The sequence below is a fragment of the Eschscholzia californica genome, unplaced genomic scaffold (genome assembly GCF_041429995.1).
Source record: "Eschscholzia californica isolate CP2 unplaced genomic scaffold, dmEscCali1.0.p SCAF_2, whole genome shotgun sequence".
NCBI lineage: Eukaryota > Viridiplantae > Streptophyta > Magnoliopsida > Ranunculales > Papaveraceae > Eschscholzia > Eschscholzia californica.
Genome location: NW_028238309.1, coordinates 28,324,297 through 28,396,385, shown reverse-complemented (window position 1 = coordinate 28,396,385; position 72,089 = coordinate 28,324,297). Strand labels below are relative to the sequence as shown.

At 37.4% G+C, this 72,089-nt stretch overlaps 4 protein-coding genes and 1 long non-coding RNA gene across 6 annotated transcripts; 3 read left to right on the top strand and 2 right to left on the bottom strand.

The window, feature by feature from the left end:
* The first annotated feature begins 13,072 nt into the window (after nt 1-13,072).
* OFP5 (ovate family protein 5) lies at nt 13,073-14,630 on the top strand. Its single transcript, XM_086663817.1, is given in 2 exon segments — nt 13,073-14,477; nt 14,480-14,630. Coding segments are annotated over 2 exon segments (1,212 nt in total). The 5' UTR covers nt 13,073-13,312; the 3' UTR covers nt 14,527-14,630.
* A 2,463-nt stretch (nt 14,631-17,093) lies between these two features.
* LOC147557255 (uncharacterized) lies at nt 17,094-18,353 on the top strand. The gene is made up of 3 exons (XM_086658788.1): nt 17,094-17,859; nt 17,983-18,099; nt 18,187-18,353. Exons 1-3 carry the CDS (start codon nt 17,094-17,096, stop codon nt 18,351-18,353), a joined length of 1,050 nt encoding a protein of 349 aa, XP_086514914.1.
* A 17,398-nt stretch (nt 18,354-35,751) lies between these two features.
* On the top strand, nt 35,752-40,334 carry LOC147557254 (uncharacterized). Of its 2 annotated transcripts, none has more exons than XR_015233900.1 (2): nt 35,752-37,446; nt 39,062-40,334. It is a non-coding gene; the product is annotated as an uncharacterized LOC147557254 (long non-coding RNA). The 2 variants fall into 2 exon arrangements; XR_015233899.1 differs by having other exon boundaries at nt 39,057-40,334.
* Nucleotides 40,335-58,819: 18,485 nt separating this feature from the next.
* On the bottom strand, nt 58,820-61,034 carry LOC147557253 (pentatricopeptide (PPR) repeat protein). The gene has a single exon (XM_086658207.1). The coding sequence runs from the start codon at nt 60,904-60,906 to the stop codon at nt 58,906-58,908; it is 2,001 nt and encodes a 666-aa protein (XP_086514333.1). The 5' UTR covers nt 60,907-61,034; the 3' UTR covers nt 58,820-58,905.
* Nucleotides 61,035-66,125: 5,091 nt separating this feature from the next.
* Nucleotides 66,126-71,762, bottom strand: LOC147557252 (uncharacterized). Its single transcript, XM_086658206.1, has 7 exons — nt 70,802-71,762; nt 69,343-69,718; nt 68,826-69,053; nt 68,343-68,697; nt 67,862-67,989; nt 67,566-67,701; nt 66,126-66,609 (listed from the first exon to the last, which is right to left on the bottom strand). Exons 2-7 carry the CDS (start codon nt 69,684-69,686, stop codon nt 66,370-66,372), a joined length of 1,431 nt encoding a protein of 476 aa, XP_086514332.1. The 5' UTR covers nt 69,687-69,718; nt 70,802-71,762; the 3' UTR covers nt 66,126-66,369.
* Between the last annotated feature and the right edge of the window lie 327 nt (nt 71,763-72,089).

The following is a 72,089-nucleotide window of genomic DNA, read 5'->3' as shown; positions in this document are numbered from 1 at the left end:
TAGTTTGATTGGCCTTGCAGTTAAAAAAATTCAATATTGAGTAAACATTTTTATTCATACCTTTTCAAGGCGAGTTGATTACAATTTATAGGCTATTTCGGGTGACTGCTAATAAGCGGTAATGAGATGGTTGAGAATTACGGTGTTGGATCGAAACTACTATTTTATTGTCAAAAGATCTTAGCCATTTATTGTTATCCTGTATCTTTGATATCTACGAGTTACCTTGATCTAGAATTCTCAATAGATTATGTTTCCGGGTTGATAGATTTGAGTGGATTTTTGACGCTATAGAATGTTACAGAGAATTAAGGATATGTCATTTTTTATTAATAGTTAATAGTTTAGTTTACCTTCTCTAAAACGTGCATTTCGATTATATGTTTGTATTACACATAAAGCTCACCAAAACCATATCCTACTTATGACGGTGATTCGTAGGATATTAGACTATGTCTGGTTGTATTGAGGGCAAACCCAACCTCACATGTTCAACAATTGCTGTAGTGCTTTATGAAATTTGCAATTAGTATTATAATGGTACTGTTCTAGCACTTTATGAATTGTACCAGTAAGTAATGTAATAGTTTATAACCATAATAAAAGTAATTTGGTGTAATTTAACGCAATAAAGTACATTACTACAAAGTCGACAAAGTGTAGACATAGCCCAGACATAGTCCAAACTTACTCCAGACAGAGTCCAGATTGATAAGTAAGGAGTTTTTGCTATATAATTATAAGTGTACACGGAGTGAAAACATAACATGTCGTAAAAACTTTATTTAAACCAAAGAATATACATGAAGAAGTATCGATGACATAACAACATCATATGTATTCACATTCTTTCAGATCAAAATGAAACCATAAGCTGATTACAAGAAATGATCAATGAGAAATATGGCATGGTTATGTTGTAGTTGTTCGTCCTTGTATTCCATATAGGTATAGGCTACCAAAAGATATAGTTCCTAACACTCTCTCGTACCCCTCCCGACTGAGTTGTTCCACAAAATTAAACTTCTTAGTTTCCATTGCTAGAATCTAACTTGTCCGACACTGAATGCAAGGAATCAAATCAAACATATGGAAGTACAACTAGTTGAATAAAATATAGAAAAATAACACTAAGCGTTACCAGATATGAAAGGCATAATTCTAATTAGAAACCATGTCATATAGGAAAACAACTTTCATTGTATGTTTTCTCTATATAGTTGTTCTTTCTTTGTTTTTTTATGGTCATCATGTTTTAGCATATAAAGCTATTTTAAGCAATATATATGCCCATGTTACCTAGTTTTACTAATATAGGAAGTAAAATATTGAGACATTAAGATTGTGTTTCATACCTCATCAGAGGGTGTGATAATTAAATAATTGTAAGCATAGCTTGCGTCGAAATTCGGTTATATCACTCAATGACCAATCAACTAATGAAGTATTTTCTGTCAGACAGTCAACTATCTTAAGTATACGCCGCAGTCATCTCTGCGAAACAAATATGAGAATCCTAATTAGTAATAATAAAGTTGTTACGTGGTCTAATATGAAAATCATACTATTAACTTGTTAGATAAACATTACGAATTTATTTTTTGTGGGACATAGTCAGCGTGCTTGACTATCCATGAATTCTTCTTCACTTCCGTATTTCCTTCTTATTTACACGTATCCTCCATATTTGTCATTAACAATGACATCATGGACTTTAAATAAGTCATACTCCTAGTTTGTCGTCGTCCGCCTCCAAAGTTTGAGTCATATATAATGGTCTTTCTTTCTAAAAGGTGCCCGACACCGAGGACCCAATGAGAACCTTTGTAATTAACCGTGAAGGATATTTTCTTCACCATTTTCTATACCTTTCTTGCTACTTGAAGTTATTCCTTCAAATATTTAATATACGTCTCTTCTTCGCACAACAATGGGTATTTTTGAGAAAGTGATTTCTCGTGACAAGCATGAAGGATTTTCTTAAGAAAAAATAATATGAGTCATGAGAGTTATTAGACATTAAGATAAATTACATGAATTATAGACTTACTGCAAAAAAATAGTCTGTCGTTGTCCAGTTCGTCACGAATCTTGATGATCACAGTTTCTTCGAGCGCGATAATAGTGCATTCCTTCATCAACTTGCTGCGAGATACGAATGATAATGAAGCCGTTCACTCTTTCATTAAATATTCACTATAAAGTGTATAAATAGAATGATTATCCAATAAGTTCATTAGTGTAATTCTTCGGATGTCAACAACTGGTTATGCATCCATAACTCTTTAAACCATTTTCTTTTAAAGTTGCAATTCCAACATTTAGACGCTGGTTTGTTATGTTGAATGTACTCATTGTCTAAATATATAACTATTATAATTAACAAGAGAAAATTTGAATTACATTAAAATTTAGAATAGGTACTTACTGGTGCTTCTTCCATGCATTCACTTAGGGCATAACTCTAAGAGTATTATTCGCTTCGAATGTATCACGAACGTTACGTCTGTTCTTTTTCATCCGTACACAAAGTGATTGTTTGGTAGGAATATTATCTCTAGGTGGTCGCAGGGTTACGAACGGGTATTTTTTAATATATCGTCAATCTCTTTCAATGGAGCGTCATTGACAGCATTTAAATGACTTTCTTCCACCTCAAACACCTCACTAAACACGATATATTGTATCTAATGACCCTTCACTTCCATCGTGTACATAAGCTTATCTGAACTTTGTTCTCTATCTTTTTTAGAGCTCGGTAATATAGCACAAATACATAATTTCCTTGATTCTAACTTTTTGATTAGCTCGTCACGTTGACGAAGATCTTCTGTAAAGTCAAGAATCACTTTGTTAAGCTTTTTAGTTTTGCTTTGTGGCATCTCTAACTCATTTACATTGTAGGGTGTCACTTCAACCTAAAACCATTGCAACAAGAATATGTTGGTAGAAGTAATTATTATTGGGATTTACATCCTTCTACTAATGTTTATAGCGGATAAAGACATCGTATGTCTAACATTAGTATCCCCAGGATCACATGCATAAACCAATAATGTTCAGTAAATAAAACTAGTTCGATGATTACCTTAATCGCTAGTTTTTCCCTCGAACCTTTCCAATTGCTTTTGAGAAGACCAAGAGCTTCAAACGTAGCTCCTCTACTTGGGACACGAGCAATCAAATTGATCTCCCACCTTGTTGTTAGCTAGCACACCAATGGTGGTTGGATAGAAAATCTTCTTCTTTGACTAGATAGATAGTTGGGAATTAGCTCACTTTCTCCTCACTACTTGATGTGGTAGTGTAAGAAATCTTAGAGAGAAATTCCACACCTTATTATCTGTCCTAAGAGTCTTTATATAGAACCCTAATAAGAATCCACCTCCAATTAGGTTTCCTAAAAGACCCTTTAGAATAAGATTTAAGGAAATTGTTGAAAATAGCAGTTAGTTGATATTTTCTCAATTCCCTAAGGAGATGATGTCCAAACCCAGCCTAATTATGCAGATTTAATGTTCATAACATAAGGAAACTTCCCTCCAAAAATCAGCCCAATCTGAGCCCTAAAAGTGCCCGAATCGGTTTAGGCCCAAAACCCCGTTTTTGGGCTTTTTGTACTATCTTTGCCTAATTTCTCTTTAGGCCTATGAGATATGTTTATGGGACACTCCCATTATTATATCTCACTCCCACTAGTCATATCCTAGATCAAATTGACACTCTTATGTGTAACCCGTTGTAGGATCCGATCGAAGTTAGCCGCGAATTACTTCGTAATTCGACAATCGTGGTTGGTTTCTAGATTAAACTCCACGACCCCTAAATCAACCGGACTTGATGATCTTCTTCATCAATTGTCCTAGCCGACAAATTGATCGCATTGCAATCTTGGTCGAAGGACATCTCCTTCAGACTCCCACTTGGACTTAGAACAAATGCAATGCTCGATTCCCGTGTCAATTTAGTATCCCATCTGATACATCACGTCATTCAGACTTTCTTGATATCTGAGTACAACTTAAAGACAAACGAGAAACTTTTAATCCGTTTGAGCGTGGCCACGCATTTTTCAGTTGCTACTCTTCAAGTGGCCTTGAGACACTTTGTACCTAATGTGATTAGGATGACACAATCCATTCTTGCACTCCCACTTAACTTCATGCCTATCCTGTCCTTCCCAGTATCCGCCTTTATAACCTCCTTTTACGGCGCGGCATTTAACGGAACCAAAGTCGGACATTCCTTACATAAGATGAGTGGAGCACTCATGTTTTGAGGAATCTCTCCAATCTTGTCTTTATGAGAAGTATTGACGTTCATCGCGAGTGATGTACTTCTCATTTGAGGGTAATCCAGTGTATAAACCTTTTACACACCCACGTAGTCTAATAGAATACACTATTCTTATAGCCCATGAAACTGTGCTATCCCATCGATCTTACGTGTTAGTCTTCATTAGTCGTTGTTGTCCATGTAACGACCTGGACCAGGGAGATGATAATAAATATTCCAAGTTCACTTAATAAGGTTTCATTCATCAGATCACGTATCTGACAATTCTATTCAGAATGTTTTATTATCGGTGGACTGTCGTTTAAATACTAAATCAAATTTAGACGAATGTGAAATAATCAACTTATTTCTGATAACGAGAGTTTGTAAATTTGAGCATCTTCCGTAAAACTCCTTTTACCCACTCAATTTTACTTGTCAATGTTTAAAATTATACCTTATGACTTAGACTCGTGTATGACTCTCACACTTTGTCTTAGGTGACAGTTTAGTTTGACTACGGATGTAGTCCGTTTAAACTTTGCTAATTATCAATTAATTTGAAGATTGCTTTCTTCAACCTTGATAATTTTTAGTAACTTTTACTAGAGTTAAGGCTTTTAATTCTTTATGTAGTATTTGCAACAATTCCGGGCTTAAACACTTTTAGCCTACTTTCCTTCCATGTCTGGAACTTTGCTACAATGACGTGTTCAACTTTTGTACTACTTCATCCTTTAGCCTTCTAGGATGTTTCTAAGTAGTGTTTTCGGTTTTCAATTCGAATTTAGATATTTAAATGCTAATCATGTCCAACATGATTGACTTTATGTTTTCGAACATGAAGGACATCTCCTTCAATTATAGGGTGACAAACAAGATACTAACGATAAGAGCATATTTGGGACAAACATCTTACATTTGGATTTACAAATTTTTTTCCTTAATGATTTGAAAGTGACCGCTTTATATTTCGATTTCTACCTTAATATAAGAGGATCGCCACTCACTCTTGGTTTTTTATTGAAAATTCCGATGCAACTGTCGGGAGACATTCATTTGCCCTAACCTACCATCGATTACAACAAAAGTAATTCCGCAGAGCTTTTCTAAATTTAAATATTAAAAGTGATAATACTTGAACAATATGTTCAAAACTAAGAAACATTATAAAATGAAATCAAAAAACAATACTTAAAATCCATATAGGCAACCACTCAGATAATAAGTGATTCCATTTTCCTTATTTTGTTTCTTTGATTTCATTGCACAAGGTGATGCCTTCTCAAGACTAGATAGAGTACGCTGGAAACTTTTTCACTCCTTGGGAACTTGTTGCATTTGTCTATGTTCTGGACCAACTCTAAATGTTTTATGGCTACACTCGTCCTACGAGCATTTTTACCCAACAAGAAACAATCTAAGCAAAACAATAGGCTAATCTTGACCTTATCCAGATCATCTTCACAGTATATATCTATTTAAGACTTCCTTATTGATGCTTGGGTCATTTGAAAAGTATTTGTCCCTCAATGGTAAATCATCAAAATCCTACTCCATGTTTTTTAAATCTTCTTCATTTATTTCCCCATATTTCTATCCCATGATTTCAGAGATTTCAACAACTGAAAACTTCAAATCCTTCTTATTAACGAAACACCTCATTGATACCTCATCCATATCCGACGATTTTGTTTCACGTACCAACATGTTATGCACGATTACATAACAAACTTTAGGTCATTCACCTCTAAAAGATGACAGAAACAACTACCATTGAACATTTGTTTTTGCCTATCATTTTTCAGATTCTCCTTAACAAATACAATATCTTCCTAGAAAGTCATGCAACTTTCGCACGCAATACTTCTTTTATTTTTAGTGGTAAATTACGTGTCATCTTGCATATCAGATAAGAAAAGTATGGCGTAAGTATACATTGTAAAGGGAAGGTATCATAGTTGGGTAAACTACAAAATAGGACTTCCGATGAATTTAGATGATAAATTTATTGGAAAAAATCAACTAAACAAAGATATGCATCAGTAGAATTTGATCTTGATTAATCACGTCATCTTAAACATTAGTAACGATTATTAAAGAACAAGTTATTATTATGAAACAAGCTATTACTATGGAAAAAGCTATACATATATAACAATGATACATTGAGGAATATCAAATACTTGTTAGCATTGAAGACTAACAAACTTAAATATTATAATTATATTTCTAGAGATAGTAATACAACATATTTAGTATTTCATAAGCAAAGACATTGAATGCTTGCTTTTTCACAATAACACTCAAACAACTAATTGCAATAATATGATTTTGTTACAGAAAACCAATGAAGAAACGTTACTCCAACAGTGTCACTATTCTAAGACTTTGAAAAAACTACTTTCGCAATAACAAGTCGGGTGAATTTTTACGTGCATCCGCTTATTGATCATGAATTTACGACTAAATGGAATCGTCCACATTACCATTGATAGGACGTCCTAGAAAATTATAATTACCAACCAATGAAACTCATTAACTTTAAACTTATACTCCCTTCGTCTCATATTCATAGTCCATTATCGAAACTCACCCCATTTATTTTCTTTTTGTGTGTTCCCACATTGTCTTTATTAAATAAGAATGCTAGCATTTATTGTAATTCAATCTAGTGAATTTTATTGGACAAAAGTAGTGTACGCATTATCATTCCTAATAAATGCACTTGATATTGATAGAATTAAGGAGAAGTATATTCGCCAAAATATTGAATATTATAGGCTATATGTGGTAGGGGAGTTTCATTTTAAGACAACCCAAAAATGAATAATGGACTTTCATTTTGAGACGGAGGGGGTACCTTAAAGTTGTTAATACTTCCATGACAACTTTACCCAACCAGTTTCGTATACAGAAAGGTAACCTCATGATCCGATAGTAATTGCCCGAACATTGTGTGTTTTCACAGTATTAGCCAGAACCTTCAAGCACCACAATTGTATTGAAAGGAAAAGAAGCTTACGGACTCCAATACTACCTTTTTGTCTCTGACATTTTCTTGGCTTCATATAGTTGTGTCATCTAAGATAGATATATATCAATGAAGTAAGAATAAATTCAATATATATATATATATGAATATCAAAGAGTAATATCTTAAACTACAAGTGTACAATTTGAACAAAACTCAATTGTGTGCACTGAAAACAAATAAATAAAAGGGTTCTAAGTTCCGACATATATATCCATGTTATAAACTATGGCGATAGTTCACGAATAGTGAAAACAGAGTCTAGACTAATAAGATAAATATCCATAACTGTAGTGAAAACAGAGTTCTTCAGTTCAACTGATAAAACAACGTAATCATGAAGTGGAACTAAGGTAATACTCTAGCAAGATCAACAATAATTCAATCGTTCACAAAAACTATACAAAACCAAACAAACAACACATAATATGAAAAAAGTAACAATGAAGATGAAATTTTTCAAAAACCTAACCAAAATGATGTTACCTCAACAATTGCAAAAATCCTAACCGAGCACCCAATTTTCCCCAAATTTTCAGTCAAGAACAAGAAGAGATTTAAGACTTAAACCGTAGTATGGAATCAAAGATTGACGATTCGAGATTAATGGCCAATTAAGGTGATTTCGGCCAAAAATTCAAAGATGAAATAGTGGATTGATCGAACAAGGGTTGGAAGGATCGGACAAGGTTGTAGAGAGAGAAGGTAGTTGTCTCTGTTCTGATTGGGACTCTGGCAAAATTAGTCTAAAATTTCTAGACTCCAATACATATAAGAAGACAGTTTTGGGACAAAGGACAAATATTAGGTCATTTGAGAGGTTTTTGGGAAACTAGGGTGTATCTAACATAATCCACTTAGTCAAAGGTCATTTCACACAATTTTCCAATATAATAAGGTCGATTTTTCAGGGAAATAAGATATTTTTTCGGCCTCCAAAGTTTTGGGTGGAAACAAATTTTTTTTGTTTCCTCCAAACACTACTTAAGTTTAATTTTTTTTATTTTCTTTTTCCTCCAGCTTCCCTTCCCACCACCATCAACTCCGGCGACACCTCCAACACTAACTCCGACCGTCATCTCTCTCTCTCTCTTTTTCTCTCTCTCTCTTCATCCCTTTCTCTCTCCTTCTCTTTGTACTTGTCTATGTTCCTGCGAAGGAGCCTCCAGTTCGCCAGAACCCTCGCTTCTTTCGTTGCTCTGATAATCTTCATGGACTTAGAATTCCTGCTTCTTTATCATCTAGTTTTTTGTGGTTCATCTTCTTTTACTTCTAGCTGAAATGATTACAAAACCCTTTCAGTTGTATACTTGATCCTGGTCTTCACAACCCCAATTCAGAAAGCCAGAATGGATCTCCATTCTCAATTGGGTTTAATGACCTCGCAGCTTTTAATCCTTTCATGTTTCTTCTTTGAGAGGTGATTGTGCAATGGTTTAATTTATGATTGAGAATAATCCTTTAGACATTGATAATACTGGTGGTGGTGGTGGTTTTCGACTGTCGACAAATCTTGTTAATAATTTAATTGGTCCTAGACTTGATTCAACAATCAACTTAGAATTATCCCAATTGGTTTGGTTCCACACTTGATATTAAAATCTTGGATGAAATGGTATCTACTAATTTAGCTCAATGTGCTATTTGTAGAGAAACGTTCATCAGGAATTATTCCTAAACAAAGTCTTGTAAACATATTTACCATCCTGATTGTAGTGGGGCTGGTAACAACAACAACAATGAAAAAGAAATCCTCCCTTCGTCTGCGTTTCCCGGCGAAAGGACCATGTCCTTCGCCGGAATTTTGAAAGAGAAGGATGGAGAAAGGGAGAAGGAGAGAGAGAAATGGTGTGTTTTGAAAAAAAAAAATTGGATTTTTTATTTTTTTCTCTGGAAACTTTTTTTGTTTCCACAAAACACTGACCCATAATTACAATAACAAAATAGGGCTTTTAGCTACATAGGTCAAAATAATATAGAAATGAGTAAAAAAACACAAAAAATTTGAAAATTATTATTCAAGTAAAAAAAGTATACAGATACTAAAATACCCTATTTATCATTTTGTGTAACTAAATTTTTTATTTTTCTTTTAACTTTAAATCGATATAACTTTTGTTTGAGATGTCGGATTTCTATAAAAATTATATATTTTGAAATGATTTTTCATTACCTTTCTAACAAGATCCACTTTTAATACTTTTTTTTCAAAAAAAAAAACAGAAAAAATCGTTTTTTCTCTTACGTTTTTCTGTAAACATGTGTTTGCAATAATCTGTTTTGCAAACAAGTTCTGCAAACATGTGTTTGCAACAATCTATTCTGTAAACTTTGTTTGCACAATGTAAACTGCAAACTGTGTTTGCAAAATATAGATTGCAAACATGATTTGCAAGCTTTGCAAACATGATTTGCAAGCTTTGCAAAATATAATATTGGGTTGCATATCTTGCAAACTCGATTTGCAAATCGAGAATATAAATTAATAGTATGTACCTACGAAATCTTGAGTTTGGAATTGATTTCATCATTCATCATATAAAATCGAGATATGGATCCTTTGAAAAAGAACTAGAGAAAAGAAAAAAAGGATCGACTAACAACTCATTCCTTTCTTGCATCAAGAGAATAAGAAAAAAAGGACAACTGTTCAAACGATTAATCGTTAATAATTCCACCAAGACAATAACAATAGTAGTTTATATAACATCTCTAATCTAACATTCATAGCAAAAGCAGCTAAAAATAGTTCGACCCCTCTATGCATTGCTAGCAATGTTGTTGGAGAGCCAGTCAAGTCCTTCACACAGTCCTTGTCTTAAAGTAGCACATGTGCTCAGAATGTGCGAGTGACGTTGACGGAGAAAATGAAGTCCATGCTTATAAATGAGCTCCGCAACATTACTTTCACTTGGAGGATCTTGCTTGTTACCAAACACAAGAAACAGGACATCTCTCGACTCATCCTCATTCAACATCCTATGCAACTCATCTCTAGCCTCAACAACATGATCACGGTCATTGTCGGCAACCACAAAGATGAGACCTTGTGTTTGTTTGGAAGTAGTGTCTCCATAAAGGTCGGATCTTGTCCTCACCACCACCTCCATAGCTACTGGCTGAGGATCACTTCCCTGGAAGTTTACTGTTCAGGTTACAAATTAGTAACAATATGCCTTAGTTTAATTTTTTTTGTTTAACATGGCATGTGCATCAATTTCTCTTAATACAAGAGCGATTTGTTTTGAGGGGAAGTACATACTACATACCAAATTACTCTCTCTACAATCATAGTTTTAGAGAAAAGACAAAATAAAGCCATGTTAGTGAAATACTTGCAAGACAGAAAAAAATCATCTATACAAGATAATGATTGAAGTGCAAGATTTATTACCTCATGTATCAGTTCATTTGGTAAGCAACGGTGAATGAGTGCATGATCAACATAAGGTTTACTACCAGAACTCTCGAAATGAACGAAAGGTTTAATCCTAACTCCATAGAGATCTGAAGTACGAATCAATACACAAGTCACAATTCAAACAGTTATGGTGTTGATAGATGTTTTTTACTTGTATTTCGAATTTTCTATCATATTTTGAGGTGAGTGAATACGTAAAACTGAACAGAATTCGGGGGACAAACCAAAAAGAAGTACCAAACCAAGGCCTAGGTGTAAACTGGAACCGAGAAGCTCTCAATGAAGTGATGGAACGGATTTCCTCTGGTATTGACAGGTCAAAGTTTGCAGTAAGGATCAGAATAATGTGTCAATTACAACAATAATACAAGTATAGTTTTCAAAACCAATTATGATCAACACTGGACTAAAACTCTGCCAAAACAATCCAAGTAAGAAAATCACAAACTTCTCAAAGCCCTAATCAAGTTCAAATTCAGCAATTACATTGAGTATAGAAATTTTGCATTTTCTCCTCTAATTGAGAAATGGGTGTCTACAAAAACATAGTAAAATTCAATCTATAGAAAACGATCTATAAGTTGAACAATATTAGAGGTAAAAAAGATGTAAAAAAGATGTAAGAAAATCACATTGAAGATAATCACCCAGTGTTCTTCCATGAATTCAGATTGCTAAACCCAAGATTTAGGGTTTCTGGAACCCTTTTACGACATCGTTGCTTAAATCTGAGTCTTCGGGTGATTGTCAAAACGAGATTTTTCGACCAAGAAGAAGAAGAATCGAAGAAGATGATTCAGATAACAATAAGAAGAATTGGAAGAGAAACATTGAAGAAGAAGAAGATATTAGAGAAGAAAAACCTTAAAAACAATCCGAATTTTTTTTAAAGAGAAGAGCATTCTAAATTGTGATGGTATTTTGGGAACCAAAAAAATAAAAAATGACCTAATTAACAATTATCCACAAGTATTATTTTAAACTTCATGTATATTGACAATTTCTAGCTAATTGAAAAAGGGCCGCGACTTTGGGGAATAAAGAAAATTCTCCGGGGAATAAAGAATTAGTCAATAAAAATTGATTTAGAGGGCATATTCTTCTTTTAATCCAAAAATTGACTTGATCAAACATCGCCCCCTAATCTTCATCTTCTCTCTCTCTTACTCACCATCTCTTTCATTCTCTCTCACCATCTTTTTCACTCTCATTGACTATCTCTTTGTCGTTCTCACTCTAAATCTCTCCCTTTCATTGCAGATCACTCTCATCTCTCTCTTTCATTGTGGATCACTCTTATCTCTCTCGTTGTAAACATATCTCTCTGTAGATTACTTTTTTTCGCAGTTTTTATCTCTCTTTCTCGCAACCTCTATCTCGTCCTCTCTCTCTTGCAGTATGTATAGATCTCTCTGTGGAGATCACAAAGTTCGTGGCCACGAAACGTTTTGTGGCCACAAAATGTTTTGTAGCCACGAAACATTTTGCAGCCACGAAATGATCAGGGTCACAAAACGTTTTGTGTCCACGAAATACTCGAAGGGTTTCGCCAAAAACCCTCCTCGAGGTCTGGTTCTGGCGAAGGGAACACTTCCTTCGTCGGAACAGTGTCTGTGTGTGAGAGGGAGAGAAAAACAATGAGAGATCAAGCAAGAAACAATGAAAGATTGAGAGAGAAACATCGAGAGATCGAGAGACATAGATAGGGAGAGAAATAGAGAGAGATAGTGAGAGAGAGAGGGTAAGAGTAAATGAGAGAGGAGAAGAAAGGAGGGGGAAGAGGAGGAAATGGTAGTCAAAATGGTGGTAGTAGAAAGTTGTGGTTGTGATGGTAATAAAGAAGATGAAGATTAGGAAGTAATGTTTGATCAAGTAAATTTTTGGGTTAAAAAATAATATTCTCCCGAAAATGTAGAGAAAAACATGAATTTCTTAAAGAATTTATTCCCTGGAGATTATTCTTTACGCCCTAAAACCGCGGCTTAGAAAAAGTTGCTTGTTTTTTTAGTTATTATTAATATTTAATATTAATAATTATTTGACCATGCGGTAAATTTGTAAATATCTTGTCCGGTAAATATGACCCATATTACAATTAAGGGGACCCACAGAAATTGCTACGTGGCACTTCCATAAGAAGGGAACATCAAAAGTACACAATTTGAAAAAGCAAAAGAAAGGGACCCGCACATCTACAAGAAGACTCTTCTCTACCTATCTCTCCCACTAAAGCAATGGAAAGTGAAGAAAAGTGGTCACAAGATTTAAGGCGCTAACGTTGTTAAGGCGGGGTTTCTTTTGAATGGCACAAATCAATATATGAAACCAACCCACGTCCTCTACTATCTCATCAAAAAAAACCCACGTCCTCTTTATATTAACCATCCAACCTAACTGCTTCTCTTAACCGATACTCATCTACTCTCCCTTAAATTTTATACTCACAAACCACTATCTCCCTCTCTCTCTCTACAGTTTACAGAGAAGACCTTATCTCTCTACCAAAAAAAACCAACCATCCACTGTCTCTTGTTGGCCATTTTAATTACTCAAAATCCATTATGTGATAGGAAACAAAAAACATGAAATGGGGAAGAAAGAATTCACAACAATATTTTTCGTTACTTCCCCAAGTTTTTCCAACCTCTTGGCTAGCAAAAATCAAGCATATAGGTGGGAAATCAAAAACCCAACCTACAAAAACCAAGAAAGATACTAAATTTAGTTCATGTAGATTTTACGAAGGAGATATTGACGATGATGATGATGAGGGGTACTGGAGACTTTCTTTTGGAGGAGAAAGTTTTGAAGGTGGTAAGACTTATACAAGTGCTTTATATGATTCTGAAGAAGATGATTATAATGATAAGCTTGATGATTATTCGATCTCGAATGACCAAAATTGCATAAACAAAGGTAAAGAAGATATTAAAAGTTTTACTAATATGGTTTCTGATATTAAAAAGATGAGAGTTTTAGGAGAGAAAGAGGAGATTGTGAATCAAACACCAAGAAGGAGAATCCGAGAAAGTCGAAAAGTATTTCGTGGCAAATCGAAAAGAACTTATGGAAGAAATTTGAAAAATGTGATTTCAGATTATGGCAGAGAGATGAATGAAGAAATAATGCAGACAGTTAAGAAAGAATACTGCAGTTCGGTCGCTTCTTGTTCGAGGAAATCTCATTATGTCTCTTCCTCAAATTGTACTCAAGGAAGAACAATTAGCGGAGGAGATCAGGAATTTTTAGCTTCAGACTCAAAGAGAACAGGTAGAAGTTTAGAAGAATTCGATGATTTAGAGCGAAACGCAGCTAAAGAATCAAAGGTTAAGGAAATAATGTCAAAAAATAAGAAACAGAGAAGATTGATTGATCAAAATGGAGAAGAACATAGAAGATTGAAGCAGAGGTCTAGAATTAGAGTAACCTCACCAAGAACACCTAAAAAGATCGAAACTTTTAAAATTAGAGCTTTAGAAGACATGAAGAAGGCAAAAATGAAGAACAAAAAGAAAGGAGGATGCGTAAGAAAAGAAGCTAAACCAGATTTAAAGAGTTATGCAATGGTGAAATGCTCGTATGATCCGCAAAAGGATTTTAGAGATTCAATGGCGGAGATGATAATTGAGAACCAGATCGAACAACCCGAAGAACTCGAAGAACTCTTGGTTTGTTATTTATCTTTGAATTCTGAGGAGTACCATGATATTATTATTGAGGTCTTTAAGCAGGTATGGTATGATTTAAACCACTCCAGTATCAAGTAGAAACTTTTGATCATATTTATTCTGGTTAACTAAATTGAGCTTGGATTAATGATCATATTTACTTTCATGAAAAATGACAAATGACATCATTTAAGCAGTTTTTAGGAAGGAGAATGACACTATGCGCACAAGTCCAGCCGAATCCCGGCCCGCTTGATGTGCCTACCATGACTCGTGTCGGGCATAGCATCGCCGTTGTTTATGAAATCACATTCCTATTTCAAAAGCATACCCAATTTCAGCATAAACTTTTTGTTCTTCTTCTATAGTAATGAGGGAGAGATTAAACCTAAACATGAGATGGGTAAGTAAATAAATCAGGGGACAAATTCAGCATTAACTGAGTCACAAACAACTTGGGTCTTGGGGGTGGGAGATGAGGGTTTCACTAACTGATCTGTAAATCAGTAGAAAACGGCTCTTAAGGTCAGAGTTGTATGAAAAATGATAGTTGGCCCCAAAATAGTGGCCGACCAGGGGAAGGTTGATGGTCAGGCCAGTTTACATTGTCAAGCCATTTCTCAGTCTAGTACATGGTCTGACTAATGTGAGCCGGTGACGTCAACATTGAGCTTGTGTCAACTACAACTTTGTGGCAAATAGTGTTTTCTTTTATAATACGAAACAAAATAGGAAAATGATTAGTTGAGTCAAAATATTATACATAATAAGTATGAAGAATTGATGAATTTTCTAAGTAGAAGTGGCACATTATTATGATTAATTCTATCTAATTTATGAATATTATCTTTATTATATTTCATGTTATTTTGTATTTTTCCATCCCAAAAATATCTCTAATAATAAATTCTTTTTTTGTAAAGAATAATTGCAGGTTCTAGGATTATTGTTTTCTCTTAGGGTCTTCTTGTTTTTTTTGAGAAATCGACTACGTTTCTACGTTAGTCGTTACTATGCATTGATACATCGCGAAGATGTGATAAGCTTGATAACCGCCTAAGTTAAACCAATAAATGAAAAAGGCCTAAAGTCCGACAAATTTATTACATAATATATACTTATTATGATCCAAGTCCAATATTCCGGGATTTACACTTTTAGTGGATCGAACCAGGGCCGTGGCTGAGGATTTGGGGGCCCTGTGCCAAATTTTTGGCGAGGCCCTCTTATACTAAAGTATAAAACTAAATTTTTTTATGTCAATAAATAAATAAAAAGAATCAACAAAAAAAATAAAAAACCTAATTTATTCAAATTATGAATGAATCGAAATTCAATATTTGAGGTTTATAAATTATTACCTGAACACTTATTCAAGTAAATTTCTCTTTTATGCAAACAACTAAGTTACTAAACTTTTAAACTAGGAAACAAAATATAGTGAAAATTGGTCGAAAAACTAATATACATAAATAAGATTTAAGAGGATATATAATCTCAAAAGTTTTATAAATTGAAATTCTATTTGACAAACTATTGCTTGCTAAATGTGTATTTGTTTAGAGATTGTGTCAAGTTCAAGAAATAAGATGGCTCAATCATTATTTGATTTAAATTCAATAAAAACAAGAACTATGTTGGAATAAAATAGGTAGGGAAGAAATTCAATCCAAAAAATCTTATTTTGCTACCCCCTAATGAACCAACTAAACTATCCTAATTTACATAAAGGGCCCAGCATTAAAAATAGAGTTGCTGGAACTGGGGTTCGAACCCCTGCCAACCGAAGCATCACAAGCAACACAAAACCACGGCACCAACTCAGCTACTGCTTCCTTCCTGCTAAAGGTTGGGATGTTAAAAATATATCCGTTGAGTACTGAGGTTTGAAATTCAAAAGAGGCCCTGTTTTTGTGGGGGGCCCAGTGCGGGCCCCTGCCCGCACTGGCCCATCCACGGCCCTGGATCGAACCTAGGACCTCTGCATTGTAGAGAAATGCACTAACTAACTGGACTACCAGTTGTTGGCAGGGTCTTCTTGTTATGTGAGAGAATAGGATTGAGAAAGTCATTTTTTATCTTGTTGAAAAGAAAACAAAATTTTTCTTAGAAGAAGATTCATCTTTTACTGTTTGGTATGGTGTGGGAAAATTTGAGTAGAAGTTCTATAAACGGCCATCTTGTTGTAAGGATATATGTGGATGCCCATAAACTCTCCTGGAGCTGCTATGAGTTTTATGTGGTGCCCACATAAAACTTACTTAAGTGTTAAGCTATGAAGTGCCTGCAGGAGAAAATAGTTCTATCCATTTTCACATGCAAGGGTGAGGTGCCATCTCACCAAGACAAACAGTCATATTGTGTACACATACATGGGTTACGTGGAGCCTTCACTGTTCTCTTACTTGGGTATTTATACCCTCACTTGGTGTAACATTTTGAACAATGAGAAATAGGCTTTGAATACAATACAGTTTCTTTGGTGCATCAATAACTTTTATCCTCTTATACTTTTCATATAATTGAATTTAGTTTGGGTTCTTATTTACAACAATAACTATTACCAAGAGGGATTGCAACATAATACGTTATCAGCACGATCGTTTCTATAAGTGGGTAAAGAGTTTCAGTTATAAACGAGAGATGTCTTGAAGACCATCTGAAAATCAAAGTAAGTTGTGTTATTACATTTTAAATGTCGAATCTAACCAATATAAATTTTGCAGTTCTAGACCTTACAGGAAGGAACTATATCAATTGGGCTCTTGAAGTTGAATCTCATTTAGAGGAAAGAAATCTAAAGAAAACCATAGCAGAGGGTAATAATGAAACTTCTCAGAATCGTGCGGCTGCACTGAATTTTATCCGACACCATCTATGTGAAGACTTAAAGTCGGAATATTTAAATACGAGAGACCCTCTGTTATTATGGATTGGTTTAAAGAAACGTTTTGATCATTTAAAAAGAATTATCCTTCCTAAGGCCCTAAATGACTGGCTCCACCTTAGACTACAGGATTATAAAACTGTTTCTGAGTATAGTTCTGTTCTGTTTAAAATAACGACAAAATTGGCACATTGTGGTTTTTCTGTCAGTGAAGAACAAATGCTAGAGAAAACATTTTCAACCTTTCATGCTTCTAATTGGAATTTGCAAGAACAATATAGAAACATGAATTTTAAATGTCATTCGGATTTAATTTCATGCCTTCTAGTTGCAGAACAAAATAGAGAAGTAATTATGAAAAATACAGAAGTCCGTCCAACTGGATACACTAACTTTTCCGAAACATATTCCACATCCGTCTCTACTGAAAGACGAGAACGTAACCAAAAGGGTCGTGGTCGTGGCAACTACCACAATAAGAATTCAGAGGAACATGATCGTGGTGACGATCAAAATAAAGATAACAGAAGCGGTGGTTACCGTTCTAGAGGTCGCGGCCGTGGCTATGGTCGAGGTCGGTAGACAAATAACTCGGCTAACAGATACAAGCCGTATAATCGGCAAAATAAAGGGAAGAAGGTGGCAAATGAACCTTCTGAAATGAAGAATCAACCCTGTTTTAAATGGGGTATGACAGGGCACTGGCAGAGAACATGTAGGACTGTTAAACATCTAGTAGATCTTTATCAAGCATCCTTGAAGAAACGAACTGCCAATGTAGAAACAAATCATATGGAAATCAATGATTCTTCATGTAACACAAGATTGGATGTATCTGACTATTTTACCAACGATGTAGAAATACATCTTACTGAAGTCAGGACCGAGTAAAAAATAACAGATTATGGCATTAATCTGAATAGAGACGCATCGGTGATGCAACCCCCCATCAAAGAAAATGATATCTATGGTAGTGAATATGAAAATCTTACTTGTAATGAGTTTGATCAATTACTCTATGATGAGTTTGACGATATGATTGATCGAATTCATAACTCTCCTCAGTAGTGTTTTTATAATATTTCCAGTTGTTATAAGTTTTGTATTATATTAATATGTTACTTTTGAATATTGTATAGCAATATAATATATAAAATTTACATGTTTTCTATCGGTATCTTATGTTTATTTTTATGTTCGTTAAGGTATGAATTCTAGAAGTACATTTTTGAGAGATGATGAAGATATTTGTCTGGCAGACAGTGGAACCACGAATTCCATCTTTCGAAGTAAAAAGTACTTCTTGACTCTAAAATTGTTTAAGGCTAATGCGATTACTATCGCTGGTTCATCTAGTCTCATTGACGGCTCTGGCAGAGCAATTATAATATTACCAAGTGGTACGAAGTTAACCATTGAAGATGCCTTGTATTCGAACAGATCTTTGAAGAATCTGTTAAGTTTCAAAGACATACGTCGAAATGGTTATCACCTTGAGACTAGAGATGAAAATAATGAAGAATATTTATATATTACTTCAACTGCTTCAGGCCAGAAGCATGATCTCGAGAGATTGGCAACTCTCTCATCAGGATTGTATATTACAAGGATAAAAACGGCTGAATCTTATGTTGTCATAAACTAGAAGTTTTATGATCCAAGTGTGACCACACTTTGGCATGATCGTTTGGGACACCCAGGATCTACCATGATGAATAGAATAATTCAAAATTCTCAAGGACACCCACTACAAAATCAAAAGATTCTAATAAGCAAGGATTTTACTTGTACACCTTGCTCATTGGGAAAATTAATTATAAGACCGTCTCATACAAAAGTTCATATCGAATCTCCTAAATTTCTGGAAAGGATCCAAGGAGATATATGTGGTCCTATTCACCCACCATGTGGGCCGTTTCGATATTTTATGATATTAATAGATGCTTCTGCGAGATGGTCTCATGTAAATCTTTTGTCTACTCGTAATAATGCATTTGCAAGGTTGCTTGCCCAAATTATTAGATTACGAGCTCATTTTCCCGATTTTCCGATTAAGTCCATACGTCTTGATGGAGCAGGCAAATTTACATCAAAGGCTTTTGATGCGTACTGTATATCAGTTGGCATTGATGTTGAACGCCCTGTAGCTTATGTTCATACACAGAATGGTCTAGCAGAATCATTCATAAAACATATACAACTGATTGCACGACCAATGTTGATGAAAACAAAGTTGTCTGTTTCTGCATGGGGATCTGCAGTATTACATGCTGCTGCTTTAATCCGCCTACGACCTACAGCGAATGGTCAACATTCTCCTTTGCAACTTGTTTTGGGTCATCAACCAAACATAGCGCATTTACGTATTTTTGGATGTGCGGTGCACGTGCCAATTATACCTCAAACAAATTGAATTGTGTTAGAGTACACAAAGTTTATCTCATCTTGATCCTTACACAAATCAGTCTGAGCTAGAAGTAGAAAGGATAATACATTTGCAAGGCATTGCAAATAAACTACCAGATGCATTTAATGATGCAGCCAGAGTAACAGAATCATATATCCCTGCTGCTAATGCTCGTGCACGAATTAATATTCCTAAAAGAACAGGAGAAACTGCTATAGCAAATGAGTCGTCTATAACACGTCAGAAACGTGGACGACCAATTGGTTCTAAAGATACTATCCCTAGAAAGAAGAAGAATCAATCACAAAATAATAGTTCTCTAGAAGAGACTATTAATAATACGCCCACACTTTCTGAACAAATACCGCTTGAAGAAGGTAACGCCTTTGATGAGGCAGAGATACCAAACAATGAGGAAATTTCTATAAATTATGAATGTTCAAAAGAAGTGTGGGACAGAAATGAAACAATTGTCAACGAAATATTCTCTTTTGCAGTGGCAACCTCAATTTTGAAAGAGAATGATGATTATGAACCACGCTCTATTGAGGAATGCCGAAAAAGACCTGATTGGTCGAAATGGAAAGACGCAATTCAGGCAGAACTAGATTCACTTAATAAACGTGGTGTTTTTGGACCAGTGGTTCTCACACCTAAGGATGTAAATCCAGTTGGGTTCAAATGGGTTTTTGTAAGAAAACACAATGAAAATAATAAAATAGTTCGCTATAAAGCACGACTTGTGGCGCAAGGTTTTCTACAAAAACCTGGTATAGATTATGAAGAAACATATTCCCCTGTGATGGATGCAATTACATTTAGATATTTAATCGCTCTGACGGCTCAAGAAGAACTCGATATGCATCTACTAGATGTTGTTACTGCATATCTATATGGCAATCTAGATACTGATATTTATATGAAAGTTCCTGAAGGATTCAAATTACCTGATGAAGAGCCACGGGTCATGTATTCACTTAAACTTAATAGAGCTTTATATGGTTTAAAGCAATCAGGGCGAATGTGGTACAATCGCCTCAGTGAATACTTGACTAAGGAAGGATATGTAAATGATCCCATCTGTCCATGTGTTTTTATTAAGAAATCATATACTGGATTCGCTATCATTGCAATATACGTTGATGATATAAATCTAATTGGGACAGTTGAAGATGTCTCAAAAGCTGCAGAATATTTGAAGAAAGAATTTGAGATGAAAGACCTTGGAAAAACAAAATTCTGCATTGGTTTACAGATTGAGAGAAGTACAAGCGGCATACTCGTTCATCAAAATTTATATACTGAAAAGATTTTGAAAAGATTTCGCATGGATACTGCTTACCCTCTTAGCACTCCAATGGTTGTTAGATCTTTAGATACCGTAAAAGATCCTTATCGTCCTAAAGAAGATAATGAAACACTACTTGGTCCTGAAGTACCATATTTAAGTGCAATCGGTGCTTTATTATATTTAGCTCAATGCACTAGACCTGACATTTCTTTTGCAGTAAATTTATTAGCCAGGTTCAGTTCAGCACCAACAAAGCGACATTGGATGGGAGTAAAGCATATTCTTCGATACCTTCGAGGAACTACTGACATGGGATTATTTTATTCGAAGAATTCCTCAAATGGTTCACAAGTAATAGGATACACTGACGCAGGATATCTATCTGACCCACATAAAGGAGTTTCACAAACAGGTTATGTTTTTACTAGTGGTGGTACAGCTTTCTCTTGGCGATCAAGTAAGCAGAGTATGCCCGCTACATCTTCTAATCACTCAGAGATTATTGCTCTTCACGAGGCCACCAGAGAATGTGTATGGCTCAGATCTATTATCAGTCATATTAGAATTTCATGTGATCTTCCTGGAATTACAAAGTCACCTACCATTATTTATGAAGACAATGCGGCTTGCATTGCTCAGATAAAGGAAGGATATATTAAAGGTGACAGAACGAAACACATTTCGCCTAAGTTATTTTTCTCGCACCATTTATAGAAGAATAGTGAAATTGATATCCAGAAGATACAATCATGTGAGAATTATGCTGACTTGTTTACCAAATCTTTGCCTACTACAACATTCAGAAAACTAGTACAGAACATTGGAATGCGAAGCTTGAAGAATCTAATGATGTAAAGCTACATCAGTCCATAATATGATATTCATCAGGGGGAGAATATTATCATCACCAACACTGGATACCTACACACTGTACTCTTTTTCCTTCGTCCAGTTTTTGTCCCGATGGGTTTTTCTGGCAAGGTTTTAACGAGGCAACATTTTTGGGTATCCAGCGCCACTTAGTATAGCACTTTTTTCATTCGTCAGATTTTTCGACAACATTTTTCTGACAAAGTTTAATTAGACAATTACATAGACATTGATGGTCATCCAAGGGGAGTGTTGTAAGGATATATGTGGATGCCCATAAACTCTCCTGGAGCTGCTATGAGTTTTATGTGGTGCCCACATAAAACTTACTTAAGTGTTAAGCTATGAAGTGCCTGCAGGAGAAAATAGTTCTATCCATTTTCACATGCAAGGGTGAGGTGCCATCTCACCAAGACAAACAGTCATATTGTGTACACATACATGGGTTATGTGGAGCCTTCACTGTTCTCTTACTTGGGTATTTATACCCTCACTTGGTGTAACATTTTGAACAATGAGAAATAGGCTTTAAATACAATACAGTTTCTTTGGTGCATCAATAACTTTTATCCTCTTATACTTTTCATATAATTGAATTTAGTTTGGGTTCTTATTTAAAACAATAACTATTACCAAGAGGGATTGCAACATAATACATCTTTATTTTTTGGGAGCTTTTTTACATATCACAGGGACACCAAGAGGCAAGAGCAATTATATAGTGTGCCCTTAAACCTTCCAAAGTCTCAATCCCAATTTGATGGATAGAGTGACTCGCATTGCAGCCTTTTGTAAATGGAAACAGTGAAGTAAATGTTATTTGGCTTCCAGCAATTGTTCTCCATTACAGATTGTTCTTCATAAGAGATGAGGTTTTTTAATACGGTGATTTGATTCATTTTTTCTCTTTACTATCGTTTCAAAGTGAAACCAACATTAGGGTTTTGTGGTTGTGATGAATCAATATTAAGATCTTATAATTGGTTTGAAGCATCTTTTGTGTTTTTCTGTTCTGTTTGGAATTTTGAGCTCTAAAGGTGATGGAGTAGGATATAGTAGTAAATCAATTTGGATCAAATTTAATCTGTTTGGTCTAAATCGGTTTGGCCTAATCGATTTGATTTCAATCGCCTGGCTCAAACTATTTGGTTTCAATCAGCTGGCTCAATCTATATGGTTTCATTTGATTGCCTCAATCGGTTGCGATCGATTAATTCTTTAGCTTTGATTTTTTTTGTTGACTAAGGAGAAAGGAATATAGAAACACGAAAAACAAAAAATAGTACTGATTAACGAAGAAAGTAAGAGTAATTCTGCCATTCTTTGGTTCTCTGATGTCGTTTTGCCCATTTAGCTAGCTTGCCCGCTTTTGTATTGTATTTCCTGGAAATATGAGAGAATATGACTCCTTTGAAACAAGTTATTTGTTGTCGGATCTTCACCATGTGTGCTAGAGATTGCCAATGGATGTTGTTGCTAAGATTGTTGAGGTGATTTATGAGGTTAGAATTGTAACTTTCGATGTGCACATAATCCATGTGTTGTTCAGCTGCCAAGTTTATACTATATAAGATAGCCTTAGCTTCACATTCTTCCGCGTTTCTTGCTCTGGTTGTATCTGTTAACGCTGTGATAAATTTGTTGAGGTGATTGTAGACTATGCATCTGATTCCAGCTATATTAGACGGAAGAGTAAAAGAAGCATTTGTATTGATTTTTACATAAGGGTTTGGCGGCGGTGCCCAGTATGGATTTTGCTTTGTCACCTTGTGTTTGTTTGATTTGTTGTTTTGAGTAGCCATATCTGAAATCAGTTGTATTGTTTGTTGTGTGATTGTGTTGGAGTTGTTAAGTGATTTATTACACCTGGCTTTCCATATAAATCATGTAATATGAGCAAAGAGTTTAATTTGATTTCGTTCTAATTTTTCCCATGTAATTATCCATTCTTCAACCGAGGAAATGACATCGGTTCGAACCACAAAGTGAAACCAAATAGTTCTGGCATTGTCACAATGTAAGAGAGCATGCTCTTTCGTTTCTATCTGGTTGCAGTAAGCACAAGAATAATTTTGTCCTTAGCTTTGATTTGGTTCATTCACTCTTCAAGATTGATAAGAGAGTTTGAAACGGAAGGATCAACCTTCAAGTCTTCGAGTTTGAGATACGGAGGTTAGAGAGCGTAAAAAAGTTAATTTATTTGCTCCATCTGTTTGGTGCTTAAATTTTTAAGACATTTTCACAAGAAATCCGTTTTTACGGTTTTCTGTTCAACGAAATAGAAGGATATTGATTTTCTCGTGAAAACAACTTTACCAACTCTATTTTTCCACTTAATAAACGGACATGTATCGTTCTTCTTCTTTTCAATCAGCCGACTCTCCCTCTTCCTCCATCTCTCCCTCTTTCTCTTTCTCCATATCTATGTTTGCTCTTCAAAGAAGAAGATGATGATTAGTGAACACTCCTTGAAGCCATTGAACCAATTTTTCTCCTTTCCTAAACGTTATCTCTCTTCGATAACGTTATGATTCTGAAAAAGTATTAAGTTCTTCGTTTTGAAAACATCCAATTAGTCAAATATAAAACAATTTGAAGCATCTTGATGTGAATACATATTCCACAAAAAATGGAACACAGACACTGACACACATTGGCAAATAAGTTTGAAAATAGAGTTAGCGAAATATGTCCACATTATCTCAATTTTTTGTTTCCTATGCTTCTCAATTTTGTTTCCTATGCTTTCCTTTTCATTCAGAAATGCTAAAATCACAAAGGATTTTGACACAAGAAGGTTTCCAGCTGATGAGGCGGTTGTGATATTCATCTCTCAACTGCCCAGATTTAGTCAAAATTTCAAACCACAACCGCCACATCAGCTGGAAATTTTTTTTTGTTAAAATCCTTTGTGATGTGAAAAAAGAACTAGCAAAACATCATTGTGTTTTCTTTTCTTTTCTTTTTTGTTTATGGGACATTTCAATGGATGTTATTTTGTTTGGATTAGTAAAATCCGACACTATTTATCAAGACACGGAACAAAAAGACGCAAATTGATATCATACCAAACATCCGAGTCGTTTTAGGAATTGTATTTTGGGTCGAAAATTCCGCTAGTTAGTGATACTTTGCTACAAAGCGTAGGGTTCAAATGAGTATGTATGACAAAACAGATCAAGGTTGATAGAGCATTGACTCAGTCTGGTATTAACTCGTCAATTGTATATTTCAAATTTCAAATAAGTTGTTACTTCATGATAAGATTGAAATATTTTAGTTGTAATCTAAGATAAAGTTGTTATATTAGAACCCTCTTGGTGTATTGAAAATCATCAGAGGATTTTACACTTTCATGCTATCTAGAGCTACAGTTATATCTCTTCTTTTTTCCAGTTCTCTTCTTCACCCAAAAATCCATGGCTGCTCCCTCCAGCGCCCCTAGTTCTCAAACCACTTCAACAATAATCTCTTTTGGTCTGGGTTCACAAAATCATCTTCCTCCACTCTCTCACCTTGTTCCCCTTGTGTCAATCAAGTTGGATAACACCAACTACTTGACATGGAAGAAATAGATTCTTCCCATAATGAAGTCTCAAGATTTATATCATCATATTGATGTCTCCGTCGTGCCTCTTCCAAATCAAATATTTGATGCGGCTCTTAATATGAACATGAATTATCCAGATTTTATGCGATGGGCTTGTATAGAACCTTAATCAGTTGGTTGAATACAACCCTCTCCCCTTTTATCCTTGCTCAAACACAAGAATTTGGTACTGCAAAAGAATTTTACAACTATTTAGAAGGTACTTTTTTCTGCCCAGAATAATGCTAGAAAGTCCCAGCTCCTTCAATTGCAAACTATTTAGAAAAACTCATGTCTATGTTGGTTTATGTTGGAAAAAGCAAAGAGGTTTATGATGCTATTGTTGCATCTCATGCTCTTTACCTGATATTGAATTGGTTCTACATATCTTACCATGTTTTGGTCAAGATTATGCAGCCTTTGTCACCGCCATTGGAACATGAGAGAATCTACCTTCTTTCTCTCAACTCCACTTTTGTTTACTCATGAAATGAGACTTCTTTAAAAAAATTATTCTACAACCTTTCAGTCAACAACACTGGTTGCTAAGTCGAGTTCTGCCTCATCAGAGAATCCTCGTACCCGATAGACTAGTAGTTTCAGCAGGGGTAATCATAGTGGAAGATCCTCTAGTAGAGGTGGAAGAGGTAGAGATAGATCAAGCTGGCAGAATCAACCAACTTGGTCGAGCACTATCAATAATCAGAAAGGCATTCTTGGTTCTCCTTTCTCTGCCCCGGTCGTTTGTCAAATTTGGAGGTGTAATGGTCATACTGCTTTCTATTGTTATCATATATAGAGGTGATCAGAACTACCAACCAAATGATATTCCTAAGTCTTTTGCTGCCTATCATCCTAGTGGCGATGCCTATGATCCAAACTACTTCACTGACTCCAGCGCAACGAATACTAGTGATTTTACTTCAATGGTTACTATGAATCCTTATTATGTATCAGTTTGGAACGGATCTATTTTGCATGTAAAGCGCACCAGTAACATTAATCTCGGTTCTCCCTCTTTTAGTTTTGCCCTAAAACATGTTTTTCATGTTCCTTCCTTGACAAAAAATTCTCATTTCAGCTTCCCAATTATCAAAGATGCTGACTGCTTCGTTATTTCCTATAAAAGCATTTTTATCAATGTTCAGCTTTGGCTCTTAGATCTTTCAATAAATGTCTCAAGAATTTGCATTCGTGTTATTAAGGATTCAATGTTAGAAATAATATATGGCATTTGAGGTTGGGTCATCCCCATTCTATTGCCTTTTATTGCTAATAAAATTCCATGGTCTTCTTCTACTGACTTGTTTAAGTTTCATAATGGGTAAACATCATAGGCTCTCTTATAGTCATTCAAATTCTCGTTCTTTATCTCTGATTTCAAATATATATAGTGATATTTGGGGTCCTTCGTCTGTGACTTCGACATTAGGGTTCCGATATTTTTTTGTACTAGTTGACGATTTATCTAAATTCACTTGGCTTTACTTTCTAAAAGCCAAATCTCATGTATAGGATTGTATAAAGAATTTTCATACTCTTGTTGAAAAACAATTTAATTCTAAGCTACAAAATTTTCAAAGTTACGGAGGAGGGGAATTTACCTCTCATAATCTCCAAAACTATTTCTAATAATGTCGCATTGTTCACCAACTGTCTTGCCCTCACACTCCTCAACAAAATGGGGTGGCTTAAAGGAAGATCAGGCATGTGGTTGAAACAGGCCTTGCTCGATCTTTTACACCTAAGTCACCTTCCGAAAGTATTTTGGCTTGAAGCCTTCGACACGACGACCTATCTTGTCAATAGGATGCCCACACATGTTATAAAGAATATATGTCCTTTTCAAATTCTTTTTCAATCTGAATTCAATTATGCATTTCTTCAGATTTTTGGCTCACGACCGCTCACAATGCTACCCACTTCTTTCACCTTATCGTAAGAACAAACTCGGCTACAAGAGTTTGCCTTGTGTATTCTTGGCTATAGCAATGTGTGTAAAGGGTACAAGTGCCTTGATCTTAAAACGTCTAAGGTTTTCGTCTCTAGGGATGTGTTATTTGACGAAATACTATTTCCCTTTGCTTTGCTTGAACTACAGAATCAAAATAATGAAATCACAGCGAAAGAAGGTCCTCAATGGCTCATTTTGGAAACCCCAATGCACACTTTTATAACAGATACTCCAGCAGCAACACCTTCTCCACTATCCTCTCATTCCCCTACTTCTGATTTTCCAGAAGAATTAGCACCTCATTCTTGTTCCTTAAACAGTGCATCTACAAGTCACGACACTAATAGTGCTTCTAGAAGTCCAAACACTAATTTACCACCGCCAATGTATACTCCCACGGAGACCTCGACTCCCCCTTCATTGATGAAACTCGCAGAAAAAGAGGTATTTATGAACCCAAAATCTTTAAATTCATGTTAGCCTCTAAACACATTGTGTTCTCGTGCTTTAATCTCTTCCTTGCCTTCTTTGCCAAAAGAACCAAGTTGTTACAGTGAGGCAAAATCAGATAAAAACTGGGGTGATGCAATGGCCGAAGAATTCAATGCCTTACTACGAAATCACACATGGACTTTGGTACCACAACAAAATAAAATGAATATTGTTGGTTGAAAGTGGGTGTACAGAGTAAAGACAAAAAAGTGATGGATCAATTGATAGGTATAAGGCGCGCCTTGTCGATGAGGGTTTTAACCAACAGTCGGGGATCGATTATGATGAAACGTTCTCACTTGTTGTTAAACCAGTGACAATTAGACTAGTTATTAGTCTTGTAGTGACTTCGGGGTGGAAAATAAATCAATGGGACGCTAAGAATGTTTTTTTTTACATGGTCTCCTTGACAAACAAGTTTTTATACATCAACCCGTTGGTTTCAATATTGATGTGAGATATCCTAATCATGTTTGCAGGTTAAATAAGGCTTTGTATAGCCTCAATGAAGCACCAAGAGCTTGGTTTCAACGTTTCACTACTTACATTCGTAAAATCGGGTTTGTGGCATCAAAATCAGACCAGTCTCTTTTCAATTCTAGGACTTCAGTTACTACATTATTGTTATATGTCGATGATATATTAATTACGGGTTCAAATTCAAATGAGGTTGGTCGATCACTTGTCTTCACCAACAGTTTTCAATGACATATTTAAGGGAACTACATCACAGATTTCAAATTGTCGTTTTGGATTCTCACCACGTGTTACAGAGCATTCCATGTTGACCTTTGGTCAACTGATTTTGACCAAACTTGGACTTGGTCTATTTTGCTCATCCGGACTCCGATGTGACTTCCTTTTTTGTGTTGGGTTCGCCTTGGACTATCCTTTTTCATCTGAGTATCAACATTGACCAAAATTACCTGAATCCCCTTATCCCCAAACGGACCAAAATGCCCCTTATGTGTGTTTATATCTTGTTTTTCTTGTTTAATTCCTTAGAAGACACCTGAGTAAAAGAAACAAATAATTCATAGAAATAACTTCTCGAAATAGACTAACATGCTAAAGTTAAAAGAATTTGATGAGACATTTTCATGTCTCATCTACTTTCCACGTGATGCTCACATTATTATCGAAGTGTATTCTTCGACACCTAAAGGCGACATAAGTCGTGGATTATTTTTTGTTGCTCCAATTAATAATCAACAAAGGAGCTCTTCTTCAAAAGTGACTGCTTATTCTGACGCAGATTGGGCAGGTGATCAGGACACTCGCCGGTTGATTTCAGGCGGTTGTCTATATATCGGTCCAAAATTGATTTTCTGGTTCTCAAGGAAGTAACTGACTGTTTCTGCCTCAAGTCCAGAAGCTGAGTATTGATCAATGGCAATTACTGCAACAGATATTGCATGGTTACAATTCCTCCTACGGGACTTCGGTATTTATATGAAGTAGCCACCTACATTTCACTGTGATAATGTGAGTCCCGCATATATGGCTCACAATCCGAAATTACATTCACGAACAAAACACATGGACCTTGATGATGAGACATGAATATGTCCCATCTAAGTCTCTTAACTCAGACTAGTTAGTCCATTTTGAGCAGTTACTCTCATGATTTGCTTGTTTTTCCTACTCAGGTGTCTTTTACGGAGTTCAATGCGAAATACGAATAAAATCAGGAGAAAGACATGCGAGGGACATTATGGTCATTTGTGTATTCTGGTAATTTTGGCTAATATTGATGGTTCAATGGAAAGTAGAGTCCAAGACGAACCCAACGGCGAAAACGAGAGTCAAATCGGAGCCCGGGTGAGCAAAATAGACCTGGTCAAAGGTTGAGTCAAAGTCATTTGACTAAATTGAAGCTAAGGACTCCAGATACACGTGGCTAATAATCTGTTGGCGAGGGCTAATTTTCGGTACGTTGGTGGTACACATGGGATGGTTTCAGGATTCAGTTTAGGCGGCGATTCACTGCTCCGCGAGACACAATACCACGGTACTCCCCTCATGATCCAATAGCCTATCTTGTGGCGCGTTACCGAATAGCTTCATCCGACGGTTGTCTTAACTGCCATGCACTTAACGAGATAGCTCCTGTTACACCGTCGTACTCTATTGGTACCAGGCAACCTAACATTCACGTGGGATTCCTTAATATTTCCCCTCATGACAGCTGCCAATTGATTAGGGATTTCCTAATTTTTATCATTATCTCCCTTTATCCTCTTATCTTGTTGCCTCTCTTAAAAGCTAACAGAGAAGATTTTATTTCTCTTGAAAATGAAAGGAGGATAGAAATTAAAGGAAAGAATGAGGAAGGATATTTGTAGAGAGAAAGGGAGAAAGATTGATTCGAATGAGAGGACTATTGGCGTTGAAGATTATGGAGATTGAGAAGGAAATAAAATCTTCTCTGTTAGGTTGCAGAGAGAATCAAACCGAGATGGAAAGAGAAAGTATTCTAGAGAGAAATAAAATGAGAGAAGATGAAGGTTGAAGAGAGAATCAAACCGAGATGGAGATATTCAAAGAGATGAAGGTGAGACTCGATTATAACCGAGTTGGAAAGTGAGAGAAGATATCCATATATCTCTCTTGAAATTCAACAATGGAAAGAAGATAATTGAGATTAGAAGAGGTGTTGATCATGGTATTCATGTTCATAAAATTTGTTTTTCTGATTGATTTCATCAATATAGTTTCCTTCTTTTCAGTTACATTAGATATAGAGAGATAAAGGAAGAGTTATATTAGAGAGAGAGAGAGAGATTACAGAAAGTTAGAGAGAGAATTCAAGTGGGGAAGACGAGAAAATCCGTGGGAAAATTATTTTCCCACAGAGAAATCGTTTCCGAGAAGATGAGAAAATCGATTTCCCTAAGGGTCTGTTTGTCTGTAAAACAGTAAAACCAGAAGGAAAACTGCTCCTTAGGGCGCGTTTGACTGCCAGACAGGAAATCATTTCCAGCGAAAGTTTAGTTTTCTCCCTATTTCTTCTTTATTCTTTATATGTACTTTAATCTCATATTATAATTAACTGAACATCTAATCTAGGGCTAGGATGAAACCATGTTCAATCTTTTAATCGGGGTTTTAACGAAAACATCTCCCGGAATTAGGATAGTTTATTATCCGAAATTATGAGTTATAAAAAAGAGATTTAATTTATCTAATTATTGGTTCTTAAATTGATTGTATGTGGTGAATTCAGAAACCTTAGTCTTTCTCCCATTTCACCTCCCCGCATTTAAGTTCCTTGTATCATTTGTATTTTCTTTCCGTGATTTTATTTTAATATTTTATTCATTTCAAAACCAAAACCAAATCATTTTAAAATCTTATTACTTCCTAATTTTTAGAATAAGATTAACTAGTCTCTGAGGAGGGAACCGGTCTTTCCGGAAATATTACAACTTGACACCCGTGCACTTGCGGGTGTAGACCTATTTAGGAAACTTTTTAGGCCCTTCAAGTTTTTGGCGCCGCTGTCAGGGACTAGTTTTAAATTTTTTTTCTAAACTTAGAAAGTTTTTATTTTTGGTAAGTTTTCACTTTTTGAATACTTTGACTTGTTTTTCTGTTTTTGGTGTGTAGAGCACTAAGGAGCTAAAGAGGAGGCGCAACAAGGAGGAGGACCTCAAAAGAAGAAATTTACATTTTTTAAAATTTTTGTATTTATTTTGGTCAGAAAGAGAGACTTTAGACTTTCTTTTGTTTTAAAGTTTTGACCCAAAATTGGGGGGCTTTTATAAATTGTAACCGAAAAACCAAAACGAAGCCTCGGGTTCGAACACTCGAGGGGAGAGTGGCCCGAGTCGTCTGCAAAGTCGTCGCCCGTCTCGAACGGGAGGTAAGTTTCTCTAATCACCCATGAATCCCCTGTTAGTGGGTACTTTTTATAAGATCATCGTAGTGCTTCCTCGGTTTTCGTGTTAAAAAAATAAAAATAAATAAATAGACCAAAAGAAAGGAATCAAGTGTAGTTTTTGTAAGTGTCAATTTTCATCTTGTGATCGTGCCTGACCATCATGGCACATTTTTCTAATGGTTGGACGTACCCTGTTGATGATGATGATGACCTTGATCTAAGGGGACCCGTCATCAACCGAACTGATATAACCTTAAGAGAATACCAACAGTTACGTAAAGACTGGCTTAACGGACCTGGTACGACTCTAAGAGATTATCAACGAATTAATGAGGGGAATAGGCAAGTTGAGCCTAACCGACCTGGTATGACCTTAGGAAAATACCAAAAAATGTGTAGAAACGAGCCTAACCGACCTGGTATCACATTTGAAGATTATCAACAAATGTCTAGAAACGGTCCGATTAGTGAGTGGAGTAGACCAGAACCTGATCGATCTCATATGACATTAGGAGAACACCAACAAATGTATAGAGATAGTTTGATTAGTGATGGATATGGTCCGACACCAAATATGTATGAGAGACCTTATAGTCCACACTATTCTGAGATCAATGATTTTAGAGGCAGGTATGATCCTAATATGTATGGTGGGAGTTATTATCAAGAGTCTTTATTTAATTACACTAGTGAGCCTTAATATGAGGAGACTCTCGAGGATAGATCCTAAACAGAGTCTAAGAGTCATTTTACTGAGATGATGTCGCAATTGGAAGAGGCACAGATTCAAATGAAGCAACAGTTAGATCAGACGTTTGAGTCTCTAACAAATGAATTAAAGATGATAGAGTCAGAGGTAAAGATGGTCGGATCACAGTTATTCGTCGACGAAGAAGGGGTTTCACCACCCCAAACTCAAGAGGGTACTAGGTACGATGACGAGGGTAATACGTCTAACCCTAGTACTAAGTTAAATGTAGACGAATCTACTGAGAGGACCCTAGAGCCCGAACGAACTGATGACCTTGTTGTCTTGTTTCCTCGACCCCTGTCATCTCATCATGATAGGACTGCATTAGACGTTGATGTTCAGGATGATAGCTCTATGAGCAAGTTTGAGGGTAACACAATTTTGAACTTTCTGACATTTGATACTTGTAAGGAGTCAACCTTAGATGAAAAGCTAGGAAGGCATGATATTATGAATAACTGCGAGGCTTCAGATGTCTTTGAGGACATTGATGACGTTAGAGACATGTTAGATAGTTTGTCAGACTGTTTACTTAAGGAAACCATGGACCTTGACTTGGTTCCCGAGCATATTGCCTTACCCTTAGAGTCTAGTTTGACCTTTCACATGGTCTCAAACTCGGTTGTTGATCCCTTTTGGGACAATTCAGACGTCTCCTCAAGAACGTCTTTGGGGATAGTGGATATTCTGTCCACTAAGCTTGCAGATGACTTTTTGCCTTCGACTAATATATTGGCCCTTCATTATTATGTCGAACCTTTTGATAACTTTCAAGACGTTGGTCCTAGTATTTATAGTTACTTAGTGGACTGTGCATCCACTAAGTTTGGGGATTGCCCCTCTTCTTTGATAGTCTCACATGCACTCTCTGCAATTCACAAAAATGTGAGACTATCGTTTACTGAAAACTTTGTGTTTTGGGTGGACCCACAGATGTATCGGTTGTTGGTTTACAGTTAATCACATATTTGTAATCCAATAGGTATAATTTTTTCTATTTTTCAAGTCATCTGTTTCGTCTGGCTGAAGACGTTAAACTTAGCGCTTTCTGGGAGGCAATCCACGGTTAGGGCGTTGGAATCAAGTAATATCTTTCCCTTCACCCTGTTATTTTTTCATAGTCTTCAGAACATTGAGGACAATGTTCGGTTTAAGTTTGGGGATAGGGGAATGAATTTTTGCTAAGTCCTTATTTCAAAAACCCAAAAGGGTTCAAAAATTTAAAATTTTTGGATTGAAAATGTGAGTCTAGTTGTTTTTGCTTGTTAATAGTCATAGAGTTTAGTTGGTTGTACTATGCTTTTGTTAAAGGTTGTTTCACGAATTTCGAGTCTTGAAGTTGTTTGTGCACTAGCCATGTGAGTGTTAGATAGGTGACGAGTAGACTTTTCTGAGAGAACTTAATCGATCATTTGTGGAGACTTAACCTATGTGAGATTCTGAGCCTTTCTTGTTGTTTTGAGTGATCTCTTCTGAGCTAATTCTGAGTAGAATGAAGAGCTACTCAACCTCGCAATATTGAAAGAAGAACTCATTTGATCTCTTGAGTTTAAAATTTACAACCACTAGGGATGTCATCATGAAGCGAACCTTTCTCTTGTAGTTTAAAAACTTGAAAACAGTGTCAACTAGAGGAAGATAGGAACCTCATCATTTAGGACCCTGAGCATAAGGCATGAAGCAAAGTGGAGAGAATTATACCCAAGGAAAGTGTTAAGAAAGTACTTTGTATATTTTGCATTTTATTACCAAAAGTGTATTGAAAAAAAAAAAAAAAAAGACAGAAAGAAAATAGAAATAGAAAAAGAAAGAAAAATGTTTGTTTAGTTTAAGTGTTTATCCTTTGAAGAAATTCTTGAAGATTTGAAGACGTCAAGTTCTCAAGAGTTTTAGTTCATCCTTAGCATCTATTGACCTCTAGGAAACATTGTTAGATAGTAGACCAGGTGAGAAGAGTTGGTTAGTTTCCCCATTCCATATTAGTGGTTGTTTCCTTCTTTGAGATCAGTCGTCCACAAAATTTTAGTCCGTCTTTTCCATGTGTTGAGTTTTCCTTCATATTCATACTAACACATAGAGTGAACCATTCTTGAGTGACTTTAATTTTAGAGTGTATGACCGTGAGGCAGTAGTCGAGGCGAAATATATCGAGACGGTAATCAAGGTCTTGTCTTTTCAGAACCGAAATGATACTTATATTGGCTGGTCACGTGCACTTCGGGTCTTGATTAGTAGTGAAAGGATTTTTAGCATTTGTATGGTTTGGTCGACTTAAATTTCATTTCTATTAACTTTTGAAAATCTACCGGATAAACATTTTTAGTCCATATCATTTTTAGACCCTTCTGCATTTTTGAGATTTTTGAATTCTGTGGGTATATTCACTGTAAACCCTCACGAGACGAAACTCGTCCTCTAGGGTAACCTAGAGGTTTAACGGCTTGTTGCACGTGCTAAGTGCAATCGTGATTCCCTACGAAAGTGGTGAATTGGGTTTAGTCCTATCTTTCTGTTTTGCTCGAGGACTAGCAAAATCTAAGTTTGGGGATGTTTGATGAGACATAAAAATGTCCCATCTAAGTCTCTTAACTCATACTAGTTAGTCCATTTTGAGCAGTTACTCTCATGATTTGCTAGTTTTTCCTACTCAGGTGTCTTTTACGGAGTTCAATGCGAAATACAGATAAAATGAGGAGAAAGACATGCGAGGGACATTATGGTCATTTGTGTATTCTGGTAATTTTAGCTAATATTGATGGTTTAATGGAAAGTAGAGTCCAAGACGAACCCAACGGCGAAAACGAGAGTTAAATCGGAGCCCGGGTAAGCAAAATAGACCTGGTCAAAGGTTGAGTCAAAGTCATTTGACTAAATTGAAGCTAAGGACTCCAGATACACGTGGCTAATAATCTGTTGGCGGGGGCTAATTTTCGGTATGTTGGTGGTACACATGGGATGGTTTGAGCATCCAGTTTAGGCGGCGATTCACTGCTCCGCGAGACACAATACCACGTGACTCCCCTCATGATCCAATGGCCTATCTTGTGGCGCGTTACCGAATAGCTTCATCCGACGGTTGTCTTAACTGCCATGCACTTAACGAGATAGCTCCTGTTACACCGTCGTACTCTATTGGTACCAGGCAACCTAACATTCACGTGGGATTCCTTAATATTTTCCCTCATGACAGCTGCCAATTGATTAGGGATTTCCTAATTTTTATCTTTATCTCCCTTTATCCTCTTATCTTGTTGCCTCTCTTAAAAGCTAACAGAGACGATTTTATTTCTCTTGAAAATGAAAAGAGGATAGAAATTAAAGGAAAGAATGAGGAAGGATATTTGTAGAGAGAAAAGGAGAAAGATTGATTCGAATGAGAGGACTATTGGCGTTGAAGATTATGGAGATTGAGAAGGAAATAAAATCTTCTCTGTTAGTTTGAAGAGAGAATCAAACCGAGATGGAAAGAGAAAGTATTCTAGAGAGAAATAAAATGAGAGAAGATGAAGGTTGAAGAGAGAATCAAACCGAGATGGAGATATTTAAAGAGATGAAGGTGAGACTCGATTATAACCGAGTTGGAAAGTGAGAGAAGATATCCATATATCTCTCTTGGAATTCAACAATGGAAAGAAGATAATCGAGATTGGAAGAGGTGTTGATCATGGGTATTACAAAGATGGGATTTTCCAACTAAAGATCAGAATAAGATGGAGAAGAAATTTCGCAGAGATTCTAGAGAGAGAGAGAACCGTGAGGAGCAATGGAGACAGGACTTACTATTATTCTCTCTCTGATTTCTAATAGAATTCAGAGAATCGAGGTGGTATATAGAAATTTCAGAGGAAGAGAGATTCGAATGGAGACTGATTGAAGATCAAATATATCACAGAGAGATTTTCTCTTTTCTTTTTCATATATATTACAGAACAGAGAAGCAACAAGGATCTCAGCTCGGCTGGGAGGAGCCTCTCGAGCTCACCAAACCAGGAAGATCAGAGAGAGACAGAGACAGAGAACAAACCAATTTTATCATCATCATCTTCTTCTTCTTTTGGTTTTTCTTGTAGTTTTAGTGAGATAAAGGTGAAGGAGTTGAAGGAGATGTCTTTCGACCAAGATGGCAATGCGAGCAATATGTCGGCTAGAACAATTTATGAAGAAGATCATCAAGTCCGATTGATTTAGGGGTCGTAATGTTTAGCTAGAAACCAACTACGATCGTCGAATTACGAAGTAACTCGCGGCTAACTTCGATCGGATCCTACATCGGGTTACACATAAGAATGGGTATTTAATCAGATGATATGACTAGTGGGAGTGTGATATAACATTGGGAATGTCCCATAAACATATCTCATAGGCCTAAATAGAATTTGGGCAAAAGATAGCAAAAAGGCCCGAAATAAGGGTTTTGGGCCTAGACCGATTCGAATACTTCTAGGACTCGGATTAGGCTGAATTTTGGAAGGTTAGTTGCTGATATAATAAGAATTATATCTGCCAATTTTCGTGGTGTTTGAACACCTTTCCTTACGTAATTGAGAAAATATCAATAGTTGCTATTTTCGACAATTTCCCTAAATATTATTCTAAAGATGTTTTAGGAAACCTAAAAGGAGGTGGATTCTTATTAGGGTTCTATATAAACACTCTTAGGGCAGAGAATAAGGTGTGGAATTTTTCTCTAAGCTTTCTTACTCTACCACATCAAGTAGAGAGGAGAAAGTGAGCTAATTCCCAAGCTATCTTCTAGTCAAGCAAGAAGAAGGTCTTCTTATTATCAAACCACCATTGGAGTGCTAGCGAGCTTTCAAGGAGGGAGATTAAATACACTATTCGGTGTCCCAAGTAGAGGAGCTACGATTGAAGTTCTTGGTCTTCTTTAATCTATTCAACTAGCTCGAAGGAAATAGCGATTAAGGTAATCTACTGTCTTCTTATTAGTTAATTACTAGTTTTGCATGATGATCTTGGGGATATTAGTGTTAGACATTAGATGTCGTTATCCGCTATAAACACTAGTATAAGGGTATAAATCCCTTCAAAAGGGAGAATAGAGAGAGAGAAAGAAAGAACTAGAGAGTTAGAGATAGAAACAGAGAGAGATTCGAAGAGAAATGTATTCATGTTCATAAAATTTGTTTTTTTGATTGATTTCATCAATATAGTTTCCTTCTTTTCGGTTACATTAGATATAGAGAGATAAAGGAAGAGTTATATTAGAGAGAGAGAGAGATTACAGAAAGTTAGAAAGAGAATCCAAGTGGGGAATACGAGAAAATCCGTGGGAAAATTATTTTCCCACAGAGAAATCGTTTACGAGAAGATGAGAAAATCGATTTCCCTAAGGGTCTGTTTGTCTGTAAAACAATAAAACCAGAAGGAAAACTGCTCCTTAGGGCGCGTTTGGCTGCCAGACAGGAAATCATTTCCAGGGAAAGTTTAGTTTTCTCCCTATTTCTCTTTTATTCTTTATATGTACTTTAATCTCATATTATGATTAACTGAACATCTAATCTAGGGCTAGGATGAAAACATGTTCAATCTTTTAATCGGGGTTTTAACGAAAACATCTCCCAGAATTAGGATAGTTTATTATCCGAAATTCTGAGTTATAAAAAAGAGATTTAATTTATCTAATTATTGGTTCTTAAACTGATTGTATGTGGTGAATTTAGAAACCTTAGTCTCTCTCCCATTTCACCTCCCCCCATTTGAGTTCCTTGTATCATTTGTATTTTCTTTCCGTGATTTTATTTTAATATTTTATTCATTTCAAAACCAAAACCAAATCATTTTAAAATCTTATTACTTCCTAATTTTTGGAATAAGTTTAACTAGTCTCTGAGGAACGAACCGGTCTTTCCAGAAATATTACAACTTGACACCCGTGCACTTGCGGGTGTAGACCTATTTAGGAAACTTTTTAGGCCCATCCGTTTCATTACTCCAAGCTCTCACTTCACGACCCGTCCGTTTAGCTTGAGGAGGGTGATAAAGCTTTGACTCGGTCTCGTATTGACTCATTCAAATGTGTATTTCAAATTTCAAATAAGGTGTTACTTCGTGATAACATTGAAATCTTTTAGTTGTAATCTAAGATAAAACTATTACAAGTAGATCCCTCTTGATGTACTTACACTTTCAAAGTATCAAGCTTACGTTTGTCGTCATCCCTACTCTGTCCCTTTCGTCAGATTAAGCTCAGCGACAGAGTTTATTCGAATCCACCTCTTTATTTGTCTTTATGCTATAATAAGGCTCAATGTGTCGAGGAGACTTGTACCATCCAAATTATAAAGGTATGGAGGGAACGATTTTAACACCATTGAAAATGACAGATCAATCTAAAATTTTGGGAGAGAAAGCAAAGTCCCATGCACCAGCTGGGCAAAATTTCTGACGTGGCTTTGGCACGTCGAAAATTTACCTAGCACTTCGCCTTCTCTAGCATTACTAATACTTGTATCATCATTATTCTTTGGTTAATGAAAACGAACTTGCTGATGTCAAAAAATGGTTTTCCGTCAGATCAGCATGAAATAGGGAGTTGATGCATGATAGCCTACGTTATGTTCGATTATTCTGTTAAGTTGAATGTTCTCGGCTTTGAGTTCCTGCTCCCTGCTCTGCCTCCTGCTTTGCTTCCCGCTCTGCTCCTCGCTCCTTGGTCCAGCTCCTGACTCCTTGTTCCTGTTCCTGTTCGTCTGTTCCAGAAGGGGGAAAAACCTGCAAAGGGTTCGAAAATAGCTCCGACGCTCAAGCAAGTCAGGGTGCTCTTTGCAGTAAAAGAATGAATATTGATTGATCCTTTTGGGGGCGAGTTATGAGAACTCTGAGTTTAGGGTGATCTTTTTGGGTGAAGAGATCATGTCCTGGGAAGGACGATGTGGGGGCCTTTTATAGGCGATGTTAGGCCGACTATGATTAGCTGCGACAGTGAGGCAGTTGCCGTCACACCCAAAAGGAAAGTTTCCTCCCTTGAGTATCTAGGGTTTCTCTTAGAGTCTATCTCGAATCTTTGATAAGTGGAAGTTCCTAAGTTGAAGGATCCTTCGTAGATATCTTTCCGATGTGATAGATCCTATAAGAGAAGTTTCCTCATTTAATTACGTGGGGTTCAAGCTGGCTTAAACACTTCGAGATGTGTAGCCGACTGAGATCTTTCTTGAAGATTCGGGATTAAGTCGATAGATCGCCTAGCGCTGCTACCTCCCTAGTTCTGGGCGTGAGACATTGGTTGGATCTGTTTGGACCCCCCTTACTCCTTTAGAGATCCCAAGGTTGATCTGTTCATGCTAAGGGCGTTTTGCAGGGTTGGTGTCTTCTGGCCGACCTCCCAATTAGGGGAATATTTGATGGACCATCAGGGGCTCAGCGGTCCTGCTGCCTTAAGCCGGGTTGACCCAGTAGACTTCAGGTCTGATCTTGACTCTCCAGACGTTAGTCAACGTCTGGTCATTTTATGCATCATCATGAGTCCCACCACTCCTTAGTCGAGAGTAATGAGACTGAGGAATCGAACTAATTTGTGTGTTTTAATCATTTGAAGATCCTGAAGTCGAGGACTTTACCTGAACCAGAACTGTTTCGTGGATCTTGGTCTTTTTTCTAATTTTTCAGAGTTGTGCATCCCCGAGCTAATCTGTACTGAGCTGGCGGGAGCTGCTGGTGCTGAAGCTTTCTTCCCCTATAGTTGTATTTTCCAGAACTGACTTGAGTTGTGTTTGCCTTGGTTGGTTTGACGCGTGGCTCGCCTCTTCAGGGCACACCACAACTTCTGCTCGAGTAATTAATTTCTTTTCTAGACGTGATCTTGTGACGTCACTTATTTGATCTTGTTATCACGCGTTTTCGGTGCTGATCTTTTGGACTGTTATTCACGGCAGTCTTTTCGGCATGCGTGGACGCTTGGTGCCTTGTTAATGGTGAAGTAGCCGCGTTTCCCAGGATTCCATTAACCCTGCAGTCGTATGACCCAGCAGGACCTAGAAGCTCTCCGAGCTGACCATATGATTCCGGCTACCGTCGAACTTATCCTCCCGTCTCCTAGTGACCAGATTTGCTACACCGATGATCATCGTATCGGAGTTTATGAAGTCTTTTTCAACATGGCTTGGTGTTTCTCTTCCCCTTCTTTCTTGTTGAGTTGCTGAATCACTATGGGCTTCAACTGATGCGTTTTGCCGGAAGCGTGAGTACAGAGTGAATGTAAAATCGTAACAGAGTAACTAGGAAGATCCGGATCACCACACTTTGATAAAGTTGCCACCACAAAGTGATAAAGAAACCGGTTGAGCTAACACCACACCTGGATAAAGTTGCCACCACCAGATGATAAAGACACTCGAAGTCCACCACCAATGGCTCTTTCAAAACCAGAGGATAAAGGAGTTGATCCAAACAGATCCAAAGTCACAAAGACTATAATTTCCAATTCAATATTCTCTGATTTTTCCATTCATAATAAGCCTCATTATATAGAGGAGAATACATTAAATGGGGAAATAAAAGCTAGTCTAAATGCATAAAATCTAGTTACATTGGAAACTTTCTTAGTTTAAATGCATGAATGTAGAAAGACTAGACTAAATTTAATGCAAGTTACTAAAACGAGAATGACTCTTCAAGTCGGCGACAAACTTCTTTAAAGACCACAATTATCCATGTGATTGGTCCAACTTCAGTAAAGTAACGCTCGGACCCCGGGTAGGAATATCGTCGTAACCCAGCGCTGCTTGTTCCAGACCTGCTTCATGATCCAGAGCTTTTTGGGTCAGCTCGGGTTGATCTAGCTCCGATGCTCCCGCATCAGACTCTCTGGGTTGGAAAGGATTTGTCCTCAAATCTGATAGCTCCTCATCTTCAAAATATGGAGAAAGATCACCTACATTGAATGTAGCCGAAACACCATAGTCACCTGGAAGCTCTGGTTTGTAAGCATTATCACCAAACTTCTCAAGTATCTTAAAAGGACCCTCTGCTCTTGGCATTAGCTTCGACTTGCGTTTATTTGGAAACCTCTCCTTTCTTAGGTGTAACCAGACCAAATTACCTGGTTCAAAATACTTAGCTCGCCTGTTCTTGTTAGCCTTTTTTCTGTACTTCTCATTAACTTTTTTCAACTACTGCCCGAACATTGTCATGTAGCTTCTTCATTGTAGTTACCCTTTCTTTTGCTTCAAAGTCTGCCTCAAACCCTAAAGGTATTGAAATCAAATCAATAGGAGTAAGTGGATTAAGACCATACACAATCTCAAAAGGTGAACGTTTTGTAGTGTAGCTTGTTGACCTATTATAAGCAAACTCAGCATGAGCTAGCTTCAGATCCCATTCCTTCAAGTTCTTCTTTATCAAGCGTCTCAAAAGAGTAGTTAAGGTTCTATTTGTCACCTCTGTTTGACCATCAGTTTGTGGATGACAAGAAGTACTAAAAAGAGCTTAGTACCAAGTAACCTCCACAAAGTCTTCCAGAAATAGCTCAGAAACTTTGAATCACGATCAGAAACAATGGTTTTAGGAATACCATGAAGGCGTACAACCTCCTTGAAATACAAGTCATCAACCATACTAGCATCATCAGTCTTATGGCAAGGAATAAAATGTGTCATTTTGCTGAACCTATCAACTACCACTATGATAGAATCTTTTCCCCTCTGAGTTCCTGGTAGTCCCACAATAAAATCCATGCTCACATCATCCCAGGGCTGTATTGGAACAGGTAAAGGAGTGTACAGACCTGGTTGGAAATGGCTTTTTATCTTTTGACATGTGGCACATCGTTCTATGATTGAATGAACATCTCGGACCATCTTGGGCCAAAAGAAATGCTCCTGAAGCATGTCCAACGTTTTATTAATCCCAAAATGACCAGAAAGGCCTCCCCCATGTGCTTCACGAATCAACAATTCCCGAACAGAACTCCTTGGCACGCAGAGCTAGTTTCCTTTAAAAAGAAATCTGCCTTGCAAATGGTACTGATTTGTAACTCCCTTTTTGCACTCATTATAGACTTCAACAAAGTCTAAGTCTTCATCATATAAAGTCTTCAACAAATCGAATCCCATAATCCGAGAATCCAGAATAGAGATTAAAGCATACCTCCTTGAGAGTGCATTAGCAACAATATTAGTTTTCCCAGCCTTGTACTTTGACACAAATGAGAAGGATTGTGGAAATTCTACCCATTTAGCATGTCGGTTGTTTAGCCTGTGCTGGTTGTTTATGAACTTCAGTGCCTCATGATCAGAATGCAAAATGAACTGACCTGGCCTTAAATAATGCTCCCAATGAGTCAAAGCTCTTACAATAGCATAAAACTCCTTATCATAAGTTGAATAGTTTTTCTGTGCTCCTGTAAGCTTCTCGCTGAAATAAGCTATGGGATGTTGTCCTTGGATAAGAACAGCTCCAATTCCCACTCCACTAGCATTGCATTCAACCTCAAACACTTGATTAAAGTCGGGAAGTGCTAAAATAGGTGCTTCACATAGCTTCTGTTTCACCAGTTCAAATGCCTTTTGTGTAGCAATGCTCCATTCGAACTTGTCCTTCTTCAAGCATTCAGTTATTGGCGCCACGACAATGCTGAAATTCTTCACAAAGCGTTTATAAAATGATGCAAGTCCATGAAAGCTTCTTACATTAGATTGGGTTGCCGGAAGAAGCCAACTCCTTATAGCTTCAACTTTAGTTTCATTTACTGAAATGCCCTTATCTGAAACAATATAACCAAGAAACACAACGCTCGAAGTAAAGAACTCACACTTCTCTGGCTTAACATATAGCTTGTTTCTCCTCAACACCTTGAAAACTTCCCTGAGGTGTATAGCATGCTCTTCTTCAGTTTTGTTGTAGACAAGAATATCATCAAAATAAACCACAACAAAGTTTCCAATTAAATCACGCACAACTTGATTCATTAGTCTCATGAAAGTGCTGGGTGCATTGGATAATCCAAATGGCATGACTAGCCATTCAAACAGTCCATTCTTTGTCTTGAATGCAGTCTTCCACTTATCACCTTCCTTCATTCTGATCTGGTGATATCCACTCCTTCGATCAATCTTCGAAAATACCTTTGATCCATTCAGCTCATCTGGCACGTCATCCAACCTGGGTATAGGATAACGATACTTGATAGTTATCTTGTTAATAGCTCGGCTGTCTACACACATCCCCATCAAACCATCTTTCTTTGGTACAAGCAGAGCTGGTACAGAACATGGACTCATGCTCTCCCTGACATACCCTCGATCAATCAGCTCTTGCACATGTTTCTGCAATTCCTTAGCCTCTTCTGGATTGCATCTATAAGCAGGACGATTTGACAAAGGTGCACCTGGTAGTAAATCAATTTGATGCTCAATACCTCTGTTTGGAGGTAGTCCGGGTGGTAAATCTTTAGGAAAAACATCACTGAACTCATTCATCAATTTTTGCATCAATGGATGAGAAATCACTTCAGCTCCGCCATTCTTTTCAACCACCAGTAAAGCAAAGACCTCCTTGCCCTTATCCATCTTCTTCATAATCTTGGTTTCACCCAAAAACATGTTCTCCTAGCATTTCTCTGTTGCAGACTTAGCACACATAGTAGGTGATAATGGTGCCAATGTAATATGCTTCTTATCCTTATGAAAAGAATAAGTGTTCTTGTACCCATCATGTACAGCTCTTCTATCAAACACCCAAGGTCTGCCAAGCAATAGATGACAAGCATCCATTGGAATGACATCACAGATTACCTCATCATGGTAGTTCTTCCCAATAGAAAAGGAAATTGCTACCTGTTTAGAAACCTGCAACTTGCTTCCATCGGTCAACCATTTCAATTTGTAAGGTTGTTGATGCTTTATAGTTGGTAAACTCAACTTCTCCACAAGTGTACTAGATGCCACATTAGTACAACTTCCACTATTAATTATCAAACTGCAGACTTTTCCTTTGATTGTGCACTGGCTCTGGAAAATAGCTTATCGTTGCTCTTCTTCTGTATTAGGAACAGAATGCAACACCCTTCGAATCACCAACAATTCTCCTCAATTAGGTTGCTCAATGACTTCATCATCTTCCTCATGAACTTTCGGATCAGCAACTTCTAAATCATGAGATTCCTGTCTTAGTTCTTCTTCAATCTCCTCAATCTCTTGAATGGTCATAACTCTTCGATTAGGACATTCAGCCTGAAAATGCCCAAATCCTTGACATTTAAAGCGCTTCTTCTTCAAATTCACATCCATAGGCCTTGATGAATTCTGAATTTCTGTCTTTTTGCTGCTGCTACTAACATCACTCTTCACAGCTCCTTTTGGAATCAAAGAAGAAACTGGATTGTAGGATCTGGTGTACGACTTCTTGCTTGTTTTGATCTGCTTCTCCACCTTGATAGCAAGCTTCTTGACGTCATCAAGACTCCAGAAAAGTTGCAGTTCTACCTTGGTTGAAATCTCATCATTCAAACTATGTACAAAGCGTACAATAGTCTTCTCATTTGGTTCTTGAACATCACACTGTAATTACAGAATATCAAACTCCCTTGTATACTCTTCTACTTTCTTCTTCTCTTGCTGCAAGTGTGTAAGCTTTAAATACAAATCTTGCTTGTAATCATCGGGTAAAAATCTCCTCTTCATATGTCGTTTTAGCTTTTCCCAAGACCTGATTCTGGTCTTGCCTTCTCTTAATCGCTGCGACTTAAGAGCATCCCACCAAAGGCTAGCATAACCCTTTAGCCTTAAGGTTGTTATTTTATACTTTTTCTCATCATCATAAATATTATATTCAAATGCACGTTCCATTGATCTTAACCAATCTAGAAAGTCATCTGGATTTAGATTACCTTCAAAATCTGGAAAATCAACTTTGAATTCTTCTTGTCGAGTGTGTTGATGTGGTCGAATATCTCTTCTTCTCCCACGTCCAGAACTAACATTATGATCATCATTAGAACTAAGAGAAACACGTCCGTCTTCATCAGAAGATGAATGGTTATCTCCAACTCTTCATCTTCTTGGTTGCGCTTGCACATTCATGTCATTAAAAGCTTGAACCATTTGTTGCATTTGTTGCCTCATTTCCTTCATTTCTCTACCAATACGCTCAGCGTATGCTTGGTCGAGAGTCAATCCTCTTGGAAATTCCATATTATCAAAACAGGGGATTTATAACTTCACTTGATACCACTTGAATTATAAGAGTCAATCCTCAGAAGCTTATAATTTCACTCCACCAACCTGAATTAGAGCTCTGATACCACTTGATGCGTTTTGCCGGAAGCGTGAGTACGGAGTGAATGTAAAATCGTAACAGAGTAACTAGGAAGATCCGGATCACCACACTTTGATAAAGTTGCCACCACAAAGTGATAAAGAAACCGGTTGAGCTAACACCACACCTGGATAAAGTTGCCACCACCAGATGATAAAGACGCTCAAAGTCCACCACCAATGGCTCTTCCAAAACCAGAGGATAAAGGAGTTGATCTAAACAGATCCATAGTCACAAAGACTATAATTTCCAATTCAATATTCTCTAATTTCCATTCATAATAAGCCTCATTATATAGAGGATAATACATTAAATGGGGAAATAAAAGCTAGTCTAAATGCATAGAATCTAGTTACATTGGAAACTTTCTTAGTTTAAATGCATGAATGTAGAAAGACTAGACTAAATTTAATGCAAGTTACTAAAACGAGAATGACTCTTCAAGTCGGCGAGAAACTTCTTTAAAGACCATAATTATCCATGTGATTGGTCCAACTTCAGTAAAGTAATGCTCGGACCCCGGGTAGGAATATCGTCGTATCCCAGCGCTGCTTGTTCCAAACCTGCTTCATGATCTAGAGCTGTTTGGGTAAGCTCGGGTTGATCTAGCTCCGATGCTCCCGCATCATCAACTCTTTCAGTTGAGCCCTAATGCTTTGATGACCATTATGGCGTTTTATTTCCTTTGTCTTCAACAAGGTGAGAAGGCTAGTCTTTATACTTTTGATAAGATCTTCTCTCTCAAGTCCAGTGATCAGAATTGGTATTATTTTTCATCTCGTATCGGTCTGTTCTTCTCTGCTTCTAATATCCCCAAAGACTATAAGGAAAGGTTCCTTTTTGTTCGTCTTTCTCTTCCTATTGAAGATTTTGGGTTTATTCCCCGTGCTCCTAATTCTTCTCATGACCGTCCAAAAATCATTCCTGATGCTGAAGATGTCAAGTGTCTTGAAGCCCTGACTGCTCTGGACAAGGGAAAAGAGGGTTTAATCCCTGAGAACTTAGTCGATTTTCAAGCCCTTCATCAGGCTCAAGTGCTTCCTCCTCTCCCAGGTGAGGTTTTGTTAAAAATGCTTTTTCTGATGATTTCTCTTTCTAGATGTTCATGTTTTGATTTTTCTTCTCTCTCCCCCTTTTTTTTGTCATTAGGATTCCTTCGGAAGCGGGCTAGGACCGATGAACTTCCGTCCTCTTCTGGCGTGAAAATATCTCATACAAAATCTGTGATTGGCCGGAACCCAGCTGGCTGAAGGGTTCTCATAGGGTATCTCATACACCTAATTGTCTAGTGTTGTTAGCGCTATGTTTAACACTAGTTACCAGGATCTATACATGAACATATCAAAGAACTAGTTTGGAAAGAATATTACCTCTTCATCGCTTTCCCACGAACTAAATCCCGACCAGTATTCGGAAGATAAGAGCTCCAAGTGTAGCTCCTCTACTTGAGACACCGAGTATATGACTTGAACTCCCTCCTATCAGTCAGCTAGGACCTTCTTGAAGGTTGAGATGAAGAACTCCTTCTTCTTGACTAGATACTTGAGAAAACTCCTTTTCTCTCTCACTCTCTGAGATGTATATTCTGAAACTCTTTCAGTTAACCCTCAGACCAGAATTCTTACCTTGAATTCCTGTCTCTTTCTTTAGGTTGTCTAATTAGGTATATATAGAAATCCCTAGAAGAGGTATTAGACCCAAACTAGGATTACTAAAACCTAATTACAAGGCAACTTCCAAAATTACCCTCTTCAGGGTTACTTTGAGTGGCCGACCAACATAGCCCTTTATGGGCTTCCTTGGCCGGCCCACTTAGGGCCTAACCGGCCATGTAATGGCCGGCCCCTTGCCTAGGTCGGCCATCACATGGCCGGCCCACCTAAAGCCTTTCCGGGCCTCCCTTTCGGGCCCGGACATGTTTGTATCTCTTCGGACTTCTCCGAACTAATATGAACTTACCAATAATGGATCCAATCCACTTATTTGCCATTCTCCTTCTAGTCAATTCTCTCCGTTCCAGTCATTACTCTTATGTGTAACCCTTGTAGGATCCGGTCTATGTTAGCCGCGGATTACCGAAGTTATCCGACGATCGTAGTTGGCTTCTAGCTAAGCATTACGATCCCTAATTGGACCGGACTAATGATCTTCCGAGTAAGGTCATTAAGATCCTATTCGCCAAATTGTACGCATTGCAACCTTGTTCGAAGGACACTCCTTCGGAAGGATACCATTCCTTCTGACTGAGGCAATATATCCTTCAGTCTCCCACTTGTACATAGAACAAGTGCAATGCTCGATTCCCATGTTTTTCGTATCTCATCTGATATGTCATATACATCAGACTCTCTTGATCCCGAGAACAACTTCCAATCCAAACGATTAACTCTTAATCTGTTTGAGCACGACCATGCATTTTTCAGTTGTTTCTCATCAAGTGGCCCGGAGATACTTTGTCCTGATTTTACTCAGGAAAACATATTCCATTCTTGTACTCCCACTCAATTTCATGTCTATCCTGTCTCCCCTAGTAATCCTCCTTTATAACCACTTTTTACGGCTGGCGTTTAACGGTACTAAAGTTCGACATTCCTTCCATAAACTGAGTGAGTACTCATGTTTTGAGGAATCTCTCCAATTTGCTTAAATGAGAGTTATGACAACTTACAACTTCAACTCATGAAGTACTCTCACTTGGAGGGTTTCCAGTCCATCAACTATACACCCATGAAGTTGACCTTTGAATACTCCTATTCCCATAGCCCAAGAAACAACGCTATCTTGTCAATCACTCATGTTAGTCTTCTTAAGTCATTATTGTCCAATTAATGACCTAGACTAGGGATAGTAAGATGGTGTGCTTCCATGTTCACTTAGTAGGGTTTCTTTCATTAGATCACGTATCTAATAAACCTACTTGGAACACTCCATCTTTTTGGACTGTCGTCTAAATTCTAAACCATAATTTAGATGACGAAATAAACCAAGTTTATTTCGGATAACAAGAGTCTGTAAAATTTGAGCACCCGCATGAACTCCTTCACGTTCTCAATTTTACAAGTCTTCTTAGGATACTTCTTCCTTGATCCTAATTCCTTAGATTCGAGCATCTCCATGATCGTTCTAAGGTGACAGCTTAGTTTCATCTACACTTCGCTTTGTTATTATCTTGCTTTCGAACCCCTTCGTAAGCTTTTATGATAAATATCAGTTTATCCCACTGATATTAGTACTTCCCAAGTTCTAATTTTATTTTCTTATCTAGTAGAGTTAGTAACGACTCCCAGCATGAAAAACTCTTTTCCATCTGTTTGCCCTTCCTAAAAGATTCCTATCTTTATTTTCGGAAGATTACTTTTATGACTTTCTTCAATCTTCTGACTTGTATGGGCGACGACATCTTTTGTACTCCAAGTATTTCTCAGATGTTCGGGTAAATAACAATCATCTCATGATCGTTCTTATGTTTTCAAACATAAGGGTCTCTCCCATGTTTATTACGGGAGATGGGTAGAATCTCTCTCCAAGAGATCTTCTTATTCAGATCTCTTCAAAACTCCTTTTCAACGGGTCTTTATCATCCTTTAGTCTATCGCTATAGACTTTGATGCCCATAGTTAATTTACCCTCGTCTTCTGTCCTTTCGAGTATGTGTCCTACATACAGGACATGAAACTTGCTTGTTTCACTCCCACTTACCTTCTTGTCGAACAAGACTTAACCATTCTTACTCTTATATCTTTGGATTTCTGGTCCAATTTCAGAGTGGTTCTGCTATAGTCCGTTTGAATCTTCTCAAGACTCATTGGGGTTTTTGAGCAACCTTCTTAACTCCTTAAGAAGTTTCTAGGCGATTGGTCCCTTATTCCCAAGGCGACATCCCTCGTAAGGCGAGTAACTCCTTACTCCCTTTCGTTTTAAGGCAAGTAACTCCTTACTCCCTTTTGTTGCTCTTATCGAATCCTATTCGATATTTTCCTCCCACTTGTCTTCTTTGAAGGACCCTCCTTTTAATGAAGACACCATCGAGAACAACAATCTCATTGTGTTTCGATGATTTGTGAGGAAACCGCGTTCTTCCTTCCGAAGAACTTATGTCTATCACTCTGTAGGCATTAGAATAAATGACTAGTTTTTAGAACTCCTTCCAAAAAAATCCATATCCATATGGACTCAATTATTCACTATAGCTTATTCTAGGTTTTAGTGGGTTGGCATATTCGTATTAGACTTTTGTGCTTTTGGAAGATCGATGACTTTTGAACTTATGATCTCATCATATTCTTTAGTCACTTTGACCCATTTCTTGATTTAGGATTTGTTTCCAAAACTTTTCCAAAATCTAGTCTTTTAGTCCATTCTAGTCACTTGTAGAATTTTATGTCTAACATGAGTTTCTACGATTAACTGACCTCTGTTCTCTCATGAGAGATCTTGTCAAATTTCTTTGTCCAAACCATGATTTATCTATTGTTGAGAGATACGTGACCAAACAACTTTAGTTTCATTCATGTTCTTTCAAGCTTATTTGACTAGATTAGAATGACTAAGTCGGATCGTTCGGTATAATTCCTTAAAAGTTTAAATAGGCTCTTTTAAGAACATTATTATAAAATATCAAATATTTTATTCACTCCCATAATCTCATTACAGAGTCAATGTTCTAAAAAGAAAAAGAATACTAAAACTGATTTAAAGTATTGCCTATTGAGTCTATGATCCTTCTTGAGCTTTTCCAGCAACTCTTGCCTTCTTAGCTTTTGACAGGTTCATCTCCTCTTCAATAAATACTCAGCTCCTACTTGCTCCTGTCATTCATAATGATAAGAGTCTTTTAGGTATCACATACCTTGAGGAATTAGTATTTAATTGAATAACTTTTAATAATTTTTACCTTGTCCGGAACTCCCAGTTCCGTCGTTTAATTCTTCCAAAAACCGCGGGCAATCTCTTAACCGAATATGAGATGTACTACCGCATACTAGACATCTTTTGTTAGGAAGGATGGTTCTGGGTTTCGGTACTTTCTTGCCCATTCTTTTGCCAGATGGTTTCCTTCTTCTAACGTCTTCCGTTCCCGTATTTACAGTCTCCTGAACACTTAGAATTTCTTCTACAGTTTCAAGTGTGCTGAACCTACTTTCAGCTACTTCCATAATTGTGAGCAAACTTTCAAAGGAAACTTGGCCAAACTTATCTTCAAAGTTTGTTACTACATCCTGAAATCTTTCATCTAGTAAATTCAGGATGAGGTCAACCGCCATGTCGACTGGCATGGGAGATCCCATCCATTCCATGTCTTTGAAGTGATCAATCATCTCCAAAACATGGTAACGAACGGATTTCCCTTTCTCAAGTCGCATCCCCAGTGTCACCATTGTGATTCTAAATCTCTCCATTCGACATTGTGTTCCAAACACGTCTCTGAGTCGTCGAATGATGGTGTATGCTTCCATGTCAATGAACATATCTATATATTTTCTTTCCATGGACATTTAGCATTAAACCGGTTACTGGCACTGACTTCCTTTGAATATCGTCTACTTGCTTACGCTCTTCATCATAAGAGGTTTCTGAAAGCACGGGAATTGGAGTGCCCAATACTTCTGCGCTTTCTCCTAGAACCTGTCTCAAGTTTATCTCCCATTGAACGAAGTTGGTATCGTTTAATTTCTCAAGCATGGTATAGAGGTTGAAGATGTTCTTTGTCATAATTAAACTACATGTAAGAAATGCGAAAGTGATTAAACTTGTTATCCTGACAATTTTCTCAATTTGCGTATATTATTCTATATTTGTTGTCCCCTTAGAATAATATAATTCCAAGATCCCATTCCTTCGAAATTAAGCGTACTTTGGCACTGCCCTTAATTCGTCGTCCTGGGTGAGTAACACCTTACTGATCATACTCCTATGATTCTTGGTTAACGATTTAAACGTTAAATCGTCCTTTAGCCCCGAAATCCAAAACCCTTTTGCTGACTCGTTGAGAATAACCATTTAGACATGTAGATCTCTTCATAGATCTACCCGTATTGTCCCGACGTAAAAGATGGCACCCTGCTTTGGCATGACCCACCATCGATGAACAAGGGCGCAACAGGTGTCTTAATCTGGGTAGGCTTTACTCAAAATTCTTTTTGGGACTTATTACGTAATTTATCAAGTTGCGTTACTGTGAACTCTTGCATAACCATTCATGATTTATTACGTAAAAGTTTATGTGGGTTTGCGTAATGATTTGTTAAATCTTAGTATTACCCCTTAAAAGATCTCATCTTTTAAGTTTATTTCTTGTTCGCCTATGGTTCGTTTGGATTCGAATCCAAGAACCTCTATTGACTACTCCCACTTGAACCATGATCTCATCGTTCGGTTCGTCAATAGATTCTAAGACCCTATACTCTAAGTATTATTTGGGCACAACTTCTTGTGCTTAGAACAAGAAACGATAATCTTATCTAAAGGTATACTATTCTACGCAATCACATACATCCATACATACAATAATATGACATTCATAATACACAAAGTATGTATCCTAGATTCGTTTCTAGGTTTTGCTATGTCTCGTATAGCTAATAGTGGGAATTTGTGACATCTCTATGTCTAATGGGCTCTAAAGTTTGTATTCATAATACTCGAACTAAAAGCACATTATGTTTCTTCCATAATTGTTTCCTAAATCAATATAAGGAAAAACTCCATTCGGGTTCTTCTCTAACCCGGGTCAATGTCGGAAAAACTATGCTTGGAACCGGGAGAAAAAGTCTGAAAAACTCCCATTTAGGTCAAGGCCTAAAAGCCCTTGAGTCACACTCAAAAAGACCTAGACGCTTCCTAGCCTAGCTACACGCTTCTGTCCTAGGACAGGCCATAGGCATCTCGGGTGAGATGTCTAAGATGCGTCCTGGACGCGGCCTAGACGCGTCCAGACCATCGGGTCATCTATTGCTCCTCTCGGATGCTCAGTACGAGAGGTGTTGGAACATCCAGACTCGTCCCATACGTGTCTTGGGCTGGCAGCACATAGGCCATCTCGGATGTTTGGTCTGAGATGCACTCGTGCACCACAGTCGCGTCTCAGACGCTTCTGTGCACAGACGGCACGGCCATCCTACTTGGGATGCCTTCTGGACGCGTCCAGATGTGTCCTAGACGCTTCTGGATGCTCCGGTCGCATCCCAGTCGCGTCTGGAAGCTTTCAGTCGCATCCTAGATGCGTCTGGTTGCTTCAGACGCATTCTGGATGCGTCCGGACCATTATCCAGTGTCTCGGTCCTAGACCGAGACTTAATAGGATACCCTCGAGCGCGTCTAAGACGCGTCAGGGATGTCTGAGATGCTCCTGTCTCGGACTCCTATTCTGTCTCGGACTGGGATATCCCAGACGCGTCTTCCACGCGCTGGGACGTCCGAGACCCGAGAGTCTCGGACTCCTAGTCCGTGTTCGACTGGGATATCCCAGACGCGTCCTAGACACTCTAGGATGTCCGAGACCCGAGAGTCTCGGACTTCTAGTCCGTCTCGGACTAGGATTCCCGGTCCTTCATGGACTGGGATTTCCAGTCCGCGTCCCACCCTGTCTCGGACTAGCTGTCCGAGACGTGCTGGTCCGGCCCGGACGCGTCCTGGACGCATCCTGTCCACTCCGGCCAGCTAGGTTTTCAAAAATTTTGGAAACTCTACTGTTCCAACTGAATTCTTTTTTGTTTTTCTTTGTTCCAGCTGCTGTTAGGTACTGTTTTTGACAAATTCATCAACCAATCTTCATGGTTTTGATGATTTTTATCAAAAAATTTAAAACCTAAAGCTCGTTTATGAAAACCCTTTTCATAAAACTATGTTTTTAGTGTTTTTAGGTCAAAAATCACATTCAAAACCCTAATTTGATCTCATCAAAATATGCTTGAATGTCCATTCAAACACCATAAACACTATTATCTAGTTGTTCAAGTTTGAATCTAATTCGTCTAGTCAAAGATAGTTCATGCAAACGGCTCGTGATGCCACTGAAGGGTTCTCATAGGGTATCTCATACACCTAATTGTCTAGTGTTGTTAGTGGAATCTCAAACATCTCTATGGTTAACACTAGTTTCTAGGATCTATACATGAACATATCAATGAACTAGTTTGGAAAGAAGATTACCTCTTAATCGCTTTCCCACGAACTAAATCCCGACCAGTATTCGGAAGATAAGAGATCCAAGTGTAGCTCCTCTACTTGAGACACCGAGTATATGACTTGAACTCCCTCCTTTCAGTCAGCTAGGACCTTCTTGAAGGTTGAGATGAAGAACTCCTTCTTCTTGACTAGATACTTGAGAAAACTCCTTTTTTTTCTCTCTCTCTGAGATGTATATTCTGAAACTCTTTCAGTTAACCCTCAGACCAGAATTCTTACCTTGAATTCCTGTCTCTTTCTTTAGGTTGTCTAATTAGGTATATATAGAAATCCCTAGAAGAGGTATTAGACCCAAACTAGGATTCCTAAAACCTAATTACAAGGCAACTTCCAAAATTACCCTCTTTAAGGTTACTTTGAGTGGCCGGCCAACATAGCCCTTTATGGGATTCCATGGCCGGCCCACTTAGGGCCTAACCAGCCATGTAATGGCCGGCCCCTTGCCTAGGTCGGCCATCACATGGCCGGCCCACCTAAAGCCTTTCCAGGCCTCCCTTTTGGGGCCCGGACATGTATGTATCTCTTCGGACTTCTCCGAACTAATATGGACTTACCAATAATGGATCCAATCCACTTATTTGCCATTCTCCTTCTAGTCAATTCTCTCCGTTCAAGTCATTACTCGTATGTGTAACCCTTGTAGGATCCAGTCTATGTTAGCCGCGGATTACCGAAGTTATCCGACGATCGTAGTTAGCTTCAATCTAAGCATTACGATCCCTAATTGGACCGGACTAATGATCTTCCGAGTAAGGTCAGTAAGATCATATTCGCCAAATTGTACGCATTGCAACCTTGGTCGAAGGACACTCCTTCGGAAGGATACCATTCCTTCTGACTGAGGCAATATATCCTTCACTGGCGTCGTTATTCGTGAGCCCAGTAGCCCGACTTCTCCCTCGGTCCCAATCATATTTTCTCCTAGTGCTCCTCCCTTGCTTAAAGTTAGTGTCGTTGCTTCTAGGACCAGGGCCAGTACCCATTCGGCGGACAAGGGTAAAGCTCCAACCGCTATGGGTTTATCTGCTAAACTGGCTATCTGGCCCAAAGGTCTTCCTCGTCATGTGACCTCTTTGATCGATGGTTTTTATCATTACTTCTTAAGCGAGGTATTTCAGCCTGCATTCTCTGTTTGCTGGTTTTGTTCTTTCTTCCTCTTGCTTATCTGTCCGGACCCTTCTTTTTCAATATTCTCAAGTTAATCATGACGTGGCATCTTACCTATCCACAATCGAGAAGCTGGAGGCCCAGCTCCAAAAAGTCGAGCGAGAGGCTCTGTCTTATAGGGCCGAGGCTGAGATTTTGACCAACGACTTGAAGATAGCCCCCGCTGAACGGGATTCATGGAAGCTGGAAGCGGAGCATTCTCGAACCAGTGCTGCTCTCCAGTCCTCTCAGTCTGATGCTCGTGCTTCTGCTTTGGAGAAGCAGCTTGAAGCTCTCAAGGAAAAAGAAGTCATTTTGGTCCTTCAGAGGGAAAAGGACAAAGCTGCCCTTAAACTCTCACGTCGAAATATTCTCGAACTGGCTGAGGCGAATCGAAAAAAGGTGATATCTTCTTTCAAATGTGGGGATGAATTCTCGGCTATCCTGAGGAAGCAACGCAAATTGGGTTTTCAGGTGGCTTGGGAAGCGACTCGTCGCTTCTATTCTCCCAAGGATTCCACTCCTCTATGCCATATTGATAAGGATCGAGTGACCATGTTTGTTAACGCCGTAACGGTCGATCGGGGTTCCAGAGAAGATTTCCCTTTTAGTGACGATGAGTGGGATGTTGAGGCGGCCACCTCCGTGGTCCCGGTGGATGATGACTCCGATGAGGGTTATACTTTTTCGGTCCCTCAACCTAATCCCGGCGACCAACCTGATTCCTCTCCTCCTGAAGCTCAACCATAATTCTTCTTGGTTTTTGTTTTGTGTTTTCCGTCTTCCTCGTTATTTTTCTCTGCTACTTCGAAAAATATCCTTACTTTGTTTTGACTTTTATAATGGGATGGCTTTATGTTTTTATCTTGACGTACGACCTGTAGCTGCCTGAAATCACAAACGAGGCATTAATTTAAACTTATCTTACTAATGCATTCCTATACTTACTACCCATGCTCCGAATGACCGCTCCTGCAAAAACTAAAGAAGATTATACTTAATCTATCATGCTCTAATTTATTTCCTTATGCAAAATAAAACCCACATTAACATAGCTCCGTAAATCATAACGATATTCGGGTCCGATTTTTTGCCCCTGATCATGGTTTATCGATCCGAAAGCTGTCTTTTACTAGTATAGTTTCAACCAATTTGGCGAGGATCTCTCCTTGAACCCCTAGTCGTTGCTTTCGCTACCAGGGCTAGTTTCATCGACTTGAACACGACTAGTTTAGCTAGGACTTCTCCTTGGACCTCTGGTCGTAGCATGGGCTACCAGAGCTGGTTTCGTTGGCTTGAGCACGACTAGTTTAGCTAGGACTTCTCTTTAGACCTCTGGTCGTAGCATGGGCTACCAGAGCTGGTTTCGTCGGCTTGAGCACGACTAGTTTTCACCGGGACTCCTCTCGTACCCCTGGTAGTAGCTTGTGCTACCAGGGTCGTTTTGTCTGCTTCTGCATGACTAGTTTCGCAAGGACTTCTCCTTATACCCTGGGCACCGTTGCCAGGGCTGTAGATTAGCTAGGACTTCTCCTTACAATCCTCAGTGGGGATCGCATTTCACTCAAGTCTTCTGTTTAACTAGGACTGCTCCTTGAAGGTCCTCTGGTCGTCGCCTTAGCTACCAGAGCTACCTAATTTTGCCGGCTTGAGCACGGTCAGTTAAACTAGGACTCCTCCTTGGGACCTTGGTGAGGGGTCCGTTTTACTCGAGTAAAGTTCAGTTTAACTAGGACTGCTCCTTAAGGTTTCTGGTCGTTGCCTTAGCTACCAGAGCTATCTGTCTTTGCCATAGTTAGGCGAGTTTCACTAGGACTCCTCCTTCATAGTATCGCCTTTTTGCTAAAACATTTATTCGATTAATAAAATGTGTAGCTTGTAACGCTACTTCTCCTGCCTAACGGCTTTATTCGCAAAATAATTTTTGGGGATAAGAAGCTGAAGGGGAGATGAGATGGTAACCTGTGGTATTTTATTTTCGCATGTGTGTTGTGCGTTCGCGATTGGCGTCATCTTCGGGGGCTGGAATTGTTGCCCTCCTTCATAGTATTAATATATTATTTCATGTGATTAAATAATAATAATAATATTAAAATAATAAATGTCTACCAAATGTCCATCAATGTCCACAAATATTCACAGATGTCTACAAAAGTCGAAAAATATATTTTTGATTAGCACAAATATAATATGCATTACACATTTTGTCAATGGACTCAAGATCTTAAAATGTCCCCAGGACATTTTGTCTATGGATCAAATGTCTTGAAATGTCTATAAAGACATTTTGTCTACAAACTCACAATGTCTTGAAATTGTCTATGAACACATGTTGTCTATAATAACTCATCCGAAATGTCTTGAAATGTCTACGGGACATTTTGTCTATGAAAGTCTGTGAAAGTCCCGCTCCACTACCCCCCTAAATTTAGTCTAGCTCTGTTTGGTCCACCCCAATTTGGTACAGTTTCCAAGAATCAATGAGGTCATTCCATTTCAACTTCAGAGAAATAATCAAGAAAGACCATTCTAGGGAAGATCATGGAAATGAAGTCAATAGTTGCCATTGCCAAAGAAATTACCAAGAAATGGAGAAGAGGAAGAAATGCTTGCTCTTTCTCTATCGCGGATGTACTTTAAAGTCACAAAATACAGAACAATGAACGTCATTCCTTTCGATACATAATTTTGACTCACCTCATCATTGACTTCTCCACGTTTTTTCTCTCTCTAATTTTGTTTCTATAAATATAGGGATTAAATATTGGGTCCGACGACACCCACAGCCGCCCTAACCATCCCTTCCACTCCTCATAATCCCGTTTGTAAACACAATCATTCCATCACAAAACTTCCAACTAATCTCTCTCTCTCTCTCTTATCGATCTTTACAATGGCAAGGCTACCAAGTTCTTTTCTAGTAATGATGATTATCTTCTTGGTGGCTTTTATTAGCTTTCTACCATCTTCCATTGAAGCAAGAAAATTCAAGAATTTAGATCAAATCAAGAAAAAGAACCTTCACAATAAGAACATCATTATACCTAATTCATTGAAGGATACTCTGGTATTAAATTCCTTTCCAAAGGGTACTCGACAATCTTCTTCTTCTTCTTCCCCAAGCAAGAAAACTCATTCTACTGTTCTTGATCGAAAGCTCATCACAACTCGTGATCATCGACTTCTACCCATTCCCAGAAATCGATTTCTACAGTCAGTTCCAAGTCCTGGAATAGGCCATTAATCACAACCACTCCCATCTCTCTCATATCTCTCTCACTGTCTAATTCTTTCAGTCTTTATTAATAGTTTTGGGTTATATACTCTGTACAGAAATTCAAAGAGGTCATAATATGTCTTTTTTTTTCTTTCACAAAATTATTGATTGATTCGATTATAATGTTCATAAGGATATTCTCTCTCCAAAATTGAGAAGAGATGTATTTTAGGAATTATAGATATGAAACACTTGTATTGTTATTTTCTGTATTATTGAACACATTGAGTAATGAACATTTGATTCATGGTTTCCTTTTAGATATTGATGAGTCTCCTGTTAGAGATGATAGTATTATATTTGTTGAAGTAATTCTATCAATGTCGAATCAATTCGAACACAAAATCGCCTCTGTCACTCAATATGATCCTTATTGAACCACTACTTTTGTGAATAAATGCTGCAAATTAAACAATTGAAACAAGAAAGAACATAGAACAATATATTTCTCACTTCTAACAACAATAATTTAAAATTTCTTTTGAGTGATTCGAACTAATTTTACCAATAATCCCCACAAGAACATTTCCCATCTTTAAAATGATGAAACCTACTAGCATCTCTAACAATAATTTCTCTCTCCTTAATCTTAGATATAAATTTGATTACAACATGACAGTCATTACATACTCGAAGATTTTTCATAATCCTAATGGGAAGATTATGAGGAATTGTCAAAAGTCCAAAAGCAATTGCTATCTTCTCACTATGATGAGCCAAATTATATTCCTTTTCCTCAACATCCATATCATGTAAAACTGAATTAGTATCAGGTAAATAACCCATTTTTTTCAATTCTAAACTCAATTGTTTCAAATACCCATCAATTTCTAACCATTTTGGATGAGATTGATCACCCATTTGAAACTGATGAACTTCATTTTTCACTTCTAACCAACTTATTCCTGGTTCTTTCTTCACTTTCTTATCTCTCATGGTTTTTCTAACTTCAGATACAACTCCCCATCTTTTAGCAGAAGCATGAATATTCGATAACAATACATAAGGTGCAGAATCTTGTGGGTCAATTCTGATAACATTTTGAGCTATTCGAGTTGCCATTTCTTCGTTCTTGTGAATTTTACAAGCAGATAATAATGTTTTCCAAATAATTGTGTCTGGTTTTATAGGCATTGATTGAATCAAATTGTCTGCTTCTTCTAAACAACCAGACCTTCCAAGTAAATCAACCATACAAGTGTAGTGTTCTATTCTTGGATTCAACCCGTACTTACTTGTCATCAAATCGAAAAATTCGACTCCTTTTTCTTTTAATCCACTATGACTACAAGCGTAGAGTAAGCTCAAAAAAGTAACATCAGTAGGTTCTAATCCTTCTTTCTCCATTCTTTCGAACAAATCGATAGCTTCATGACCTCTTCCATGGAACCCAAAAGCTGTAATCATTGAACTCCAAAAAACAACATCTGCATCTTCGATTTCCGAGAAGACTTTAACGGAATCCTCTAAACACCCACATCTTGAATACATACTAATTAAAGAACTTCTAACCGAAACAGCTGAATCTGCTCCTAATTTGATTGCTTCTGCATGAACTTGTTGACCTTGTCCTAATGTTGCTAATTCTGAACAAGAACTAATAACAGAGACAAAAGTAATTTTATCAGGTCTTAATCCTGCCATTTTCATTAAACTGAATTGATCTAAAGCTCCCTCTGAAAACCCATTTTGAGCTCTACCTGCAATAAGAGTATTACAAGCAACTACATTAGGAACAGGCATACCTTGAAATATCTTTTCTCCTTCTGTCATATTCCCACATTTCATATACATATGAGCTAAAGAGCTTCCGACAACCAAATTATACTCAAACCCATATTTGATCACAAACCCATGAATTTGCTGCCCAAATTTTACTTCTTTTGATCCTGCACATCCTCTCAAAACACTACCTAAAGTGAATTGATCAGGTTGAAGTCCAATTTCATGCATCTGACAGAAAAAACTCATAGCTTCTTCATTATATTCAAACTGGGTAAGACCAGTAACCATAGCATTCCATGTTTCAAGTTTTCTTTCAGGCATTTCATCAAACAACTTACGAGCTTTATCAAAATCTCCATTTTGAATAAAAGCATTAATCAAAATATTGGAAGACATAATATTTTTCCTAGGCATTATATCGAATAATGAAGTACAACTATCTAAGTCTCCAAATTTTGAGTACATATTGAGAAGATGATTGGAGATGAATCTTTCTGAAGAACAACCAGAAACAATTATCAAAGAATGGAGTTGTTTCCCTAATAGTATAAGTTGGTGAGATACACATCCTTGGATTAAGTTAGAAAATAGAGATGGGTCAGACCAGATTTGTTTATAGAATTCTTCAAATGCCTTTTTTAAGCTTCCTTTGGAGCAAAAATTGATAAAATCATTATAACTAAATGAAGGTTTAGAGAGAAGTTGGGTGGTGTTGTTCTTAGTGGTGCTAATTATATTTACTGGGGAATAGGAACAGAAATGCCTTAGAGAACCCATTCACTAATTTGTTGTTGAAAATGTGAGCTTCTTGTGATGGTGGTGGCAGGAAAACCTACACATTTTTACTCATAAATTTCCTAGTTAGCAACTACCAACCACTTTTGCAAGAAAAAGAAAAACTACTAAGACTCAATTTTTTTTGGGTCGTCTTTGAGGGTATCAATTGGGCTGGACTATGCCACGACGGGCTGTCTCGAGCAGCCCGAGGTAAGGTCAATAGATTCTATGAACACCAAAAGTGGGAGTGGTTATTAGAGTCTATCATTCCTCAGTGTCTCTCTCAGACTCTCACTACCACCTGTTGTTTCTCTTTTCATATCACAAAACTCCCTGGCCATAAACTCTCTAAATGGAACAAAGAAGTTTTCGGTAATCTGGAAACGAACATTAAGCAGCTCACCCATAATCTTCAGAGGATTAAAAACGCAGAAGAGTTCAAAAATACTTATTCCCAGATCGAAAATCTACTTCTTCAGCAAGAGAGTCTATGGAAGGAAAAATCTAGAATAGCTAACATTAACTTGGGAGATAGAAACACCCAATATTTTCATGCCAAGGCCACCACTAGACTTCGTAAGAATAAGATTCTGGCCATTAAGAGGAATGATAATACTTGGGCTAATGATGAAGTAGAAATATCGATGATTTTTTCTAACCATATTCAGCAGATTTCCACCACAACGGGATCTACGATGTCCTCGAATATTAAGGACTGCTTCTTCCCTCAAATCTCGGCGGTTCAGAATGAGTCTCTCACAGTGCTTCCTCAGTATGATGAGATTAGAATGGCCACTTTCTCTCTTAAGCCAGGGGCGGCTCCTGGTCCAGATGGCTTTCCTCCGTATTTCTACCAGTCTAATTGGGAGACTGTCAAAGAAGACATTCAGCTGATGACTTCCTCCTTCTTTCAGAACTCTACCTTGCCAGCTATGTCTAACCACACTCATATTTGCCTTCTTCGCAAAACTAAAACCCCCCAATCGCCGGCTGACTACCGTCCTATTAGCTTGTTGAACACCACCTATAAAATCATTACCAAAATTCTAGCTAATAGACTAAAACCCATTCTGGCTGATATAATCTCTCCTGTTCAAGGAGCCTATGTTCCTGGTAGACAAATCACTGATAATATTATCATCAGTCAAGAATTCATTCATTCTTTCAAAAAAGTTAAGGGAGCCAAAAGCTACTTTGGTCTCAAATTGGACATGTCTAAAGCTTTTGACAGAATTGAATGGAGTTATCTGGAGAATGTTATGAATTTGATGGGGTTTTCAAGATCTTGGATCAATCTCATCCAAACTTGCATCTCTACCAGTTCTATGGCGGTTCTCATCAATGGGCGTCCGGGCAGTACTTTCAATGTGAGTAGGGGCATTAGGCAGGGTGATCCTCTCTCTCCTTTTCTTTTTGCCATTGCCATGGAAGGTCTTAATCGCCTTTTAGAGATAAATCACAATGATTCCTCTTTTATTGGCTTTCCCATTCCTCACTCGAACCTCTCTATTAAACACCTCCTCTTCGCTGATGACTGTATCATTTTCGGGCAAAACTCTCTTGAGAATATTTTCAATCTTAAACAAATTCTTAAGGAGTTCAGCGAAGCGTCTGGCCAGATGATTAATTATGCTAAATCGAACATCTTTTTCTCTAAAAACTCGCATCCTAAATTCAAACGTATGATTATTAGAGAACTTAAGGTTCATTAGTCGTCTTCTGGGGATAAATACTTGGGTACCAAACTTTTTATTGATCGTAACAAGAAACAAACCTTCAATTCCCTCATTACTCAAATAAAAAATAAACTTGCCAAATGGCAAACACATCTCCTCTCGCAAGCTGGCCGCTCGGTAGTTATCTCAACTATCGCAGCGGCTGTTCCCCGATACCAAATGCAGTGCTTTGCCCTTCCCAAAGGCATTAGTGATAGCATTGAGTCTATTCAAAGGACTTATTGGTGGGGAAAATCCAAAACTTTCCATACTATCAACTGGAATTCGATTTGCAAGCCTCGCAAACAAGGTGGTCTTGGTCTGCGTCTACCTCAACTCTATAATCAAGCTTTTCTGCACAAACTAAACTGGCGCATAGTCAACAACCCGGATGCTATATGGGTTCAAGTGCTTAAAGGGAAGTACTTTCATAACTCTCATAAACCTACGCAACCCAAGAATCATCATTCTTGGCCTTGGAAATCTATATCTAAACACTACCACCAGATTGAGAGCCTTACTTTTTGGAATATTAACAAGGGCGAACATATCAACATTTGGACTGACTATTGGATACCTAATCATCCTCTACCGATCACGAATGATAGAGGTTGTACGTTAGAGAAGGTATTTCAACTTATTACGAATGGTATGTGGAACTTAAACCTAATAAATATGTGTTTTGATATTGATATTTGCAGCTCTATTCTCAGCATCAATCTTAATCCCAACGATGAGGATAAAGCCATCTGGACATTGACTAAATCAGGTAATTTCTCTCTTAAATCCATGTATAACTTCTTACGAAACAATACTATTTACAATACACAAGACCAGATAGACTGGTTCTTTATATGGAATATGAACACAATTCCTCGGATTAAACTATTTCCTTGGAAATGGTGCACTAATAGCTTACCAGTAAAAGCAAAAATTGGTAAATTTATTGGCAATAATTACTCTTGTGTTAACTGTAATGAAGATGAGACTCTTGATCATGTTATGCTGCATTGCTCTTTTGCGAAAGCAATTTGGTTTCATTTCCAGGTTAGAACGGATCATATCTCTACCACAATTCAGTGGATTCAACAATGGAAACCTCTAGAGGAAGAAACTATTAATCTATATGCTAAAATTCTATGGTTTCTGTGGAAAGCCAGGTGTGAGAACTGCTTTACGACGAATAAACAAAATCCTTTACAGATGATAGAGAGGATTATCAATACCACGACTACTCCACTCAGAACTGAGTCTAGTATTAACACTAAATGTAAGGAAAAAACGAATATCCAAACATGGAGACCTCCATCGACACCATATATTAAGATCAATGTAGATGCTTCCTTTGTTAGTTTAAATGAACAGGCGGGAATCGGCTACATTATACGAGATGCAGAGGCAAACTATATAATAGCGGTAGCAGATATTGTTCGAGGGCAACATGCGGAAGAATGTGAAAGCTTAGCAATATTATCTAGTCTCCAAGGTGCTATGCAACTTCAACTACCTTATGTGCATTTAGAAAGTGATAATTAGGCAATAATCTTAGCTCTCAATGGCAATGGAGGAAATCTTCACTGGCAATCACAAAGAATCATCCAACAGATCAAAGACATCAAGGACAAATTTACATGAATTATATTCACTCATGTGTCTCGTAATTGTAATATGTATGCAGATGCATTAGCTAAATGGGGTCGTACCCACGGTCATAAGAAAACTTGGCATGATGTCTCAGCTTTTTTTTCTGAATTTTAGTCGGTTTGTAATATACTCTTTAGTTAATAGTATTACTTTTCATCAAAAAAGAAAAGTTGGGAAAACATTGAGGGAGAAACCACTTTGGGGTTTCATGGTGAACAATTTCCTAAATTAAAGCCAATTTGGTAACTTCAACTCCATTATCAACCTTGCAACAAAAAAAAAACAACTCAATTATCAACCACTTATGGGTCATTTTTAGCATATCCTTATCTCAGGTTTTGCATTTGATGATGTCTGAAAGTGGCTTTTACAGATATCTTCCTAGAAATTGATCCTCTTGATCTCACTCAGGAACTGTTTTATTGCTTTTAGGTTCAATTCACGTAGAAGGAGAACCTATAAAATTGGATAAGACACTCTACAAAACGAGTTAGTGGAATATTTTTGCACTGTAAAGCTTTTAATTAGAGAAAGAAAAGATCTTCTTTGTTAGGGAAAATCTTATACGCTTATATAGGTTTGGGGAGCTGTGGCAATGCACAACTGAAATGTTGCGGTGGTATGGCACCAACTCTAACGACATCTACGCATTTATGGCCATTTAGAAGATACTATGCGCATATTCTAACACTGGCAGATTTCCCGACACAAAATTGTTTGTGTATCTTTAATGAATTTTTCGCTCAATTTGGCCTTCCACGTCACTGATGTTTTCTTCAACTAAAGTAGAACTCAACTTTCCAAACTTACTCCAGTCAACCTCTTTACTTTTGAAACCAGGGCCCAGGGTGGAGAGTTTAATGGGAACCATCTTCCCTCCTGTCTAAAGGCAAAGAAAGGGTGAAGGTGTTGAGTTGATCGTCTGGCCTTCCTTCTTATGTTTCAGACTAAAACACGGCTCAAAGACAGGGCTGATACGGATTCACCTCCAACAATCTCTCTAGTTATAGTCAAATTCAGGTAAAAGAGCTACGTCACGTTTGTGTCCCCATGATTGCTTTATCAAGGGTTTGTTTGTTGGACAAGTGGCCAATAGCTACATGTGGCTTAGGTCAATCTAACTTCTAAACTTGGTCATGATGGTCAATATTTGGCTTATCCAACTAATCCATACAGACACAAACAGTTCATGGGCAACAATTAAGGTATTTTGGTTTTCAAATTAAAACCCACCAGTGTTCTCCATATTTCTTTTATACAAGATGGTTGTTCCCCATCTTTCATTTATAGAAGATGGTTATTCGAGTCAAAATACTATACATATAATTAAAATACAAATATTTTAAAGTCAATAAAAGTGTGAAGTTTATTTTGTGTTATGCAGAATTATCAGTCAGAGCATTTTTTGTATTTTTCATTCCAAAAATACAATCCTTTTTCCAAAAGAAGTAGATATTTTAAGGTTCTTCCCTTGTTATTTTTCTTTTTCAAAATCTGAACTTCAGTACCATCAGTAAGTTCGTTAAGTTTCTTCTCCACCATCACCGATAAGTTTGTCATGTTTAGTATGGGATATATATTCAACCTTTTGAGATAATTTGAGAGGTGTGAGCTTAGCTATAGAACAAGAAGATGTATGCTAAAGAAAAAAAGATAATGGACATACCCACCAACAAACTGCACCCGTAGGGTACCCAAAATTGTTATGATTTCCCTATTAAAATCTCAATGCTCAGTATATTTCGAATTTTCATGATGGTGTTGGTCAGCTCACATAAATGTTCAAGAATATAAAAGTGAAAGTTAAAGAATGGCATAACTTACTCAAGAATTAAGCAAACAAACAAAAAATGCCCGGTGTTAGAGCAAGAAAACCACTTTATGAATAATTCGTTAAAGAAAATGGGCATTAAGATTAGGGTTTCAATTAAACCGAATGAAATGGAATTGTAGATTTTGAGACTAAAAAGTTGAGCTATCCTGAAGGTATGGGGGAGTGATATCTCTACTACCCTAAGCTCTCACCATAACTGAAGGGGCGAGTTTTGGCGTTCAGACCACAAAATGATTCGTTTCTCGGAACCATCTAGGGTTATCTAGGTTCTTAGAGACCAAAGAACCCGAGCTCAGTCGCTCTTTCTTTCTCAAATGTTTCGAAATATTGGTAGATGATCGTGACTGCAAGTAGAATACCAGTTCCTGAACCAATTGCACCCATGAAATCAGCTAACACTGTCAATGCCCCAATGCACATCCCTCCAAATGCTGCCGCCGTTGGAATGTATCGATTCAATTCTTTCTGTAGATTCGATTCTCGGTGTCCTGGCATTACCATTTGTTGCTCCTGTGTCATTAAAAGTTCAAATAATTAAAAGAATGTTCCTCGCTGATTAATCAAGGTAATAATTCTCAAAAGACAACAGAGTATAAACAGCATGCTCTGTAAATTGATTTTGGGAATGAAGGGCATGTGGGAGATGTCAAGTTATATGGAAATAGTGGATATATTGGGTGAGATTCATACAGTATTTCCAATACAGCCACTATTTCTTAAAATCGTAACTGACTCCTATTTGAAGAAATTAGAACAAGAATGGTACTAACATCAATATCAATTGTGCACTCATTTAAGTAAAGTATGAATACAGTTAGTTGGAATTTCTATATTTTTTAAGTGCAAGTTACCTTTCATATATTTATTTACGTTTTAACAAATATTTGACTTATAGATTTGTAATTGGCCAACACACATCCTTATACAAATCTCACTTGAGCATCAAATTGTCAGATTTGAAAGAAATGGTATCATTGTTGGTGCATTAGTAATGTCATTCTACCCTTTCAGTCATCACAGATTCACAGTAACTGGTCAAAACTCAATATAAGGCGACACAGCTAACACTATTAAGGTATCCCACCAAACAGCCACATATTCAACCTAAACGGTAAGTATATTGAGTATATCATCAAGATCAAGTGACACTTCTTTCCAACAAAATTGTCTAACCTAATCGACTCTTTCCAATTCAGGAACGATTACCCAACTTGGGGGAGCTCATATACATAAGACATTATTACTGTGAGAACAAGGTCTGGATTCGTATCCCTTTCTACAAGACCTATGTACATCTAAAACAAGCATGTATAGGTAATATCAACAATATTGCTAGATGAAGTCCTAGATGGGATCTTAACAAAAAAAAAAAAAAAAAAAAGTCCTAAATGGGAAACCTTGAACACCGTAAATTAACAAATCACAAAATGTGGTTTCCAAAAAAAAAACAAATCACAAAATGATACCTTGAGCTGTTTCGCGACGTCTCTAGCAGATGACCCAGAAACTTCAATCCAAGTCTTAGAGAAAAGTGCACAAGCTGACAGCATAAAGACAAGATAAAACAATGCGTGGAAGGGATTCGCTGCCATGTCGGCCAAACTGCATATTAGAGTAAGACTCAGATATGAGGAACCGCAAAGACAAATGCAACCATAGGAGGATATAAACTTGCGAATAATATCCACTCAGAAAAAGATATTTGGGTCGTTAAAAAAAAGGAAAAACAAAATACAAATTTCACCAAGTATTGATTGATTACCTTGACGGTGCAGTAATATAGTATGCAATTCCATCAACAGGGATAAATTGACCACCAGAATATTCAGATTCCTTCCACTTGCCAAGAAGGTTTACAAGGAAATTTGTACTATACCTCCTGTAAAGCAACTGCACAAAAATAAAGGTATCAAATAGCTGAAAATGTAACCAAAATAGGAACTGAGTTGTGTTTGATCGCAAGCAAAATGGAAATGTAATCCACGGAAGTGTGTTCATTTGCACAAGTTCCGTGAAAGTGGTTCCATGGGGTAAGCGAAGAAATTTATTCCAATTTCCATGGAATTGTTAAAAGCCACCCCTCTTGACACAGTGTTAAGTTTAGGAGCCACACTTCCACAAATAAAAGTGCAACCACAACATAAACTGGTCTATCTCTTAAAAGAAAAACGTATTCCCACGGAAATAAAGCCTATCAAACACAACCTCACAAATACCGATTCCACCCACAGTGTCTATATTACCTGGGAAATGAAGTAAAGATTGGACACAAGAGCGGATTGTAGGATGATAGGCATGTTTGAAGTGTAAAATAGCTTAATAGGATATGACCCTTGTTGTCCACGAGCGTTCTTTGACCTAACTGGAAGGACAACACGGAACCCTTGGAAGTAGATAACAATGAGGAAGATCAAGACTGTTGCGAGCAAATTCGTCACGTTTGGAAGATTTTGCCGGTAGAAAGCCTCACGGAGAGCACGGACCTTATCTGTCCTAGTTATCAGTAAATGGAACAGAGCAATAACAGCACCTTCAAACTCAGCTCCTCGTCCAGTGTTGATTGTTGTGGGACTAAATGCCTTCCAGATGATGCTTTCACTAAAACGATAAAAAACTATTAAGTACCGAATTTCAAATAGAAGTATTACAAGATACAAATTCATGTAGTTCTCAAAATAAATAAATAAATAAATAGACGAAGGGACGTAATAGAATCAGTAGCTTACCAGATATTTGTCGCAATGAACAGGGAAATACCAGATCCAAGACCATATCCTTTCTGTAGAAGTTCATCTAAGCATATTACGATAATACCAGCAAAAATGAGTTGAATGATGATAAGAATAGCATTTCCTACACCAAGTTGACCAACACTTCCGTACATTCCGGATAGGACATAAGCAACCGCTTCACCTACAGCTATTAGAATGCCGAGCAACTTCTGTGCACCATTTCTGTGGACATGCAAACAATCTCTATAAGATATCTCACAAATCTAGAGATACTAAAGTTTGATTCCTTATCTCTAAACTTCCAACAAGAATGAACATGCATGGAAACTAATATATTGGAAAGCCACTAATAAAAAGCGAGAAAATGGAGACAGCAAAAAGATGGAGCCAAGGAAATGAACGCATTATAAATGTTCATCACATTAGTAAAAACACCAACTGAAAGAGCGAAAATTACCAGAGAAGTTTATAAAAAATAAAGCTTGTAGATAATTTAGCCAGTAGAACTTACAATAGGGCACGATCCTCACGGACGCTGTTGTCGACTTCAATGATCTTTGACCCAGCTAAGAGCTGCATCACCAGTCCAGAAGTCACAATAGGAGTGATACCAAGTTCCATAACAGTACCACGGTTAGAGGCAAGAATAACACGCATCCAATAGAACGGATCAGCACCAGTTGTCGAGTGTATGCCATAGAGAGGAAGTTGACTACACACCAGAAATATGAAAAGAGAAATCACGGTGTATATAACCTTCTCCCTGAAGGGAACTTTTCGGTCTGCACTCTGAACTTCCGGAAGAAATGATAAGAATGGCCTCACAAGATGAAGCACTCTAAAACCCCCTCCCATTTTGAATTATAGCAAACTAAATCAGGTCCAACCTGTCAAAGTACATTCCGCGAGGAGAATGAGTATCATCTCAATATAGATTTTTAATATGCGATTTTCTCTTTCGGTATATTATAATGCCAAAAGAAAAACCTTTCTACCGCTACCGCATTAATCCTGCAGGTGTTCGATTCAGCGACCACTTTTCTATAACTTCTTTTTTGGTTATTCGGGACTTGGTTTGAATTCTATTGACTACGTTAGGTCATTAACTAATCAAGCTAAATCAAAAGCCATTTTAGGTAAGCCATTAAAATCAAACAACCATATTATCGAAGAAAAGAAACGCACAAACAGAATTGGCTGAAATGAATCATAGTTTCACAAAATTCTTACCAAAAGATACAAATAAAGTATTAGATGCCCTCCCCTAATTCAGATATGACAAATCTATCGTGCTAATCCACACCTCAGTTCAGTTTAAGCAAGAACGGAATGATTTTTTAAAAAGTGATCCCACCACTGATCTGCTAGACTCTATTAAAACCAAAACTACAAATTATAAATTCTTACGGCATATTATACCATTACAGATCTACTATATATATATATATATATATATATATATATATATATATATATATATATATATATATATATCAGATCTGTTATTAGAAAAAGTAGACTATACTTTTCAGAAACAAATTGGATATGAAGAAGTGTTAATCAAAAACCAGATCTTGATAAATTTTTCTCTAATTTAGAAGAAGTAATCTGTACGAGAGATAAGTAGCTAGAAAACAGATCTACGAATCAGATCGGGGTAATCATAAATGTGAATTTCTTACAATGAAGATAAAAACAATATAGACTTGGATTACTGGTTTCTATACCGTCTATAGATGCATGCAACAAAACCTAATTAGAGAGATATCAGAAAAGAGAAAACGTGGATTCAACCAACGAAAACGAACCTCTATGAATGAGTTCGAATTGAATTAGCGATACAGATTAAAAAACTCAGAAACTAGATATTCTTAGCTTAATTTTGAAATCGAAAAAGAAATGGAGGTAAAAAAAAGGCAATACTGAGAGAAAAAGAAAAAGAGAGAAAGAGAGATTTGCAGTGCACAAACCTAGAAAAACGAGTGCGTCCAAGAAGATCTAGTTGCCGTCGTTGGCAGGGATGATGATGATGATGATGAGAAAGAAGAAGCGATCACGTCTGCTGCTGCGATCTTCACGTTCGGTTTCAAAGGTGGAGGAAGAAATTGTAGGGGAGAGGGTGAAGATGAGAAAATGGTTTTTTAATCTCACGTTTCTCCCTCTAAATATGCAACCACTCTCCCTTTACCCCCCACCACCAGTCCACCACCAACGCTAAAGGACATATACAAATGACTCATCCTATCCAATCGTTTTCCACTATTCCTCCACATCAGACTCTTACACCTTGACCATGTGGTTTGCTCTATATGGAACACCAAATTTTCTATATGGAATTACAAATGGGTAACACCCCTCTCTAACTCTCTTGCTAATGTGAGATTAGTTTACAACAATCTCTCAAGGCTATGTGCCTATGTCATACCAAAGGCCATAGTGTCCACAACGTGGTATAGGATTGTGAGGCTTAGTTTTTTAGGATGATATGGATATTATTTGCTCTCATTGATGTGGGATTGGTTTTCATTTGTCTTTGAGCGAGCAGGTTTACCTTTCAGTTGGATATATAAAAATTATACGAAGAACAACGTCATACGTTGTAACATACTAGGCATTATCCGTGCCTTCGGCACCAACAAATTCGTGTGTATCACAAAAGTGTAAAAGTATTGAAAAAATAATGAGATTTAACTATGTTAGTTGTTGTTATTATAAGGAAGTTTGTAACTTTTATGAACGTTGGAATGGGATATCTATTTGAATGGTTAGTAGTTGAATTGTCGTATTTATTGTTGCCAAATAAACGTTGTTCTTGTTTTTAAGTAAATAGAAAGGATGCTGGCGAACATGTTTATAACACCTTATGTGACAAAGAACTTTACTTATCTTTAAACTATTGTCTAACGGGAAAAAAAGAATAAAACTTTGAACGAAGAAGACAGTTTTCATAGTAAACATAAATGCAAGTTTTTCCTGTTTCTATGATGTTATTAACTTTCCCAAGTTGTTATTCCCACGGGTTTTCAGCCTCATTTTTTAATGGGGTCGCCATTAATTGTAAAGAATCAAGTGAGAGATTGGAATAAAATAAAACCGAAAAATAGGTCTCAAAGAACAATAATAACTGCTGAAAAAATATCTGGCTTGCACAGTCCTAAAATGCATGTTGTGATCAGGAGAGGTATTACCTGTCCAACAACATTACCAACAACTCTACGCCCTGTTAAAGCAAAGTAAGAACGCCCTTGTTGGTTGTTT

Coding starts and splice junctions, on each gene's coding strand:
- LOC147557255 (XM_086658788.1), top strand. CDS start 17,094: ATGTCGAATCTAACCAATATAAATTTTGCAGTTCTAGACCTTACAGGA. Junction 17,860..17,982: donor CGGCCGTGGCTATGGTCGAG/GTCGGTAGACAA, acceptor GGGGTATGACAG/GGCACTGGCAGAGAACATGT. Junction 18,100..18,186: donor GGAAATCAATGATTCTTCAT/GTAACACAAGAT, acceptor AAAAAATAACAG/ATTATGGCATTAATCTGAAT.
- LOC147557252 (XM_086658206.1), bottom strand. CDS start 69,686: ATGGGAGGGGGTTTTAGAGTGCTTCATCTTGTGAGGCCATTCTTATCA. Junction 68,698..68,825: donor TTCATTGCGACAAATATCTG/GTAAGCTACTGA, acceptor TTATCGTTTTAG/TGAAAGCATCATCTGGAAGG. Junction 67,702..67,861: donor TATATTACTGCACCGTCAAG/GTAATCAATCAA, acceptor TCTAATATGCAG/TTTGGCCGACATGGCAGCGA.
- LOC147557253 (XM_086658207.1), bottom strand. CDS start 60,906: ATGGGTTCTCTAAGGCATTTCTGTTCCTATTCCCCAGTAAATATAATT.